The sequence below is a fragment of the Cantharellus anzutake genome, assembly GCF_015039405.1.
Source record: "Cantharellus anzutake strain C23 chromosome Unknown EI90scaffold_28, whole genome shotgun sequence".
Classification (NCBI taxonomy): Eukaryota; Fungi; Basidiomycota; class Agaricomycetes; order Cantharellales; family Hydnaceae; genus Cantharellus; species Cantharellus anzutake.
In genome coordinates, this window is record NW_024066978.1 from 140051 (window position 1) to 200998 (window position 60948).

The 60948-nt window shown below is 47.7% G+C and overlaps 5 protein-coding genes and 1 non-coding gene across 6 annotated transcripts; 5 read left to right on the forward strand and 1 right to left on the reverse strand.

Annotated features, from left to right (window-relative positions):
- Positions 1–18953: 18953 nt before the first annotated feature.
- Positions 18954–19618, reverse strand: EI90DRAFT_3204913 (uncharacterized protein; the record flags this gene model as incomplete). The annotated part of the gene is made up of 2 exons (XM_039066429.1): positions 18954–19099; positions 19177–19618. Coding segments are annotated over 2 exons (588 nt in total), but the record flags the coding sequence as incomplete, so codon positions are not given.
- A 14352-nt stretch (positions 19619–33970) lies between these two features.
- EI90DRAFT_2922785 (fibronectin type III-like domain-containing protein) lies at positions 33971–34219 on the forward strand (the record flags this gene model as incomplete). The annotated part of the gene is made up of 1 exon (XM_039054802.1): positions 33971–34219. A coding segment is annotated over one exon (249 nt), but the record flags the coding sequence as incomplete, so codon positions are not given.
- A 1694-nt stretch (positions 34220–35913) lies between these two features.
- Positions 35914–37217, forward strand: EI90DRAFT_3145797 (D-isomer specific 2-hydroxyacid dehydrogenase; the record flags this gene model as incomplete). Its single annotated transcript, XM_039065346.1, has 5 exons — positions 35914–36290; positions 36366–36522; positions 36596–36746; positions 36810–37066; positions 37137–37217. The coding sequence occupies 5 exons, from the start codon at positions 35914–35916 to the stop codon at positions 37215–37217; spliced, it is 1023 nt and encodes a 340-aa protein (XP_038915323.1).
- Positions 37218–37647: 430 nt separating this feature from the next.
- Positions 37648–38126, forward strand: EI90DRAFT_3060843 (uncharacterized protein). Its single transcript, XM_039060522.1, has one exon. The coding sequence runs from the start codon at positions 37688–37690 to the stop codon at positions 38102–38104; it is 417 nt and encodes a 138-aa protein (XP_038915324.1). The 5' UTR covers positions 37648–37687; the 3' UTR covers positions 38105–38126.
- An 870-nt stretch (positions 38127–38996) lies between these two features.
- On the forward strand, positions 38997–41688 carry EI90DRAFT_1226457 (uncharacterized protein). Its single transcript, XM_039051578.1, has 18 exons — positions 38997–39247; positions 39384–39515; positions 39588–39666; positions 39729–39742; positions 39802–39822; positions 39886–39963; positions 40020–40099; positions 40153–40184; positions 40242–40266; positions 40325–40336; positions 40395–40410; positions 40468–40540; positions 40597–40667; positions 40720–40807; positions 40866–40910; positions 40968–41005; positions 41073–41223; positions 41288–41688. The coding sequence occupies exons 2-18, from the start codon at positions 39442–39444 to the stop codon at positions 41372–41374; spliced, it is 984 nt and encodes a 327-aa protein (XP_038915325.1). The 5' UTR covers positions 38997–39247; positions 39384–39441; the 3' UTR covers positions 41375–41688.
- A 5323-nt stretch (positions 41689–47011) lies between these two features.
- On the forward strand, positions 47012–47085 carry EI90DRAFT_t134. Its single transcript has one exon. It is a non-coding gene; the product is annotated as a tRNA-Ala (tRNA).
- Positions 47086–60948: the final 13863 nt, after the last annotated feature.

The window sequence follows — 60948 nt, forward strand, 5'->3', positions numbered from 1 at the left end:
AATTGTCCAAGATGGACCAGGGGTACGTAATTCTTAACGAGTTTTTTGTGATTATTTTTGTTTTGTTAGCACCCAGACCAAACCTAGGACAAGCTTAGGACATCCCAGACTCCCTCCCCACAAATTTGCTTGCATTTAGGGGGTTAGATCTCTAGCCCACTTGCACCATCATTTCAGCCAGACTGGGAGGCCAGCATGACATGTGAATGGTAGTTGGTCATGTGGGTACACCTGCATGTGTGCTCCGCCCTGCACACTCCGCACACCGCATGCTCTGGGCCTGGTTCCTATTCCTCATGTTATCCCCAGAAGTTTTGCTGATATTGGGGCCACTGTGGGAAGATGAGAAGTTAGCTTCCTTACCCACAGTAGTAGGTTGTGCCCTGGATAGGGCTGGTTACACCACAGGGCTGTGGACCATAGGGGAGGGTCATGGGGACCCGGGAGTCGTCCCCTGCCACCTGCACACACCCAAACCACATGATATGTAAATATATAGAGTTTATCCAACTATTACCATCTGAAAACCCGCTGCCACACTACCTGTTAAACAACATGTTAAACCACCTGTGAAACCACCTGTAAACCTTTATGTCCAACCCCCTTCCTTATTCCTGTGCCAGAACGGACAAAAATGGGTGCCTCTGGCTCCATTTTTGTAACAGAAATGGGAGGCAAGAAATGAATTAAAGCAAAAGTAGATCAAGTGCCAATAGTTAAGTGAATGAATAAGAAGTGCATCAGCACACAGATCAAGTGCCAATATTGGCAAGTTAAGTGAATGAATGGTATGCTGCCAAGCAACAAAAATGGCCAGAGGGGAAAAGTGGAGGTCAGCGCGCAGTGCTGATACAAGTCCACAAATAAGCAGGGTTGGTGTGGTGCTGACACAAGTCTGTGAGACAGAGGTGGATCTGTCAGTACTATCACAAGGACAGCCTGATGACCAGCAGAGGTCCTGAGGGGAGTGGGAGTGTTGACCTGACCACAGGGTGTGGAGGGTAACCAGAAGCATCAGAGGTGCACAGGGTGCAGAGGTGGGTGGAGGTACAGATGTGGGCAGAGAATATGGAAGATGCAAAATATGCAGGGGATGCAGAGGAGGCAGGGATGCAAGACTGAGTTGTGCCATTGGTCCAGGGTCTGATTGTTGGCCAAGTCTCACTTGATAGGGCAGGGAGCCAGACATTGGGTTGAGGGCTGGTTAGATTGGGTTTCAGGTTGGCAGATTCACCTATCAGCATTGATTCACCACTGATGGAGCCCTGGGATTTGTCAGTCATGACACCCTCCCCACATATAACCTGAAAAGACGATCCAGGTCAGACCCACAGATCAAATACATGACATGCATCATGCACATCTCAGAGCACATGATTCATGGCACCAAACACATATGTCCATTCCTAGAAGCCCCATGGCACCTTGCGGAACAGGACCTGGATGGATTGCAACGGCCCAGTGTAGGCACTGATGTTTGGTAGGAATTTTGCTAGTCTATGAGACCTAGGAACCAAAGAACCTCAGTGTGGTTCTCTGGCATTCGCCAGTTTCTTATTTTGTCCAATTTATCAGAATCTGCATGGATTCCATTTGAGTCCACTTTGCACCCCAGTATGTCAAGTACTGGGGCAAATGGCTCAAATTTCCTTGGACTCACATACAGTTTCTCATCTTTTAGACAAGTGTAAATCCACAAGAATTTCTTGTTGTGTTGCTTCACTGTCATAGTTCCAGTGAAGATATTGTCGAACCATATGTGGACGGCTTGACCAATTTGATCCCTCAGGATTGTCACGGCCATGCATTCCGGCCCATTAGCCGCCTGTCCCGATGCCGCCCGAGCCTGTTCCCGCTATGCGAGCGTGAGTGCGAGCCCCATCCTCAGCCCTATCCTCCCTGAGGACTCCCTGCTCACTTCCCCGCTTGCCCCTAGGCTCCCCTACACTTGGCCGACTCCCCTGCTGCTGCACCAACCTTCCCACCCTGAGTCCGCCTCCGGCACCGTGCCCAGCACGACTCCCCTACCCCGGCCACTTGGCCCCTACAGGGCCGCTATCATCCCCGTGCCCAACTCCGAGTCCAGCGCTGCTGTTGTGGGGACAAGTCCGTGCAGGTCAAACCAACCCTTATCACACATTTCACCCCCTACTGCATCAGGGACTAGGATTGGTGAGTTGTGGTAATAGTAGGAGTTGTAGAGACTGTGGAGGTGGTTCTGACGAGTCCAAGATCGTCGGATTTGGTGGAGTGGTTGAGGAGATCTGACATTTTCTTTATTTTCTCTACTATTTTCATTCATTCACGCATGCGACTTTCCTTTTATATTTGTATCGGACTCTTCCATGACAACTGTACAGACAGTTAGTTAGAGGTTAGAGAGAGAGTATCAGCACCGTACTCCCAAGGACCACATCCTACCTAAAAGAGAGAGAGAGACCTACCCCCCTAGACCTGAGCCTCAAGTCTAGATTCATAGACCCGTTACACCGCTACGATACCATCGCCGCTATCGCGGCCCTATGCTCTTTCCTTTATTTATCTGTTATTGTTTGTTTTGGCCCTCAGTCATTGCCGGCCACTATGTGGCCAACCCCGCTCCTTCTTCTTGTTTGCTTCCGGACCCTTTGGCCTCTGGCCCGGGTCCGCTTCCATTCATTTCTTCTTCCTATATATATATCCTGTATGATACTTTATTGTACCTTAGCTCTAATATCGATGTGACCACGACCCCTAAGTCCTGACCCCAACAAGGCAACCCCAGTGAGTCCGAAATGAGGGCCAAGAGACAGCTAGGGGGCACAGCACTCCCTTTAGAGTTGCTGAGGCCAAATGCCCTACCGCCGGGCCTTGTTCGCGGCATCACGGCCATCGCGGCCTATAGCAGCCCACATAGGCAACCTTCGGTGCCGACCCCGGACCAGTGTCTAACAAGGATCCAAGTCAGAATGTGCTGGAATGTTGAGGAGCCGTTACAGTCCCCTTGTTGCAGCATGTTGGATATGAAAGTACCATAAGGGGTACTCATTCCCGTATATTGTATGCAATCTAGTTCAATGCAAATTTGTTTGTATGCATCTGTCATATCGATCTTAGACCGATAAGTCACCTGAGCCATACTGGATGAAATGCATGTCAGGGATGGGTGTGACATCAAGAATGGAGTTCGCATCTATTACAGTTCACAATGAACCGTCCTTCTTTGCAAGGCAAAGAAGGGGAGCAGCTGTCATGACTGCTTTGCATTCCCACCATTTGGCTTGCTCATAACAAGCGATTTTCTCCAAAGCCGAGAGCTTGAGGGCAAGTAGCTGTCAGGGCATGCCACTCCACACTCTCCCGCTGCTCCTCTTTCCTTCTTCCCCCCTCTTTCCCTTTCTCCTTTGTCTTCCTTCTTTCCTTTCTTTCCTTTCTTTCTTTATACAGACGACCTCTCCCCTTACCTGTTATATCCCGGAATCCCGACCCCGCACACTCCCACCACACCACACCTTCCTAACAACTTCACCATCCCCTACACCATGCCTCCCCACTCCCCAAGTCACCTTCCCTCCTGACTGTCTCAGCTCCGGTCTGGTTGTGGCACACCGAACCTTGGCCACTCCCATCCCAGAAGCTCGGTCCCGAGTCGGAACATTCGGAGACCCCCAGATTTGCTCCGATATCCTGACGGACCTCTGATATCCTGAGACATGCCCTTAAACCATTCCTCCACCCATTTCATTTATTGGAGTCACCTAACATCCTTCGGATACGCAACTCTGCTTTCGGAGCTACCTGCATCCTTCAGTGATCTCCCTCACGTTATCACTTATTAGTCACCTTCCATTCTTAGCACGACTACCTTCTTACTACCATTCAGTCGGCTAACCCCCTTTACCCACTTGTCTTCCCCATTCATTTTCCAGCCTCCAACTCCGCCCTCCTTGGCCCGACACCTCGGTTCCCCGTTTTAAATATCGTTCAGGACCTTTCGGTACCTCTCGGTATCATTCGGTACCTTTCGGTGTTGCCCCATTTGTCATTTCGGACTTTGACTAAGTCCTCCCCATTCTCCTTTATAAATACCCATAGATTAGAACCTGTAGTTCCTCAGTTCTAATCTCGACTAAAATGCCACCCAAAGTCCCTCTGAGTGATTCCCGTTCCTGTTCTACAAGACACCTCAGACATAAGAAATACAAGGACTAACTGAGACGTAACAGAGGCACAGCGCTCCCTCCGAGTCGCTGAGGCCACGTCCTTCTTAGAGCCTCTTGTACCATCCAGCAGAACCGGGCTCCCTGAGAAGCTTCGGTTCACCACCGGAGCCCTCGGACCCCCCTCTAGTTGAGCCCCGCCTGCATTCGGACTCATGCATTTACCCCCCTTTCGACCCAGGTTTTTGACATTACCCATGTAGCATGGATGTGTCCAGCGCCGAGTACCCTGCATGGATACTGCACTGCCGGATATGCTGCACATCTTCACTTGTACTTCTCCCCTCTGACACTTGGGACCACCCGTGGAGCCATCCGCGATAACCCGGCTCCACCCGGGCTGACATGGTGCCCCCCACATGACCCATTCCCACCTGTATATAAACCAAGCCGAAGCAGAACCAAAGAAGCAGCCTTCTTCTCACTACTGCTTCAGGCAAGTGTCTTACTTTAGTTTAGCTTAGTCTTTCATCCTAATAACAATCACTACTGCTTCAGCCTAAGAAGCCAGACAGGGACACGAGCCCGAGTGAGGGCCATTCGCTATACATTCCTGCCACTCCACCGCTGCCCAGGCCACTAGTGCCAGGGCCACCTCTCCTGTGCCATCCCTGACAGTAGCCCTCCTTTCTAGATATTTTTTATTCAGATCAATCAAATTGATCCGGTGGTCAACCTCCCCGAATGGAGGTAGGACCTCAGGGGCTGGTGCCATAACATCCTTGAAATGTTCACACCACCAATTTCTGAGTGGCATGAATTTAAGGTCTGTCATTGGCAGCCCTTCTAAGTGGGAACAGTCAGGAACCCTGAGGTCTTTCGACCTTGGGCTTGGCCAGTGATTGGGCCACTGGGTGGTGTCCATGTCTTTTTGAGCGGACATGGCAAGTACATGTGGCGAAGGGGTTACAGCCTTCGCTGTATTGCATCATGCCATCTGTTTAGATGTCAGTTCAGTTTTTGGTGCACAGGGAAGTTTGGGGCAACCATGTGCAGCAGCCCCCATGGAAGTCTTTCCCTGTTCTGTTAGGACATCAAACGTCTTGATGTCACCCATCTTTACGTGGATGGTGTGATTTTCGAAATTGAGGGACACTCCATTGGCATTCAGCCATGGAGCTCCAAGAATGGTGTCATAGTGGTCAATGTTAATGACATCAAAGTAGTGAGTATTTGTAACCCCATGAATGGTTACAGGAGTATTCATGCCATACATTATGCATGAATGACTGTTCTTGGTCCCCATTTGGAGAACCAAGGGGTTTGGCAACTCAAACAGTGGAATGTGCACTGCTCGGACAAAATCTGGAGATAGGGCATCTGTTTCAGTGCCACTATCAAATAGGACAAAAGCATTTACCCTGGTGATGTTAACTTCACTGGTGAGCGTCTGCCTTAAATTGGCACTGCAGTTTTCAGGGTATTTGTTAGATCAGGCAGATTCGGACGACTCCGGAGTGAAATTGGAGACTTAGTGTGGAAGGACCTTGGCCTCAGCGACTCATATGGAGCGCTGTGCCATTGCTGGTTGTCCTAGGGGTCCCTGATTTCAGATCTAGCAGAGGGGAAGTCTCTTGGGGGAAATCAAGTCGATTTCGGACTGAGGTTATAAGTTACTAAGTACATTGTATATAAGGAGGGGTCCGGAATCAAAAGGAACAAGGGTAGGATGAAAGGAGACAAAGGGAGCTGGAATGAGGAACAACACTGAGGGTCAAGGGTTTGACTCAATGGTGTTTCTCAAAGGGGGAGTGATGGGCCAAGGCCAAGGAGGAAGGAAGGAGGATGGGAGTCAGGAATGGCTAGCTGACTGAATAGAAAGGAAGCAGCAGCCCAAATAGGAATGAGGGAGAATAGCGGAAATGAATAGGACAATGCAATAGTTGCAAAGTCCGAAGTAAGTCTGGAAAGTCTGAACTTGGAAGTTAAACTCTGGAATATTGGCAAATGTAATTAAATGGAATGAGCTAACCAATACAATGGGTATAAGCAGAGGTGGGGTCAAAGTCCGAGGTTGGAGCTAAGACTGGAGGTTCCGGAGACAGAGACACAAACGGGATTCCGGGGTGGAGGCCCGGAGTCGGGAGCATAGGTGTTGCATGCCCATCTGGAAGGTGTCAAGGATGAGGTCGGACCCGGAATGTTCCGGAGCCAGACCAAAGGTGGTGTTGGAGCTGGAGGTGGGATAACCTCTTGGAAGTTGGCAAGGAGAAGGTGATGGAAGGGAAGTAGGGCTCCAGAAGTCAGGTTCGGAGTTCTGGGAGCCTGGAGCGGAGGTTGGGATTGTATGGATATGACAGTATTTGCCCACCTCTCGTGAGATTCTAAATTCGCATTGAATATTGGCAGGGTTTTCTTCAGGAGCTTATTAGGCACTGAAGAACTCATCACACTTTGCGCTGACAGCTTAATGGATGAAGATTTAGGGACCGGTATTACACCATCCCTCTTATAAGATTTTACCATGACATCAACAAGTTCAGCCACTATCTGCTCGTCAGATGGCAGTTTGTCTGCTTGCCAAGTGGACATGAGTTTTATAGAGAAGTTTTTGTCCGTGGGATCCATGAACATCATTGCACCAATGAAAACGTTGCTGTCCACTTCTACATACTCCTCTTCCACCTCAGCAAGGAGGTTGGGATCATACAGGTCATCGACAAGCTTATCATCGAACGTTTCATTGTCAGGCATGTACTCCTGCACCTCTGCAGGATCCTGAACAATTTCCAGTTCTTCTACAGGCTCTGAGTCCTGCAGGTCTTGCTTGTCAGATTCAACAGCTATATTGTACATGCGTGGTATGGGCTTGTCATGATTTGGGTAATCACGTTGATACCCTACCTTCCCACATTTATAACAATGTGGTTTACCATCCTTATCCAAGGATAGCATCGATTTCATCACTGTAGACAATGTTGACTTCTCTGTTTTTGGAGCCAGCAAATAGCTCATGCAGTGTCAGGGTCCGGCCCTCATTCCGTGACAGGGCCAGGGAAATCCTCCTAGTTGCTGGGGTGGCTAGTCCCAGTCCGAGATCCTCAAACTCACTGAGGGGGCTAGCCCCAGCCTTCACAGGAAATGAGTTGAGAAGAAGGGTAACCTTCTCAACCTCCTGTGAAGCCGCTACAAATGGGAGTTGGGAACTATACAGTTTTCAGCTCTTTGCCGACTTTTCATAATTGGCACCCCCCCGTGGGAAAATTCTGGGTGAGCTGCTCACCCAGAAAGTTCCCACGGTCGTGGCTGTGATGGTTTCTGGGCAAGTAACTCGCCCAGAACGTTCCCACAGGTCTGCATGCATGTGGGATTGTGGAACAGTGAAGGGAAAAATAGGAGAAAATGGGGGAAGGGTATCTGAGGGTGTGTGGGGTCAGGGGCTGTGCCCTGACATGCAGAAGGTTGAGCATTGCCCACTCTTTTGAGTTGACATGTTCCCACTGAAGGTGTTTTTATACACTTTCTTGGTGGATGAAGATTCAGCAGCCTTTTTGGTTGCTGCTGGAGTGTTGGCATTGGACTTTTGCTGTTAGAATGGGGCAAGGGCGGATGATTCCAGAGTGGAACTGGAGACTTAGCAAGGAGGGACCTTGGCCTCAGCAACTCAAGGGGAGTGCTGTGCCATTGCTGTTTGCCCATTTGGTCCTTAATTTCAGAAGTGGCAAGCTGTCAAAAACCCATGATGGAAAGGGGGTAAATGCGTGAGTCCGAATGCAGGCAGGGCTCAACTAGAGGGGGGTCCGAGGGCTCCGGTAGTGAACCGAAGCTTCTCAGGGAGCCCGGTACTGTTAGATGGTACAAGAGGCTCTAAGAAGGACGCGGCCTCAGCGACTCGGAGGGAGCGCTGTGCCTCCGTTACGTCTCAGTTAGTCCTTGTATTTCTTATGTCTGAGGTATCTTGTAGAACGGGAGCGGGATTCACTCAGAGGGACTTTGGGTGGCATTTTAGTTGAGATTAGAACTGAGGAACTACAGGTTCTAATCTACGGGTATTTATAAAGGATAATGGGGAGGACTTAGTCAAAGTCTGAAATGACAAATGGGGAAACACCAAAAGGTACCAAATGATACCGAGAGGTACCGAAAGGTCCCGAACGATATTAAAACGGGGAACCAAGGTGTTGGGCCAAGGAGGGCGGAGTTGGAGGCCGGAAAATGAATGGGGAAGACAAATGGACAAAGGGGGTTAGCCGACTGAATGAAAGGAAGAAGGTAGTCGTGCTAAGAATAGAAGGTGACTAATAAGTGATAACGTGAGGGGGATCACCGAGGGATGCGGGTAGCTCCGAAAGCGGAGTTACGTATCCGAAGGATGTTAGGTGACTCAAATAAATGAAATGGATGGAGGAGAGACATGTCACGGGATGTCGGAGGTCCGTCGGGATATCGGAGCAAATCCAGGGTCTCCGAATGTTCCGACTCGGGACCGAGCTTCCAGGATGGAAGTGGCCAAGGTTCAGTGGGCCGCATCCAGACCGGAGCTGAGACAGTCAGGAGGGAAGGAGACTTGGGGAGTGGGGAGACATGGTGTAGGGGATGGTGAAGTTGTTAGGAAGGTGTGGTGTGGTGGGAGTGCACAGGGTTGGGATTCCGGGATATGACACAAGCAAGAAGTCTCTAGGGGGCATTTCTGGTCGATTTTAGACTGAGGGTCCAAAACGAGTATGTACAAGTGCCTACATATAATGGAGAGACAAAAGCACAAGGAAACAAGGGTGGTCCAAAACAGAACAAAGGTGTCTGAACAGAGACAAAGGGAATTATGGAAGCGGAGCAGTACCAAAGGTCATGGGTTAGACTCTATGGTACATCTGAAAGGAGGTAAGGAGGGCAAAGCCCAGAGGGGCAGGAGGATGAGGTGAAGTGGGGTTGATGACTAACTGGCTAAAATGGAAGGAACCAGTAGTCCAAATAGGGATGGGGGGGGGTGCAAAAGATACAGTACAAGTGGTGAAAGTGCTGAGAATGGTCCGTGAAGCTTGGAGGTAGCGGAGCTTATGGAGGTTATGGAGATGGGGTTGGAAGTCCAAGGAATATTGGCAATTTTACATGAAATAAGGTCACCAATGCAGTGGACTTAAGCTGAGGTGGAGTCAAAGTCCGAGGTCGGAACCATGATGGGATCTCAGAGCGAAGGTATGAGTGGTGTCCAAGTATGGGGTATGGGACAGTGGCGGAAGGTTGTAACTTGGTGGAGGTTGGCAGAAGGGGGATGGAAGGAGAGGAGGTAATGTCACCTCTTAAGGTGGGTATTGGAGCAGATGGGGGTAGGGTAGGACTCTGGAGGTGGTGAAGTGGAGGGTCCAGAAGTCGGATCGGGATTGGGTATGTACGGATATTGTCATATCCATACAACTCCAGACCTCCACTCCTGTTTCTGGACCTCCATCTCCTCCTCCAGAACTCCACATCCTCCACCTCCACCTCCCCCTGTTGGTTGTTGAGAGCCCACTCTACCTCTGGCTCCAACACAATGTCCAACACTACCTCCGGTCTGACTCCAGTTTGCTCTGGGTCCGATCCCAACCTCGTACCTTCCAGACCAGAGCTTGTGATGCTCCACACCTCCACCTCTGGAACTCTGGTCACATCTCCACCCCTGGACTTTGACCCCCTCCTCCGTCTTATCTCCTTGTATTCCTTATTGCATTTTATTTATTACATCTTGCCAATATTCTGGACTGAGACTTCCAACTCCGGACCTCTGGAACTTACTCCGGACCCTGCAGTCTCTACTGTATGGTGTCATTTAATCCTCTTGTTGCTTCTTCCTTATTTAGATGGCTGCTCCCTTTCCATATTACTCAGGTGTCATTCCCCACAACCCACTCCACTCCTTCCCCTCTTGGCCTTGCCTTTTGGGAAGCACCATAGAGTTCCAACCCTTGACCCTTGGGGTTGTTCCCTCATCCAGTCCCCCTTTGTCTCCTTCCAGTTCCCTTTCTTCCCTTTGGGTTCTATTTTTCCTCTGACTCCACTCCTGTATTATTATATATACACTCTGTACATAGTTTCCTGTACCCCTAGTTTGAAATCGACGACTAGAGAACCAGAATCGACTGGATTGTCCCCCAAGAGACTCCTGCTGCTAACCTGAAATTAAGGACCACCTTAGACAACAAACCAACGGCACAGTGCTCCACTTGAGTCGCTGAGGCCAAGGTCCCTCCATACTGAATCCTTTCTCTGCTTCCGGACAATTACATGCTCTATAACAGATATGACATTTGTGTCATTTGTGATGCAGTTGGCACCTGCAAGTCATTACAATATGCAGAGATCACCTTAATTGAATCGTACACATGGTCCAGGTGGAGCATGGTGGTCCACAACTCGTCTTTCGTTGTGTAGTCCATGGAAATCTCATGATGCATAACCATTTCCCAATGCATTTCACCAGGGATGGCATTCAGGAAACGTTCATTGAACGTTGCCTGGTTGGGAGGCATAATCATTTCCTCAGCTGCACAATGAAGGAGAGAACGAAGGAAGATCAGTTGGGAGGATCTAACGAGACCACCACCAAGCTGTTCCCTGGTTCTTTAGTTTGGATGGGGAAGTGTACTAGTAGAATTGTTGTAATTATAGTACCAATCCAAGTGTTTTGGCTAATTCCATTTTATGGGTTAGTCTAAAACTTCTGAGAAAGGACTTCCAGATAAACAAAGCCCTGCAGAGTTGTTCCTCTAGTTTAATTTCTCAATTTATCTGGGTGTAATTCTGTGTAGGATCGTTAAATTTTTCTTTTTAACCTGAATTAAATCTTCTACTTGGTGAATTTTCAAAGATTATACTCAGTGAATGAGTCTAGATCGTGTCTGAAGTGTCCCTTGGCCTTGTCTTATTTTTATCTTATTTTTATTGCTTGTTTTAACAGTAGCAAAATAACTGTTTTGTGTTTACACTTTGAAATCTGGAGTGTTAACCAGCTCTCCTGTTGAAATATTACTTAATATCTCTCTCCTTAATTGCTGCCTTTTACTACAGTGGCAATCTTAACTGTATTTCACTTTTTCACACTGGAGTGATAACCAGAAATGCTTGAGAAAAATAATACTCTATTTTCTTACTTCTCAGAGGGGGGTGCAAAGTCGCAGAAAGGGTCTCCCTTTTATACTCCTTGGGTTGCCTTCCTTTTTCACTGAATAAAAATGAAATTTTCACACTATAGTTCTACTGCACCTAGAATCCTTATTGTCCTTCCTCGCCTAAGCTATTTTAATGATTTAATTAGAACTTGACTGTGTGTCCCAGTTCTTTATTTCACATTCCTCTTGTTTACCACTAAGTTCGCTATGACTTTATTCTATTTTTATCCAGTGACATTTAGTTGAAATGAGACTTGAAATGATAAACAAGTGAAATTGTTCAAGTTTAGAACCAAAAAAAAGAGTTGCTAGTAGTTAAGAATTGATCAAACAAATGTGTTAGAGCTCTCTGCCTTATTAGTATATCGTTCCCTAAAATTCCTGCCATGGTCTGTTGTGGTTTTGTGGTCTTTTGTGATTTTCATCCATTTCCCCTGGTTCCTGTTCGTATTATTGCATCCTAGCCCTTTGTATGTTGTTATAATAAGTCATCCTCAATGATATCATATTTTTATGAATTTTATTCAAGGCTTGGGACCTCTAGAAGTTGTCTTCCCATGCATGTTCAGGTTCTAACTTCATGTCCTTATATCTCACTCATTTCTGAATGGTTTTTCACGTTCTCAGCATCATAAATTTTCATTTAATCCAACCTTTCTAACGGTACTAAAGTCGTACTCTAACTTTCGGTATTTGTCAAGTTAGCAAAAGTTTCCATGCACAATCAGTAATCATGTGTGTTGTTCTCATACTTGTTTGTATGCAGGCACCATTTCTGTTTAATTATTCAGGATTTATTGTATGCATGGGTGTTTGTATTCTCGATATGGGCTTCCATGATTTATTTCAGATTTTTCCCTCATGTTCTAAGGTGTTTTCACAGTCTCCATGCTTTGTTTTGACCAGAGTCTTCCATATTTGGACAGAAATTGGTCTTCATGATCTCCCAAAGTGCGGATCTTGGTTCCGATGGCCAGTTCCCTTCGCATCGCCACCCTCACATGTCTTTAAGCATAGTGCAGAATACTCTATTCCCATTGCTGGCATAACTTCACAACAGCTGGGCCGTTTGGCCTGAAACTTTGCATAATGGTAGTTTCTGATTTATTATATTTCTCATGTAAATTTTGTTATGTGTTTTAAATATGGATTTTGCGTGAATGTCGACTTTTCCCTGAGCTATGACTTCAATGTCACTTATCCCATTAATGAATATCTCATTGATGCATGAATTATGAAAATTCGTGTGGATTAAGAATAGATCCCTTCCATTATAATGGGTTATCAAACTCGTCTCGGTCATTACTGGTTGTTCTTTGCACTTTCCTTTTGATTGTTGTCCTTGTTTCCTGCCAATTTCAGCCATTTCTCCATCGTCTATCAGTAGTTTTTCCTGAATTTACCTTTACTTTCTAAAAGGCATCTACATCCCCCATTATAAACACAATATCGAGTTTTGAATTGGTTCCTATGGAATCCTTGTTCTGTGGTACTTCCAGCCTCAGCTACACATGCAGGTGTGGGAAAGCAGTTTCTGTGGAGGTTTTCTGGTTGGTGTTATGGACAGATCTTACCCGATTGACCTCATTCCTTATTTGATATTCGCTATAAATTCTCCCAAGCATTCCGTCTTGTTGATGCTAAGCTTCAAGTATTTCTATTAATTTTCTATCTTCCTATTTGTCATATGTAGTCGTGAAAATTCGTTAAAATTCAGGTTCTTCTATCCTCTCATTTCTACTTGTCATATGGGGGTTTTGTGATTTTTCTGGCATATTTCCATAATGAGTTTTCATAGGGTGACCATTATTTCTCCTACAACGATACAGCTGATTATAGAAGTATTTGATTCCCTTCATGTGTCAGAGACCGGATGTGGGATGAAGGAGACATCCCCATGGCGGAGGGCTTTGGCCTCAGCGACTTAGACCAGGAGCACTGTGCCTAGTTACATGTCCGTGCCTGTCAAGTACATGGCAAGGAGGGCAGTGTCCCTGGACCTTTCCCCGGAAGGAGGCCGGAGGTAGAGAACGGGTGGAAGGATTGTGGCCTCAGCGACTCAGAGAGGAGTGCTGTGCCTACATTCGGTAACGCTTAAGAGTTGATCGCTAACTTCAGAATGAGGGGTGCAAACTCTGGGGGATAGTCTAGTCGATTTTGCACTGAGGTGCCATCAACTACAGTACAGGACTTATATACATAATAGAAGGCAAATGGGAACAAAGGGGAAAACCCAAGGGGGACTTACCCACTTGTCAGGTCGGCAAGCTCATGAGAGAATCGCCTTATCAAGCATTGTGGAGTGGGTAGGTGAAGGGTGGAATTAGCGACAGCTACTGGAGAGTGGGAAAACCTTTGCGGAGGTGGCAGAGGTCCTAGGAGGTCTGTAGTAATATTGGGTAGGTAGAAATATTAATAAACATTTAAGATGAGGATAAGAGGTACCGGAGAAGGTACTGGAGATTGGAGGTGGAGGTGAACCAGAGGTGAACTGGAGGGTATGGCGGAGGTGCAGGGGGAAGAAGGACTGGAGGTGGACCGGAGCTGTGGCGGAGTAGAGCAGAAGTGAGGCAGAGTTGGTATGGATATGACAGTGCCCTAATTTACTAACTGGCAACGAGAACTAGAAGGGGGATAACTCTAGTCGATTTTATCACTAGGGTGTAGCCTATCTACAAGTTATGTATATATAGTTACATAGGGGGTGGGCCCATGAATAGCAGGACCAAGCGGAGCTGTCATATCCATACAATCCTGACCTCCGCTCTGGGCTCCCGGAACTCCGAAACTGACTTCCGGAGTCCTACTTCCCTTCCATCACCTTCTCCTTGCCAACTCCCAAGAGGCTATCCCACCTCCGGCTCTGACACACCCTTCAGTCCGACTCTGGAACATTCCGGGTCCGACCCCAACCTTGACACCTTCCAGATGAGTATGCAACACCTATGCCCCTGACTCCAGGCCTCTGCTCCGGAATCCTGTTTGTGTCTCTGTCTCCGGAACCTCCAGTCTTAGCTCCGACCTCAGACTTTGACCCCACCTCCGCTTATACCCATTGTATTGGTTAGCTCATTCCATTTAATTGCGTTTGCCAATATTCCGGAGTTTAACTTCCGAGTTCGGACTTTCCGGACTTACATTGGACCTTGCAACTATTGCATTGCTCCATTCAGCTCCGCTACTCCCTCATTCCTATTTGGGCTGCTGCTTCCTTTCTATTCAGTCAGCTGGCCATTCCCCACTCCCATCCTCCTTCCTTCCTCCTTGGGCCTTGGTGTCAGGGCACACCCGCCTGACCCGGCCCCACCTAACCCGGTGCCCCACCATCCACTCCTCCCGACCTCCCCCCTCTTCCCCTTTTTTCCCTTCCCTTTCTTCTTCTCCTTCTTTTCTATTCTCTCTCCTCTTTATTCCTTTCTTATCACATGGACGACTTCCTTTGTATCAATGTACCATTGACCCGGCTGCAGTGTAACGCGCCCGAACCCGGACACACCGGACAACCCCCCGCATACCGGACGCTCCTAGGACCTCTTACGGAGGTACCCGGACGGAAGTGGCTGTGTGCTTGGATGACATGGCGCTTCCCACGTGGCCTTCAACCACATGTATATAAACACAGCCTAAGTGGGAACTGAGAAGCAACCTTCTTCTCACATTTCCCACTTTAGGCAAGTAGCTTACACTTCCCTTGATAATGACAATAACACATTTCCCACTTTAGTCTCAGTGGCCAAGGACCCTTGTCTGCTTCGGGCCCATTGTTACGCGCGCCTGCGTCATACCTACTGGACCCTCAGCCTTGGGCGATACACCCGGGCGCTCTCGACCCCGGGTCGGTCCCTGACACTTGGCCCTTCACTCCTCCTTTGGGAAACACCATTGAGTCAAACCCTTGACCCTTGGTGTTGTCCCTCCTTTCAGCTCCCTTTGTCTCCTTTCAGAGTACCCTCACTCCTTTTGATTCCGGACCCCTCCTTATATACAATGTACATAGTAACTTGTAACCTCAGTCCGAAATCGACTTGATTTCCCCCCAAGAGACTTTCCCTCTGCTAAATCCGAAATTAGGGACCCCTAGGACAACCAGCAATGGCACAGCGCTCTGCATGAGTTGCTGAGGCCAAGGTCCTTCCACGCTAAGTCTCTGATTCCACTCCGGAGTCATCCGAATCCACACAATCTAACAGGAGTGGAGCTAACGGAGTTACATGTTAGCCGACTGAATATTACTGACAAGTCAGGTTACAGGTTTTGTCATATCCGTGCATACCCGACCCCGACCCGACTTCCAGACCTCCACCCTCTTCACCTCCGGAGTCATAACCTACCGCTGCCGTTCCGATACTCACCTTCGGTCTTGGCAACACACCCCTCCTCTTACCTCTCCGGCCCTTTCTCTGTCTGCTCCGATACTCATCTCGGACCGAACATCGCCCCACTCGCCACCCTTCATACAACTCCGCTCCTCCCTCACAACACCTCCACCCTCCCGTCATCCCCCTACACTTCCCCCATCCGTTCCGATACTCACCTTCGGACCTGACTACTCTCCTTTCCGCCACTCCCTCTTCCTTACCTGTCCCCTCTCTCCTCCTTCTGTTACTCCTCCACCACCCTTCCGCCAAGTTACGACCGTCCACCGCTGTTCCGTACTTCGTACTCGGACACCGTTCGTACCTTACTCCGAGCCTCCATCATAGTCCCTACCTCGGACTTTGACTCCACCTCGGTCTTAGTCCATTGCATTGGTGACCTCATACTACGTAAACACCATTGCCAATATTCCTTGGACTTCCAACCCCGCCTCCGTAAGCTCCGTAAGCTCTGCAACCCCCGAGCTTCGCGGACCGCCTCCGGCACTCTCGCTGTTTGTAATGTATTTCTCGCAATTTCCCCTCATCCCTATTTGGACGACTGCTTCTTTCTATTCTAGCCAGTTAGTCATCACCCCCACTTCCCCTCATCCTCCTGCCCCTCTGGGCCTCGCCCTCTCTACCTCCTTTCGGATGTATCACAGGTCTTGCCCTATGACCTTCGGTACCACTCTGTTCCCTCTACCCTTTGTTCCTGTTCGGACGTCTTCGTTCCGATTTGGTCACCCTTTGTTCTCCTTGTGCTTTTGCCCCTTCTTTATATATATCGGCGCTTGTACATACTCGTCTGGTTTCAGTCCGAAATCGACCTGAAATGCCCCCTAGAGACTTCCTGCTCACCTACTGTGAAATTAAGGACCAAATGGACAAACAGCAATGGCACAGCGCTCCGCTTGAGTCGCTGAGGCCAAGGTCCCTCCACGCTAAGTCTCCGATTCCACTCCGGAGTCGTCCGTTTCCGCCTCGTTCTAACAGGTTTAGCGGAATGACAGGCTATAACCCACAGGTGGAAAGGAGGGATTGGCCCGAAGGTGGGCTTGCAGGGCAAGCAACTAAATTGCCCAGCAGAGGCAGGAGTGTGCTAGCTGTCATGACCGACAAATCCCGGGCTCCGTCAGCAGCGAACCAATGCCGATAGGCGAATCCGCCGACCCGAAACCCATCCTAACCAGCCCCCTACCCCATGTCTGGCCCCCTGCCTTACTGCGTGAGACTTGGCCAAGAATCAGAACCTAGACCCTGCCGGTATTCCGACCTTACCTCCAGTTCCTGAGCCCTTGGCGCTCCCAGCATTCAGTCACGCCTGCCTTGTCTCCATCTGAACCACACTCATCGCTCCCCACTATGTGGTCACAGCCATGCCCCACTTCCGTGCATTCCGCACCCTCTGCCCACTCCGCACCCTCTGCCCACTCCACACCCTCTGCCCACCTCTGTACCTCTGTTGGCCTTCATGCTGTCCTTGTGTGACAGTGCTGGCAGATCAACCTCTGTTTGCGGACTTGTGTCGGCACCGCACCGACCCCGCTTATTTGCGGACTTGTATCAGCGCTGCGCGCTGACCTCCGCTTTCCCTCTGGCCATTTGTCACTTGGCAGCTTATCATTCATTCCTTGCCGAGTGCCATTTATTGTTTGCTTCCCTGCCAATATCGGCATTTGATCCCCTCTTTATTGGCACTAGGTTATTGATCTCATTCAGTTATTCATCAATAGCCCTTGCCACTTATTGTTTAGTGATCTGTTCCTCGTTTCCAGTTCACGGGCTCTTGTCCTTATTTAGTTTGACAATCCCCACTTATCTCCGCGCCGGACCGCGCCGGACTGACCGGCCTTTCTATATTCCCTCTTGCCTATTTATATACCTTGTAAATACTTTTGGGGACCTCAGTCTGAAATCAACTAGAGTACCCCCCCTGTCTGGTCTGAGTCTCTCCTTCTGCAAAGGGGCTTTCCTCCCTCTGAGTCCGTGTTCGCGGAGTCCGCGCTCCTCCTACAGGTCCGCTCCGCCTGCAAGTCTTGTTTGAAGTCCGCTATAAGTGTCAGTTTGTAAATACGGGATCTCCCCCAAACGTCAAGCTCAGGGCACAGTGCTCCACCTGAGTCGCTGAGGCCGTGATCCCACTCTGTTAACCTTGAACAGCACTTCCGGACGCACCGCATATTTCTGCCCGCATATCCGCGCGCGCGCACTCCAACAGACCTCTGCCACAATCTCTGATCCCGACTCAGACAGAAACCCAAGTATTCCGACTCCGACAGCAATCCAGATCTCTGACACTAGCGGACATCAGAGCTGTCCGGAGGCCTTCAGGGCTCCTGTGAGGCCCTGGCCCATGTCTATATTCTGCTCACAACATCAATTGATGTTGTGTTGTCTGATAATTATGTCATGATGCTAATTTAGTGTCACAGAAGCTTCTCTATTTATTTGTGCTGAGAATGAATTAGAATGAATTAGAATGTATATAAACCCTTGGGGTAGCTGTAAAAGGTGGACCAGCCTTTACTTCTACCTTGTCAATATACAGCAACTAAAAGTGTATCCAGTCTGGGGACGCCCATGGATTGAGTAACTCTTGAGATCTGTCGCTTGGCACGGTCGAGGGTCGGCCGCAATAACACACCCAAATTTCAGAGATATGTGATAGCTGCTCGATACCCGGAGTAACTCTTAACGTTTTCCACCGCAGCTGGCACTACCTGAATGAGCCACTGCAGAAGGGGATTAGAGTTCCGCGATCCACCCACAATATTTAGCCTTGTCTTTTTTCTGTTAGTTCGCTTAAATGCACACCGTTCTCCGGAAAACCACAACCCAACTGAAAGAACGGCAAACGAGGAGATAGACGTGCAAACCGTGGTGAGGATGGGAATCATTGGGTAATGGTGGAAATTCGAGAACGTGAAACAGACCAATCCAGCGGAGAAAGCAAGAACAGAAGCAACGAGGAACATGAGAGGTGAGTGCACGATCCATATGGAGATCAACCATGGTAGGCATGCATGCGGGGATCGGTAAATTGCGTGGATGGACTCAAGCAAACTAGGAATCACTTACTGCCAGTGATATGCCAGCTGGCTATTGATGGCACTAGCTAGAGAGAAGACCAGAGACATAATCCATAACAGATTCACAGCATTTTGTGCCTTGGTGCCGAAGCTCTGATACGAGAACTGAATTGCTGTAGCATCAACCACAGCGAACAGGGCCGCCACAGTGGAAAGATTTTGAAGGGTTTTAGTCGTTTGTGTTTGGCCGAATTTTATAGTGGGTATCCCTGTTACACATCAGATAGGCTCTTGTTCTCGAAAGTGGATCACTTCACCAATGTCAACAAATACATGGAGGGAATGTGACATGCTCTCGCAGTGCTCGCCTATCTCGGTAGCGAGATCATTGAGGTATTGCCTTATATATGATCGTTTAAACTGGTCTGTTCGATGCTGTTGAGTGAATCGCTGGGAACGGACATCAAACCCAACCTACCACCAGCCCGATGGCCCTTCAAACATGAGCTCCAGTACATCAGGTTATCGTGGAAAAGTGTCGTGGAAGCATTGACGGCTTGGTCAGTGAACTCCGGGATTTGATTCAGACATCCAACAAATGTAGTTAGGCTATGGGCCAACGAAGCCATTTGCTCCGGGATGGTAGCTGGGGAGTCCACCTGAACCAAGGCGGAGCGTATAGTGCGTGTATGGTAGCGAGAAGCTGGGCGCCTAGGTTTTGGTATGCTAGCCAGTTCCTTCTCTCCGCCCTCGAAGAGATGGGCCGCGTTAGAATGAAAAGAACGAAGGAGCCTCTGGAGACAATCGCGTAGTTCATCTGCCGAGGATGATATGGCGACGGATGAACCGAGTTGACCAACAGCATTTGTGAATGATTGTAGATTTGCGTCAAGCGTGTTCATTTTCCTGATGAATGGTACGACAATTCGATAATGATCACCATCAATTGAATATCATATGAGAATATTCACCTTACGAATGAACATGAACGAAAACAAGAGTTAACTCACAGCCAGCTCCATGTTCAGAAGAGGTCCTAGCTGTAGCTTCTTCAACTTCTCTCACCTCCTGCGATGGCCGTTCATATATCCCAGGAAGGGCAGGGGGACGCCGCTTAGGTGCGGAATTTTGATGTCGTGTATCAGCTGAATGGTGACGCGCTCCTCTAAGTGTGTTGGCCGGAGAATTCGATTGCGACGCTACGAGACTCTCTTGGGACAGAGTCATACTTTGACCTTTAAAACATGAGGCTTAATATCAATGCGACTTCAAACGAGCCATCACTGACGATCAGAATGTGGTTCCATCCTGAGGGGGACGACTGATTGACAGATCACTGTTTACTTAATGATAATCGGGTTGGAGACTTTTGGGGGTACACGAGCAGGGCAGAAGACATACGTATTTAAATCCTCACACATAGCGCGCTGTCTATGAGGGAGAGATGGGACACCAATGAGCGAGGGTGCCTCGGCAGCCCATGCAATCTGAATTGCGCTCCTCAGCTGATTCTGGCGCACAGATGTGGAAAGGAGGCATGACGAGAGACATCGCCCGAAGAAGCAGTATCTGTTCTAAGTAGTCGCGCTCCATCACTGAAAGGAAGAGTACGTAAACACGTTCCAGCCTCTATCGGGGGATCATTCTATTCCAATGGAGACTGGGAGCCTGATCATCCAGGCGTTGCTTCAGGAATCGAGAGGTCGTAATCAAGCCCAACCCCGACCTCCCAGGCAATCATACAATAGCGGACCTGAAGCTTCGGAATCGAATGAATAGCGCCCATGCATCTGAGAGTAAACCTAAATATGTCCCCCAGTGCCCTCGAGTTATCAGACCGTGCCCGTTTGGACGGTCTGGACGAGGAGCCACTGTCACTCCCTCATCTCCCTCCTACGAGGGACTTCATCTCTTTCAGCTCCTCGCGGAGCTGACCTGTCTGAGCAGCTACCGCTGATGCGATAGCTGATTCCCAGCCTGCATTTGGCTGGGGTGTTGTTGGACCTGGGCTGAATTGGCCGATCCAGGGGTTGATCTGGCCAGGGAAGTTCCCTGGGGAGTATACCTGGGGCTGCAGCAGCAAATGCTGCCCCTGGAATGGCGCTTGTTGTGCCATCGGTGCAGTTTGCACCGTGTATGGTTGGAAGCCCCTCTGAGGAGGTTGGGGGTATGCAGTGCCTGTTGGCAACACGGATGGTTGTTGGTTTGCAGCACTCATTTGTGCCGTGTGCATTGTGTAGTCCATGGCACTTATCTGCACCTGGTGTTATTGTTGTTCTGGGGAGCCTTGCTCCCTGGGTTGTCATATTTCGATGTCCGGTGGCTTTTTTGGATTGAACCAAGGGTTGCCTCCCCCAGAGAATGACATTTCATTGTTATGTTTCTCATGGTGGTGGGAGGGGTTTTTGTTCTTGCATGCATGGGATTTGCCACAGTTGTGTGTGCTTTTGTTGGAGGAACTCACAACACCTCTTTTATATTATTTCGGACTAACCCGTGCCAGGCCACGGATATATTCATTCATTTGAATTCATTTCCTTTTCCCTCAGTTCTTCACGCATATTAGCTGAGACTGAGGTTAGTTACAACAGTCCTTTATTACTGTTTCATTTACTATTGTAACTTACACTATGTACATTACCTCTAGCTTCACGCTTATAGGTAATACAATCAGTTCTTCATGCATATTTGCTGAGACTGAGTCATTACTCATAGTCCAGCTCCGAGATCACAAGTGTCGCTCATCAACAGCTTTTACACATGAGCCTGTGGTTCACGTGGTCTAGGCAAGTTACTTGCCTGGCCCATGTGATCTCTAGTACATGGTGTGGCTGTCCGGGCAAGTTGCTCGCCCAGAACTTTCCCATGCTCTTGGCTGTGGGCCATCGTCCCTCGGCTTTACTTCCTCTGCCTCTGTTTTTGGGGGTGTAGTGATGCTGAGAGTTCCCTGTCTTCTTTGATAGGGAGTTTTTCTGGTTCCCTCACATTTTGTAATGTGAGGTACTCATCCAGGTGGACAAGGTCATTGCAATTTCCTAGGGGTTCCCATGTGGTGTCCCCTAGCTCCCATTTAACCTTAAACCAGAGTTTGTTGTGAACCCACGTGTGGTTTAAGATTTTGCGAACTACTGCTTCACGATCAGGGTCTTCCCCAAAATCATAGAATATGTTTACTTCCCTATTTGGGAAGATTTCTTGGTCATTTGGCTCGTGAGGTATGAGCTGGGATATGTGGAATCTTGGGTGGATTCTGTGTTGTTCAAGTTGTGGTGGCAACTTGAGGACGTAGTTTGACGTCTCTGGAAATGTTTCCAGAATTTTGTAAGGCCCTATGTATAAGGGCTTTAGTTTTCCTGCCCTTCCTTTGGGTAGGTTCAGCTTATCTGTGGATAAGTATGCAAGCTCACCTTTTCTCAAAGGCAGGTCCGGGCGTCTTTTCTTATTCGCCTGGATTGTTTGAGTGGCGTGATTGTGTATTATCACGTCGTGTGCTGCCATGAGGTTTTCCTTTGCCTTTTGGGTGAAGTCATTTACTCCTGGGTAGTCCGAGGGTGGTGCTGTTAGGCACATCTTTGGCATATGGCCATAGATTAATTCGAACAGGGCAAATCCTGTCGATGTGTTTGAGCTCACATTGATCACAAATTCCACCATCAACAGTTTCGCTGCCCAGTTGCATTGATTTGGTCTAACCATTGCACGTAGTATGTGTACTACTTTTTGTATCATTCTTTCCACTTGGCCATTGCCTTGCAGGTGGAATGCAGTTGTGAATTTCAACTGCACACCGAGTATTCGGTGTAGTTCGTGCCAAAATTTTGACGTGAATTTCGAGTCTCGATCTGATATGATTGAGTGTGGTAGACTGTGGAGTCTTACAACTTCACAAAGAAATACGAACGCTAGTTCTAATGTGTTCGTTGTTGTTTTTATTGGAATTAGGTGGATGTTGGACATCAACCTACAAATGATTACCCAGAGGTAATCATATCCCAAGCTTGTTGGGAATGGACCTGTGAAGTCCATGGCTATTGATGACCATGGTGTCTCCAGGGTCGGGAGTGGGTGAAGCAGTCTGGGATTTCTCCTGGTGCTTTTCTTTGTTGTTTGACAAGTTCCACAAGACCTGCAGAACTTGTGGGTATCCTTCCTCATCAACTTCCTTTCGTAGTTCCCTTTTGGGACTACTATTTGGGTTGTTCCTCCTTCTCCAAGTTGGGTTATCAGCCCATCTTTTATGGAGAAGTTTTTGAAATTCCCCAGGTTCTCTAGGATTTCCCGGTGGATCTGGCTTTGCGAGTATCCAGATTTTATTGCCTCAATGAGGTCTTTTCCTTTGAATTGTTTTCGAAGGTTCTCTTCTGGAATTATGATTTCTTCCAGGTTTTGGGCACTCCCCCCTAGAGCTTCCTCTAGGGTATTTCTCACACATATTGCTGCGAGTCTCTTTCTCTCTGAGTTTTTACTCAGGGCACTGCTTAGCAGCAGTTCTTTGTATTCCTCAATTCTGTCAGGGATAGTATCTTCTGCATTTTTGTCCAGATGGATGTCCACCGACACATAGTCATCGAAATGCAGATCCTTGTCCATTGATGAGTCATAGTACCATGAGAGTGCATCTGCCACTGGCCTTCCATGTATTTTATTTCACAATTGAAGCTTGCAAAGAAGGCTTGCCATCTCAGGTGTCTACCTGAGTTGTGGTTTTTCGCTTTGAAATATTCCAAAGCTTTGTGGTCCGTGATTACTGTGAATTCACAGCCTCCCATGAGATCGTCTTGCCATCTCATGAGTGCTTCGAGGATGCCCAGTGCCTCGAGCTCGTAGGCGAAGTACCTATGTTGTGTGTTGGTGAACTTTTTGGACATGAATGCGGCTGGGCAGCAAGTCTGCCACTTTTCGCCTTGTCCAATTAGTGCACCCATGCCTGCTGGGCATGTGTCTGTTATGACCCAGATGTGGAGTTTGCTCCTCTCTTCTTCTGAGAGGCTTTCCAGTGGATTTCACTGGACAGGCTTCAGGATCAGAGCCCTGCATGCTAGATGTTTGATCTCGTCAAAGCATTTCTGGTGGAGTGGTGTCCACCTGAATGTCTGCTTGTTTGAGCAGATTTTTTGCAGTGGTCCTGTGTAGCCACTGATGTTTGGCATGAATATCGATAGATATTCTACCATTCCCAGGAATCTTAGGACTCCTGTGTGGTCTACTGGCTCTCGCCAGTTGTGGATTTTTTCCATTTTATCCACTTGGGTGTGGATGCCTTGTTCGTCCATGTGGCTTCCTAGAACGTCTAGGATTGGAGCAAATGGCTGGAATTTTTTCCGGCTTATGTAGAATTTTGCCCCCTTGAGGCGAGTGAACAACCACAATAATGCTTTATTGTGGTTCTCCACCGAGCTTGTGCTGGTGAATATATCGTCGAACCAGACGTGTAGGCATCTGCCTACTTCTCCTTGTAGTTCCCAGGTCAGCATGCACTGGAAAGTACAGGGAGCGTTGCAGTCTCCTTGCTGCATCGTGTTTGAGTTGTACATCCTGTGGGGCATAGAGAATATCATCCTATGGATGTCATCTGGATCCACGCATATTTGTTCATATGCGTTCAACATATCGATCTTGGATCAGTCGCATGTCTGGCATTGGTGTGATGTCGAGGATCGTGTTTGAGTTACGATTCCTCACATCTATTACCATGCATAAAAATCCATCTGCTTTGCAGATACACAGTAGCAGGCATGCTCACTCGCTGTTCATGGGATACCACCATCCTGCTTTTACATAGTGATCTATTTTGGTTGCTAGTGCTTCCTGCAGTGCTGCAGGACATCTCGGGGTGTTTTCCCAAAATTTCTTGTTCAGATCCTTCAATGGGATTCGATGGTTCACCTCCCTCAAGGGAGGCATTTCTAATGGCACTGGCACCATTACGGTTTCGAATTTCTCTCTCCACCACTCCCTGAGTATTTCGAACTCGGGGTTGTTCATGGAGAGTCCTTCCAGACTAGGATTGGGCCAACCTTCAGGGTACTTTCTTTCGATTACCCTGAGGTGTGTTTCAATCCCGCCTCCCTGTCAGGGGGGCTTCTTTTTTGGTTGTTCTCAAGCTCTTGCTCGAGTTTTCCATCCATGTGATCTCATCACATGGTCTTCACTGACTCCAAGGGTATCTATGTTGCCCTTGTTCACCGTTCTCACTTTGTGGGACCGGAAGTCTAAGCTTACCTGGTTTGTGTTTAACCAGGGGGTGCCAAATATGGCATCGTACCTATCGATGTTAATTACATCGAAGTAGTGTTTTTCTATGTGGCCGTTGATCTCAACGTCCATGTTTGTTCTGAACAGGATCTGTGATCTTGTTCCTTTCATCCCCATTTGAAGGACAACTGGGTTCTCCAATTGGAGAATTGGGATGTGGACTGCACAGACGAAGTTGTCAGGATCCGGACCCCAGCTGGGAGTGGCCAGAGGGCGAGGCCAGGTGTGGAAGCTGGGGTACTCTCTCCAGCTGCTAACTCCTCGAAGTTGCTGAGAGGACTAGCCTCAGCCTTCACAGGGAATGAGCTGAGAAGAAGGGTAAGCTTCTCAGCCCCCTGTGAGGCCGACACAAAAGGACCCTAGGAACTATACAGTTCCCGCTTGCTGCCGACTTTCCATAATGGGTGTGACCCGTGGGAAAGTTCTGGGCGAGCTGCTTGCCCAGAATGTTCCCACGGTTGTGGCTGTACATTTCTGGGCAAGTTGCTTGCCCAGAACATTCCCACAGGTTCGCGCACGCACGTCATTATGTGAAACAGTGGGGGGAAGGATAGGGGGAATGGGGAAATGTGGGGAGAGGGTGGTTAGGGAAGGGGTGAGGGTGTCTGAGGGTGAGTGGGGTCAAGGGCTGTGCCCTGACAGAAGTCTGGCGATATAGTGTCCATTTTGGCTCCACTGTCAAATAGTGCATAGGCTTTTACACCTGCTATTTTTATGTGAGCCATCAGCAGTCTCTTTGTGGAGAGTGGTCTGTTTGCGGGGTATTTTCCCGTGTCTTTTGAGATGCGGAATTTCACATCAAACAAGGGGGTCTGGGTTTCGATGGACTTTTGATCCTTCTTCCCTTTCTCCTTGTTTTCCTTGGGTACTTCCCCAAGGCATCTTTTCTTGGTGCTTCCACCAAGGCTTCGGCGACTTTTTCATCTGCTATGTTTTCTAACTGGCATGCTACAGCCAGTTTGATTTTGTAATTTATGTCGTCGTGATCGACAACTGACATTGGGCCCATCCTTATGGTCCCAACGTTGACTTCCTCACCCTCTGAGTCAGGTGAGTATTGAGGTCCTTTGTATGGGTCCTCTACTTCATTCGAAGCTGGATGCTCCAGAGTTACCAGAGTTGTTCTCTGGTTTTTCGTCTGATGAGTCTTCCGACTCTTCTTCTGTTGTGTTCACGATCTCCATGGCAGCTATGCACCTTGGTTTTTCATCGCTCATTGCGTTGTGTCTTGGGCAATCTTTCGTTTGCCCTATTTTGCCGCATTTGCCACAAATTGGAACTGACTTTTGGTCGGTTTTCCTCGAGTTTTTCGAGGATGTATCCTCCTTCCATCTGGGTTTCAGCTCTTCAGCCTTCTTTCCTGATGGGAGGGCTCTACTGCGGCTCGTGGTTGCCATGGTAGTTGTTCGGGTATAGTATCCTGATTTGTAGGCTGAAGACATCTTCAGCCCATCGATTATCTCATCTACACAAGATATTGCTTTTAACATCTCCTCGTTTGAGGAGAAGTCCGCTCTGATTCTATCATGAGCAATCATTTCCCTCTTCCATTTGAGGGGAATGTAGTTTAGGAACCTGGAATTGAAGGACGCCTGGTCTGGCAGTGTTACCATCTGGGACGCTGCTTTAGACAGTTCTAGGTAGAACTGTTTTAGGCCTTTTTCCGCTTCATATTTAACGTTGCGGTACTTCTTTGTCACGTTCAATGTGGCAGAGGCTTTAATGAAAGTTCTCATCAATATGTTGAGAACTTCGAGGAACATGCCCTCATCTCCTCTGAGGAGAGTTTCGTCTTGGAGTCTTATTCCGAGGTCGAACGTGGGTCCCCCTAATCCGCAAATCAAGCAGTCCAGATGGACTTTGTCAAATTGGGGACCTTTGCATCCTTGTGAAGCGAGGAATCCCAGTAGTTCTGTGAACCACTGCCAGAACAATTCCATGTTGTTCTCCCCTGACCATTTCTTGTCAGGGAAAGCCAGCCCATTTTTTAGGGCTTCAGGCTTCACTCCCTCTGGGTAGGGAGTGAGTATTCTCATTTTGGCCATTCTTATGGCCTTTTCGTACCATTTCTCCAGGTACTCCTCTTGCTCCCCTGCCTTCGTGGGGTCGCTATCCAATGGAGATCTCTCCTTTGGGGGGTTTTTGCTGGGGGAAATCTTCCTCACAGCGTTTCTTTGGTTTCAGGCAAATTCACCTGAAGTTGTATTTGGATTCTCTCATTGTTTTGAGAGAGTGTGGTTGAGTTACCTCTCTGTTCGAGAGGTCCATCGAAGGTGGACATTTGGCCAAACCTTTGGTACGTGCTGATTCTCCTCCTAATTTCTGAACAATGCCTTCTTTCAGCATCATCTCCTATCCTTGGGAGAAGGATCTCCTTAGTGTCTCTGTTGAGTCGCTGATGATACTCCAGTGCGCTTTCACTGGTGGTTCTTTTCGTGAATTTCTCACGAGTTCTATTTATGTCCTGGCCTGTGGTCCAGGGGTGTTTTTTTTTGTTTCCTCACTTTTTTGTGAGAAGTTTATCTCCTTCAGCAAGTCCATCTGCTTGCTGATTTTTTCAGTCAACACGTCAATTGCGTTGGCCATTCTTTCTAGAGTTATCTCTAGACAAGCCATACTATTGTGGTTCATTTCCTTGATCTTTTTTTGGATCGAGTTTATCACATTTATTATGCGCAATTCCTGGTTTTCCAGGAGGAAGTTTGGTTGGGCAAGCAGTGACTCTCCCCAGTTGACATTGCCGCTTCTGGGGGTTCCAGAAGGGGTTCTTGGAGTGAACACTCCATGCTCGCTTTGTTTAGGTGAGGCCGTTGTGGAGGGTGCTTCCCTTTCATAGAGGGGTCTGTTCACTGGTTTTCCTTACTTTCCCGTAAGGCTTCCTCAGCGAACTCCCTCATTTCGGTTCGCCTCCTCTTCATTATCTCGGAGACCTCCTCCAAGGTTGGCGACCTTGCCTTGTCTGGCATGGCATGGGGTAGTGTAAACAGCGGAAGTTCTTTTGGAGCTTCTGCGCTCTGGGAGATCCTGCTCTCAGGGCGTTTTTTCGTGCCTTCTTGGGCTTCCAGCCTGAGAAGAAGTTGGTCTTCGCTTTCCATCCTCCATTCAGATGGAACCTGGAACAAGTCCAGTAGTTTTTCGGATAGCCGACACGGGGGCTCTTCCCTTTGTTTCCCTTTGTCTGCCTTTGGGGCTTGACTTGGGGACATGAGGGAGGACTCTGTTGTAGTACATCTACCTCTTGTTTGATTTCCTTTTCATGTGTCACATGACTGCAGAGATGAACTCTATCTGTTTCTACTCTTGTATAAACATTACAGTTCATCTCAGAGGTGCCATAACCTGAGTTACAACAGACTCCAGGGGATAGTTGGGCCCTGGAGTTTCCTGCAACTCTATCCAATCAGCTTTTTGGGCTGATTGTTCAGCACTTACGTGTTTATCGCACAAGTCAATCACCTCGTGAGGAGGTGAAGGATCTTCCCCAGCTTGGGTTAGATCGGTATATCGTGGAGTTCTAGGGGTATTCAGCCCCACACTTACTCCACGTAAGTTTCTAAAACCTTCAGGGGCCAGCCCTGAGGTGGTTGCTATTGCCAGATCGTGTTGATCCTCATTGTCGTCTGATGACGGCTGTTGATTTGAATCTCCCATGATGGGAGATTGCGGTTTCTTGATGAACTGCTCATTTCTTTTTAGCATCACTGCAGATGTGACCTTGCCCTTGTGGGCATGCTTAGGCACCATTGGCACTACCGAGTCAGATGTTAAGATTGATTAGTTTTTGTGGGTTGTGTTGTAAAACACACCTCATACACTTAAAAAAGTGTGAGGTCTCAGGGTAGCTCAGCACACAGAGCCATAAGTGATACAAGGGTGTGTATTTAACGGTAGTGTGTAAGCAGTTACCCAGAGGTTCCTGCTTACCCAGGTGACTATATGTATCTAATTACATGTGGCTCAGGGTTTGGGGCTATTGCCCTGACATTGACCTGGTCGCTTCGTTGCACACGTTAATCTGCATCTCGTTACAGGCCTCATGGGGCTAAGGCACAGGAGATGCGAAGGCAAGACAAGATCAGGAGCAAGGAGTCAGACCATGAGGAGCAAGCTATAAGCTGAAATCAATAAGGGTGAGTAACCTGCCATGTTGATCAGCTGAGGGTAACTTTCACTGATCAATGGTCTATAAGGTCGCAATCTGGACTAGGCCAAAGACTAAGGCAATCTTAAAGTCCATCGGTGTTATGCCTTAACTGTAACATGTCTTCACTCATGGGATGAATCCTCCAGTTGCATGGCAGTCATGTACCTACATATGTACAGTGGAGGGTGGAGATTCTCCAAATAATCTTGAAATGAAGTGGGGAATTGCCACAGCCCAAATCCACAATTCTACTGCCTAGCTACAATGTACATAGGAACTTGTAACCTCAGTCCAAAATCGACTTGATTTTCCCCCAAGAGACTTTCCCTCTGCTAGATCCGAAATTAGGGACCCCTAGGACAACCAGCAATGGCACAGCACTCTGCATGAGTCGCTGAGGCCAAGGTCCTTCCACACTAAGTCTCCAATTCCATTCTGGAGTCGTCCAAATCCACCGTATCTAACAGATGCAGAGAATACAGAAGATGCAAAATATGTGGGGGATGCAGAGGAGGCAGGGATGCAAGACTGAGTTGTGCCATAAGCCTAGGATGAACCAGAGGGACTGGATGCCAGAGCACCAAAGGCTCAGGAACTGGAGGTGAAGTCGGAATGCCAGCAGGGTCCAGGGTCTGATTGTTGGCCAAGTCTCACTCGATGGGGCGGGGGGGCCAGACATCAGATTGAGGGCTGGTTAGATTGGGTTTTGGGTTGGCAGATTCGCCTATCGGTGTCATATCCATCTATGGCCATCACCCTCCACTACCTCTGGTCCTTCCAGATCACCTCCACTCCTTCGTCACTAACCTCGGAGCCTCTGGATTCTGCAACTACCTCCAACTCCCCTGATGGTCACCACCCCCTCAATTCAATATATTACCTATGCCTCCCTAAGTATGGATCCCTGAAGGCCTCCAGACAGCTCCAACGTCTGCTAGTGCACTCCCGCCCCCACTGGGCAATTCACTTGCTTGCCCTGCAAGCCTACTTTCAGGCCTATCCCTCCTTTCCATGTCTGGGTTATAGTCCACCATTCCACTAACCCTGTAACCCAACTTGTCGGCAATATTCAGTCAGCTAACAGGTAACTCTGTTAGCTCTGCTCTGCTTGGTCCCACCATTCACAGGCCCACCCTCTATGTAACTATATATACATAACTTGTAGATAGGTTACACCCTAGTGATAAAATCGACTAGAGTTATCCACCCTTTTAGTTCTCGCTGCCAGTAAGTAAATTGGGGCACAGACATGTAACTTGGCACAGTGCTCCTGGTCTGAGTTGCTGAAGCCAAAGCCCTCCACCATGGAGATATATCCTTTGTCTCAAATCCAGTCTCTAACAATCAGCATTGATTCACCACTGATGGAGCCCTGGGATGTGTTGGTCATGACACTTGGGATATCAGTGACCCAGGAATTTGATGACTGTCACTGAAATTTAGTGGCCCAGCACTATCCCTGTCATATCCATACCAACTCCACCCAACCTCTGACCTACTCCACCACCATTCTGGTTCACCTTCAGTCCGTCCCCTCCCTCACCTCCACCATACCCTCCAGTATACCTCTGATCCACCTCTGCCTCCAATCTCCAGTACCATCTCTGGTACCCCTTATCCTAATCATAGAAGGTTATTAATATTCCTACCTGCCCAACATTACTACAGACCTCCTAGGACCTCTGCCAATCCTGCAAAGGTTTTCCAACTATCCAATAGCTGTCGCTAATCCCACCCTTCAACTACTCACTCCACAGTGCTCAATAAGGCAATTCTCTCATGAGATTGCCAACCCAGCAAGTGGGTAAGTCCATCTTGGGTTTTCCCTTTGTTCCTATTTGTCTTGTATTATGTATATAAGTCCTGTACTGTAGTTGATGGCACCTCAGTGCAAAACCGACAATAACAACTATTCCCCCAGAGTTCACACCCCCTTGTCCTGAAGTTAAGGACCAAACACTAGCATTACCAAATGTAAGCACAGTGCTCCCCTCTGAGTCACTGAGGCCATGGTCCTTCCACTCATCCCCTACCTCTGGCCCCCCTTCTGGGGAAAGGTCCAGGCATGCTTGCTCCGTCCTTGCCATGTCTTGACAATCCCAAAGACTCACATCCAAAAAAGTATTTTGCATTTTTCTCAATAACCTGCTTGTCAATTTAGTCTCAAATTATATATTCTGGAAGCTATTTGAAGGACTATCCAACTATGCAAAGTGTGTTGACACCGTGGGAAACAGTCTGGACACCCCTCCAGACAGTGGCTGTTAGAATGGGCAGATTCGGACGACTCCGGAGTGGAATCGGAGACTTAGCGTGGAAGGACCTTGGCCTCAGCGACTCGTGCAGAGCGCTGTGCCATTGCTGGTTGTCCTAGGGGTCCCTAATTTTGGATCTAGCAGAGGGGAAGTCTCTTGGGGGAATTCAAGTCGATTTCAGACTGAGGTTACAAGTTACTAGGTACATTGTATATAAGGAGGGGTCCGGAATCAAAAGGAACAAGGGTAGGATGAAAGGAGACAAAGGGAGATGGAAAGAGGAACAACACCAAGGGTCAAGGGTTTGACTCAATGGTGTTTCTCAAAGGAGGAATGAAGGGCCAAGGCCCAAGGAGGAAGGAAGGAGGATGGGAGTCGGGAATGGCTAGCTGACTGAATAGAAGGAAGCAGCAGCCCAAATAGGAATGAGGGAGAATAGCGGAATTGAAATGGACAATGCAATAGTTGCAAGGTCCGGAGTAAGTCCGGAAAGTCCGAACTCGGAGGTTAAACTCCAGAATATTGGCAAACGTAATTAAATGGAATGAGCTAACCAATACAATGGGTATAAGTGGAGGTGGGTCAAAGTCCGAGGTTGGAGCTAAGACCAGAGGTTCCAGAGACAGAGATGCAAACAGGATTCCGGAGCGGAGGTCCGGAGTCGGGAACATAGGTGTTGCATGCTCATCTGGAAGGTGTTGAGGATGAGGTCAGACCCAGAATGTTCCGGAGTCAGACCGAAGGTGGTGTTGGAGCTGGAGGTGGGATAACCTCTTGGGAGTTGGCAAGGAGAAGGTGATGGAAGGGAAGTAGGACTCCGGAAGTCAGGTTCGGAGTTCCGGGAGCCCGGAGCGGAGGTCGGGATTGTATGGATATGACAGTGGCCATGTCAGAGTACCAAGCTGCTTGGTCTCTAAGTTGAGGAATCCAGAGCTCTCACTGGAGCTGAGACCAAAAGGGAGAGGGTCAGTTTTAATGGAGGAACCCAATAGAGCGGGTTGTGGTGGAGATTCCAGCTGAGCAGCAAGGGGGAAAATGAGAGAAGAAAGTTACTCTCCCCACTTGCTACTCAGGAAATGATAAGGTCAGGGTACTCAGCAATGTGGGGCTGCTTTACAAGAGGGAATATATGTATTACATGTCTGTGTCAGTCTGGGGATAGTGATCGGGCAGTGCCAGTCTGGGGTTGATGTGTCATCAGTCATGAGTAAACAGTCCAGACCCGGTTGTACCCTGACAGGCCAGCACTGTGCACAGACATTGAGTTGGACAGCCACACTAACCCAAACACTTGCATCCAAAAAAGAATTTTCTCAACAATTTATTGGTCAATTCAGTCTCAAAATATATATTCTGGAAGCTATTCAAAGGGGCTATTCAACTATGTAAAGTGTGTTCGGACCATGGGATGGACGAGTATGGCATTCCAGGACAATTATTTGCAATCATTGAATCAAACTGAATTAGGACATCTGAGGACATTTATAGTGCCAAAGGCCTTTTAGGCCCCATGCAAACATCCTGAGGTCCCCTGTGAGGTCTTAGGGGGTCACTCAGCACACCAGGCTGTAAGTGTTACAATGGTGTGCAATTTGCGGTGGTGTTAAGCAGTAACAGGAAGTTGCTGCTTAGCCACGTGACTCTATGTACACCATTGTTACATCAGACTCAGGGTTCAGGGCTATTGCCCTGACATTCTCCCCCTTTGCATTACATGTGTGAAGCATACATGGTTTTAGGAAGAAAGAAAAGAAATTGAATTCAAGGTAAAAAAATAATTTTTCTTTAAAGAAAGTTTGTTATTGCCCCTACAAAGTGGCCGATGTGTACATTTAGGAAGAGGATGGGAAATAAGGATGAAGAATAAAAGAAAATGAAGGGGTGTGAGGCCATTACTTTAAAGTAAACAGCGATACATGGATATCGCAGGAAAGGGAGGGAAATAAAAGAAGAAGGGAGTTTCGAAAGTAGATTTCAACCCAAAGATTGTATATCTTTGGTATTCCTCCTCACTTGTTCCATGAGGAGTCATGTGTAAATGGTGTTTACACATGAGTGGTGGTGGATTTGGGTTAGATGGAGTAGAAGTTTCTGCAATTGTTACTTGCAGTTCCTCACATACAATATTGTGTGTGGGGCCTCGAGTTGGGGGAAGGTGTTTTCATGGGTGCCTCAATGGCATATTACTGTGTCACTTTCCCTTTTTTTGAGGGTAGAGTTATTGCCCTGGAGGAGGGTTTTCCTCTGGGTTGTTCATCTGGACATCCGATTGCTGCATTGGATGTGATGACATAGCCTGGGCTACAGTGTTGAGCTGTGGACTTGACGAAGTGGGTGCTTCCTGGGTGGGAGTGGGTTGCTGTGTTCCTGAGCCACTTGGCTCAGGTGTAGAGTACAGTAAGTTTACCATTCTTCCCATGGGGAAGGATGGTTGCTGGCTCATCTGTCCAGTGCAGAGACTTGCATCCCTCTCTCGGTATTTGGAAGCTTTCACTTCCCACCCTGCAGCTTTTGCAGCGCATTCCTCAGGAGTCCTGAGTGGTTTAAACTGGGACTTCACATAGGCAGCTTTGCCTAGACTTTCCCAGGAGATTTGTCCCTCTTCTCTGGGGAGCTGTAATCCTCCGCGAGTTTTTACATACTCTCAGGTCTCCCAGCTCTATCTTGAGTTTCCAGTATCCTCTGAATCACTGCCATCCGCACTCAGAGGATTTGCTTGTTCCTTGCTGAACCCCGGTGAATCCGATATTGTGACAATTGAAATATCGCGATATGACCTATCTGTCTGGAACACGGTCCAACAAGGATGGAGTCGGCCCCAAGGCCTGATTGGGTTGTTGGTTGGTGCTAGCAGCAGGGATTTTAGATTGAAGGGTAGCATTCCCGGTTGAATCCTCCCATACAAGTTGGAGTGTTGTGGCGGCACAGTGCACACAAATCGCTCGCAGGATATAGGCAAAGCCCAGCTCTCTATTGGAGTTATGATGTGTGGTCTGGTGTGACGGTGGGTCACCGGTGTACATTTCGGCTAGTCTCCGGAGGCACCATGAACGTTTTCCATGATTATATCGAAAAAATTGCTCATTGACAATCTGGTTCGTGAATCTTTCTTGGGACCTTGGTTTGGATCGCGGATATTCACAGGAACAGGGTCGTGAAAGCACCGCATCCCGTCCGACCTGCGAAGCAGGGCACAGCGCGGGAATCCCGAGGGCTGTTTTTTTTTGGGGGGACATCTCTCCACTAACGGGAATGTCGTTTTGATTTAGTCTCGCTTTTCGATTCATGTTTGATCACAAGACTGATAGAAGTCGGGCCATAAACCAGCTGCGCCGACCGGCATGAACGAAATGAACCAGTCCAGCTTACGTCAAGCCGTGGAAGAGTGCCATAGGCAGCATCAAGGGGCACGAGAACAAGGGTAGAAATCCACCATGAGCTGCGGCGGCATCAACATATACCCAAGCGGAGGGCTTTCTCGGCAGTGATCAGTGGTCAAGTTGAACTGATAAGAGTCGCAAGGAGATATGTAGAGGGTTCGTAGCTTCAGTCCACACATAACAACTTCATAATCAGTGAGAATGAACTGGGGATTCTACGGTGAATCAAGCTGGTAATAGACTCGTGGTGTCTTTTCACATTCAAATAGCATGGTGTTGTAATGGTCCCCGTCCACCACTGGCGTGATGTCAAGGCGAACATGGATGTGAGAGTATCAACAAAGTGAGAATCTATTCGAACTTTCTAAACGATCGGGCGGGGAGCCTATAGAACAAGCAAATCTCCATCATCGGCATAGCGGGCCCGAGAAGCCGCGCGCGACATAGAAATTTCCGCAAGGCGCGAGGAACATTTGTCTCCCATTGAAGGAGCAGCCAAGGAGAAACTGTGGCTGCGTCGGGATGAGAGGACTGATCAGAGTCGACTTTCGTAGAAAATAAGATTATTCGAGCCACCTAGCGCGGCGTGTCTTGTTAATTATGGCGGTGACGCCGGGCTACCTTTCACATTAATAATCCGAGCCGAAACGTCAGTTGGAAGAATCAAGCCCGACCAAAATTCGACAAGTGTTCAAATCCAAAGCGCAACATGCAGGTGCCTCAGTGAAGATGTGATTAGTAAAGGACCGAATGATAAAGGCTTCTTCGAAGCGATGATGACAAAAACTAAATTCTAGAAGTCTTTGATAATCCGATCACGTCGCATTGTCTTTTACGGCCGTAGCTTACGCAAGTTGCTCTCATCCACAGCCTGATTCGAGTGGCAGGAATGTCGCTCAGAGAGTAAGGGGGCCATGCGATGCGTCTCCTGGCAGTGAGATCAAGGTAGAACGAAGCATGTCGTCCTGTCTAAGACACGGTAGAAATTATGGATTTTTGGCGACGCCAGGTCACTTGATCTATTTTATGCGACCCGATTTACTGCGGCCGATTTGTACATGGGGCATTTATGATTATCATTTTTGCGGTGCTTCCACTCCCTCGCGGTATAAAGACTCAAGAGAGATGCTAAGGATCTTACCGACCTTACCCAAACGCAGTCTCGGATTGAATCATCAGCCAAATTTCTCGGCACTATCAGCAACATGTCCCATCTCGACCCATACGCGCACGTTGGCAATGGCCTGACCCAGATCGCCGTCCTTGACGACTATCAACACGTCGCTTTGAAGTTCACAGACTGGTCGGCCATTCTTCCTCGAGCCAGTGTTGACCTCTTTGACACCACCATTCAAATTTCCGATATTGACAAACTCGTGAATCGTCTTGAGAAATACGAGATCATCGTCACGATGCGCGAGAGAACCAAATTCCCTCGACAGCTTTTGGAGAGGTTACCGAAATTGAAACTATTGACCACAACTGCGCCGAAGAATGCCAGCATCGATGTACAGGCTGCCTCTGATCACGGTAAGACTGTTGTGGGGACGGGGTATCATGGAAAAGGAACTGCAGAACATGCGTTGAGTCTGATCCATTGTTGTTCCCCTGAAATGACTCTGATGGCCTACTTCCTCAATTATATGTGAACAATTAGTTGGGCGCTGCTTTTGGCGACTGTCCGAGGTCTCGCTCACGAACACGTTAATACAGTGAACGGGGCTCCATCCTGGCAGAGCGTCGTTCCTACCTCTCTCCGTGAGAAGAAGCTCGGCATTGTCGGCCTTGGCAATCTAGGGAAACTCACGGCGAATGTATGTGCCTATATTTTCATCTTTGTTTTCAATGCGGTGATCTTACATCTTCTTATCTTATCTTTTTATCAAGTTTGGAAAAGCCTTTGGAATGGAAGTTCAAGCTTGGTCGCCGAACTTGACCCAGGAACGCTGCGATGCCGAAGGTGTCAAATTTATCCCCACCAAGGAAGAACTTTTCAAGACCTCTGACGTGATCTCAATTCATATTGTGCTTTCATTGAGTATGTTTGGATAGTTTCACTTTTCCCTTCCTTGCTTTTGTCGCACTGATCCCTTGCATTCAGGTTCCGTCGGATTGATCGACTACTCCACCCTCTCCTTGATGAAACCCACCGCCTTTCTCATCAACACCTCTCGAGGTCCACTCATTAAAGAAGCTGATCTCATTCGGGCCATTAAGGAAGGGATCTTTGCTGGTGTAGGGCTCGACGTATTTGACACCGAACCCCTGCCGCTTGACCATGAGTTGAGGGCGTTGGCGAAGGATAGGAGGGTCACTTTGACCCCACACGTCGGATATGTGGATGAGAACCTTTATTCGGTGGGTAGACAAAAATATATCATGTAGGAAGCATTGGTTGTTTAATTATCCTTTTTCTTTTTTGTCATAGATCTTCTGGGGAGACACCGTCGATAACATCAATGCATACCTCGATGGGAACAGAGGGGCGCTCAAGGTGATACGTAATTGAGTAACGACTGGAATGTACTATTAGCTTATCCCACGAAAACCATTACCAGATATCGCATCTAGCTATTCGTAGTTGTAGCACCTTACAATCGATATTTTGGTATATCTATCGTGGAAGTCTCATCCACCAAAGAGTTTAGATCGCTATGGGAATTTATGGCACCCTGGAAGACCGATATGGATCAAAAGTCAAAGGTTTACATATGTAAACCCTTCCATCTTCGCATTTAATTGCCGGATCATTATTGATGTCATCCCCTCGATCGGGATGCCAATCTGAGCGCGTTTATTCATGCAAGCTATTGTACTTTCCCCTCTGCTTTTCCCATTCGTCCAATCACTTGTTCGCTCGCAAGGGTTCCGTTTTCATTTTACTTTCCCCTGTGGTGTTTGAAGTAAATTTTTGGGATGGTCGGGTATTGGTTGTGAAAGGAACTGCGCTGTGATGAAAAGGCCCGGGGAACTGATCAAATGCTGGCCCACACTCTTTGGCCCTTCAACAACAGTCAGGAAATGAAATTAGGATCTATTTTAGCAGACAGGAGGGTCCGAAAATGTTCGATCGAAATAGTTGAGGCTGGGAACGAGACCATTCAACGTGCGGCGAAAGTAAGGCATGGACGGAATCAACGAATGATCAGGGGAAACGCGCTGCTCGTCATTTCCCCCCTCTTGGTTATAGTCGCAATCATCTTTGTCGTCACCCCATTTATCCTTATTCTCGCCGTAGTCAACATACACTCCACGAACCACACCCATGCTCTCCCTAGTAAACCACGCACCTTGTTACATGGCACCACAGGATTCGCCATCTGTCTGCCAATTCTTGTTGTCGACCAGAGCTTGCGTCTACGCCTCGGTAACAAAGGCCTGTCCTCATTCGTCTAGTTATTTTTTCAACGATTCTGGAGACCCGAAGAGCCCCTAGCATACACGATATTCCATCCTTTGTCCATATGACCAAGACACATTTGGGTATCAGTCGTGCGATTGGGTGCCCAGGGAACATAATAGTACCAGCGGTTGTGTAGGTCGAATTCGAAAATGTATTTCGAAATTGATGGACAAAATCCAGTCCCCATTGCGCGGAGACATTCGTGACCAATGGGATGTGAGCAGCCTAGGTGCTCTGATGGAGGGGACATTATTGCTCTGTACTAGGCGGATGAGACTTGCATAGTGCGTGCAAGGAAAATCATGTTTACGGTTGCATCAAGTTGCGACCCAATTAGTAATTCTCACGGTGCTCCACTCTTCTCAGATGACCTGTCTGCAAGCGGTAGGCCTACGCTGTAAGCAGACGGAAGGTCTTCCCCTAATGGGCATTCGTGCTCGGTGGCTATCATTCGGCTTGTTTCTCAGATGGGGAAGGTTTGAGAGGCAACGGAATAGGTGCAAGCCGCAGTTCGCGACTCTTTCGTCAGTCTCTCTCGAGTTTGGACGGGCACCCGGTGGTTTTTCATGCGGCTAGGAGATGGGGAAACAATCAGGAATCCTTGATATCAATCCCTGTGATGACGGTGATCAGCTCGCTCTTATTGCCTCGCTTTCGCCACAGCATCAAGCTTTTTTGCCACCTGTTCTCTAGGATACGATAATGAGGACACTTTAAGTATTCCTCCCTACTAGGCATATATTTTAAAGTTTTGGGTCTAGAATTTGCTGTGCTCTTTGGTTGGCTCGCGTCAGATTCTATTCAAGCTCCCTTTTATGGCTCGTTGTTTTTTTTAAAGTAGCATCTCAGACAGCTTCTGATTTTGTGACATGCGTGGCGTCCGAGATTTATCCACTTGGCGACAAGAATGTGGAGCGTCCATCCCAAGCTTTGTCCACGTCATCCTTGTCGTCTCTTCAAATCAGCTCCACTGCTATCTGATTTTTTGTTGCCTTAGTATCTTCTTTCTTCCCCTCCTTGCCTGCCACTTCCATTTACCCTCTCACGGACCAGCGATGGCTCTCAAGTCATGCCCTAGCTTTGTTGCAGAGTTGACCGAATATATTGTATCCTTATATCCTTGATGGATAATCCAGGTTCGTACACACCCGTTGACTTAATTCGGACGCATGGATGGAGACTTATTCCGACGGAACGGCCGTAGTCGATCGCGCAATCGAACTCTGCCACGCTTGTTGTATATGAGCCAGCCTAGTACGAGAGAACATTTAGTCCTTTCCCTTTCTCTCCTCCAAGTGGCTTGTCTACTTCTTTACTCCGTTCGTCCGTCATGGTCCAAACCATACCCTTCCACGTGGAGCAGCTCTTCGGTGGTGCTCTTCTGGGGAATATCATCTGCGCGGTGTAAGCACCCTGTTTCCAGATGGAACCGATGGCCTGATCCGAGTCGTTTGCACGCTCACACGACGGTTTCAGTTTTTTCGGGATACTCACTGTGCAGGTCGTCTTTTATTATGGCCGTTTCCCTCATGATAGTAAATGGACATGGCGAGCGGTACGTCCTCATTGATTGTTGACTCAAGTTTGATGAGGCTTAAATGTTTGGTGTGACGTTAGGTTGGATTTCTCTGGTTCGTTCCCTGCGGTGCTTTTCAGGCGACCAGAAGATAACTTTCGCCTCATGCTGAAGGCTTCTCATCCTAACCCAAGTGTATGTGGCATTGGCACCCTCGGAGTATCTCCGTCTTGACGGCCTGTGGTTCTTGCTTTCAAGGATTATGGTGACTAGGGTGAATTGGAGGTGGCAGATCGAAAATTACTCCAACCTCGATGAATTGCAACAAGGAAAATGGTGCACACGCTTTATGATTGAAGGATGGGAGTTTCCCTGCTCAATGGTTTTCTCAGGCAACTTGTCATATACCAACTTTTTGCGTCAGTGACATCCGTCACCGTGCAGACTTTTTTTGTGTATCGAATTTGGAGTTGTGAGTGCTTCTGGGCGTTACTGACCCTTTATTAATCATAAGATTACCGTCAGTATCTTCGAGTATTTGTGCTGCTGCCCCCGTGGTACGTTGATATCATATCTTGAATTCGCTTGCGATGCTGACCCATTCATAATCACAGCAAGTCTTTTCCCTCGCGCAGTTTGGTAAGTTCCCAATAAGCATTTTCACATTCATGGACTGAAACCCTCTGGTTTGCGGCAGCCTTCGGCATAGGTGGGTTCGGAGTCCATGTCCATTTCAGAAGCCTTACTGGCGTGCAATTCATTCTTAGCACTTCAAGCTAAGGCGTACGTGTTATCATGACTGCAGATTGCATCACTATTCTGATTTGACAATGGCGCCAGGGACATGTCGTCGACTTTCGCTGAAATCGTCCAGAAGTGGGATTGGATAGCTACAGCTTGGCTAGTGATGCAGGTGTGTAGTCCTCAATTTCAACACTCCGACCTGTCTGTTCCACGTAAATCCGCCAGGCGGTATGTGACGCTTCAATAGCGGTGTTGATGACGTCCCTGTTATGGTACCGGAAGACTGGTTTTAGAAAGTGAATCAATGATTGAAGTGCAGCAACTCAGGACTGACCGGCTTTGCAACAGAACGGACAGTGCTATCAACACAATAATATACTGGGCTATTGCGACGGGTAGCATAACCTGTGTTCAATCTATTACCGGGCTAGTTGCCGTAAGTACAGCTGCAATTATCTTCCGGTAGAAAGCATTGGACCCAGACGATGTTTTAGTTCGCCAGATCTGGCTTCTCGCATCTTACTCTCATAATGGGGATCGTAAGCCTATTCTCAGGCATTCTTGAGGCTCCTAAAAGAACTCCCGGATGTTTTCAGACCTTCAGTTGCATGTATCCCTTATGCATGCTCACAAAGTAAAGCATAAGCATTCTTCCTTGACTCTGGACACCGTCACTAATAGGGCCTCCTGTGCTCCGCTAGCTTACATATGCGGTCTAGAGTACGAAAGAAGTTGACTGCGCCTACGAGGGGCAGTGATAAACCATCTATTCCTCTTGATGCATTAACATCTGCCCGGAGGAGGGCTGTGATTGCTCATGAGCGGGGCCAGCCCATGCCACAAACCCGACTTGTGAGTTTAGGATGCCTAGCTGTGGCGTATGAATACAGAAACTTATACAGTCGGACTCGATAAGGGCAATGTTGTTATAAACTTTCATCGTTCTAGGTTCGAAGACAATCACTGCAGTGTAAGTCCTTTCCCAAGTTCAATGTCCACTTGATAGACTGTTTGGGGGCTGTGATAATAGAATGCTCATCAACTCGATCATGGTTCTTGCCTGTCAGATCCTGATCCTGATGCCCCGGAGTTGTGTGATCCCCATCTCCCAGATGCGGAACTTGGAAATGTCTATTGATGGTTTTCCCCACTCCATCGATGTTGATTTGCATCGAACAAAAGGCACCGACAGGAAGCCCTTTGAGCTAGTCTACATGTTTGAGACAACAAGCTTTTGATTGGTTCTTATCCTCTGTATTTAAATTATTGTGGATAGCCTTAGTAGTATTAATGCAGTCATTTTCTTTGTGTCACTGACTCATTTGATTATGTTTGGCACTAAACAGAATATATACACTTGCCTATGTGGGGCATGAGATGAGAAGAAGGGTAAAGGTCTCATCTCCCCGCATGGTTGCTATATAAAGGAAAGGGTCACATGCCCACAACTGTACAGCTGGGGCCAGGTGGAGCCGGGTCAGGTAGGTGTGCCCTGACACCCCTCCTTCCTCATCATCTGAACCTCCCCTGAGCACTCCCAACTCTGTGGTTCCCTCTCTTTCTCATTAGGGTGGTAGATCCCTTGCCCCCTTACAGCAATAAAAACCTCCTAAATTGCAGCTTTCCAGTGATACCAATTCCATCCAAAGTGGTCCAGTGGAACTGTTAGAATGGGGGAGTTCAGATGATTCTGTTGTAAATGCAGCGTTCCAAATATGGCAACCTGCTTCAGCAGTTCACTCGCAACCCAGATGTAATATAGAATGAAAATATAACTAAAATACACATGGCGCTCCAGTGCCCATATTTATACTTCTCAACAATATTCCAGGCTCTTCTATGCCCAGTGCTTATGCAGGCACCTAGTAACCCCTAGAATATTCCCGGATATTCCGGTTCAGTTTCATCATGTGACTTGTATTCCAACAGATTCTGGAATGGAATTGGAGACTTATCAAGGAGGGACCTTGGCCTCAGTGACTCAAGGGGAGCACTGTGCCTGAAGGGTTCTGCTTACTATTTGGGGATGGTAACGTTCTGTTCCCCTGTTCACCTCAGGCCTCAGTTAGTCTGTCTAACCATAAGCTTTGATGAGCTGTATATTCAATGGGGTAGAGGTAAAAGGCTTACAACTACTCCAAGGTATATATATGTAATTTACATATCTTGGCACAAATAAATAAAGAAATAATAGCATCACTATAATGGGAATTATAGTGATGCAACATAATGATATCACTGTAATCGGAATTATAGTGAAGTAAGGTTAATCCCTTACAGTGCCATTGCTGGTTGTCCTGTTGGTCCTTAATTTCAGATCTAGCAAGGGGTGAGTCTCTATGGGGCATTTCAGACTGAGGTTACAAGTTACTAGGTACATTGTATACATAGGAGGAGGTCTGGAGTCAAAAGGAACAAGGGTAGGCTGGAAGTAGACCAAAGGGAGCTGGAAGGGGGAACAACACCAAGGGTCAAGGGTTTGACTCAACTAAAGGAGGAGTGAAGGGCCAAGGCCCAAGGAGGAAGGAGGGAGGATGGGAGTTGGGAATGGCTAGCTGACTGAATAGAAAGAAGCAGCATCCCAAATAAGAATGAGGGAGAATAGTGGAATTGAATGGGACAATGCAATAGCTGTGTAAGGACTTAAAATGTGTACCCACACATTGTCTGTCCTTTGCATACTTCACATCAAGCATGACTGCAGTTGCGCTTCAGTAACATAGACAACCTGTATAATATTAAGCTGCATTACATCATGTAGATACACATATACATATAAGATGCGTGGGTAGGAGGAAAGGCCCCTTAGCCTTTACTCCCCCATTAACAATATGGCTCATTAAAGCGTACTTGTGCGACGGACTGGGAGTGTGAGGCACTTATAACCACATGCTTACACTTTTTTACGCTCAGTAAGTTAATCCAGTTAACCCCACACTTGTTCCCAATTTGATTGACGTTGCAAAGCACATTGTAGGAGAAATAATGGTCACACTATGGAAACCCATTATGGAAATATGCCAGATAAATCACAAAACCCCATACGACAAGTAGATATGAGAAAATAGAAGGACCTGAATTTTAATGAATTTTAACGAATTATTATGACTACACACGATAAATTGAAAGAAAGAAAATTAGTAAAAATACTTCAAGCTTAGCATCAACAAGACGGAATTCTTGGGGGAATTTATAGCAAATATTAAACAAAGAATTAGGACAATCGACCAAGATTTGACTATAAAAACAACCAGAGAACCTCCACAGAAACTACTTTCCCACATCCATGTCATATCCATATGTCAGGGCCCAGCCTCGGACTCGGAGGCTCCCTGACCTCAACCCCCATCTAACCTGTCCTCACACTATGTGGGGCATGAGATGTATAGTAAAAGGAAAGATAATATATACACTTGCCTATGTGGGGCATGAGATGAGAAGAAGGGTAAAGGTCTCATCTCCCTGCATGGTTGCTATATAAAGGAATGGGTCACATGCCCACAACTATACAGCTCCTAGAGTTGTGTAGTGTGACCCGGAGGGAACATCCAGGTGGCAGTGCCCAGTAAGCGTGGGAACGTTCTGGGTGAGTTGCTCACCCAGAACTGTGGCTGTGACCTGTGGGAACATTCTGGGTGAGCTGCTTGCTCAGGAAGTTCCCACGCTATCCCGTGCGCGTGCATGTACACAACACACAAAGGCAACAACAAGGCAACAGTCAAAGAATAAAAGGGGGTAAAGTAGGTGGGGAGTCCAGGGCACCCTAAGGCAGGGTGCTGAACCCTGACACCATACAATCCCGACCTCCGCTCCGGGCTCCCGGAACTCTGAAACTGACTTCCAGGGCCCTACTTCCCTTCCATCACCTTCTCCTTGCTGACTCCAAAGAGGTTATCCCACCTCCAGCTCCAACACCACCTTCGGTCCGACTCTGGAACATCCCGGGTCTGACCTCAACCTCGACACCTTCCAGACGAGTACGCAACACCTATGCTCCCGACTCCGGACCTCCACTCTGGAATCCCGTTTGCATCTCCATCTCTGGAACCTCCGGTCTTAGCTCCAACCTTGGACTTTGACCCCACCTCTGCTTATACCCATTGTATTGGTTAGCTCATTCCATTTAATTATGTTTGCCAATATTCCGGAGTTTAACTTCCGAGTTCGGACTTTCCGGACTCACCTCAGACCTTGCAACTATTGCATTGTCCTATTCAATTCCACTATTCTCCCTCATTCCTATTTGGGCTGCTGCTTCCTTTCTATTAGGTCAGCTGGCCATTCCCCACTCCCATCCTCCCTTCCTCATTGAGCCTTGGTCCTTCACTCCTCCTTTGGGAAACACCATTGAGTCAAACCCTTGACCCTCGGCGTTGTTCCTCCTTCCAGCTCCCTTTGTCTGCTTTCGGAGTACCCTTGCTCCTTTTGATTCCGGACCCCTCCTTATATACAATGTACATAGTAACTTGTAACCTCAGTCCGAAATTGACTTGAAATACCCCCAAGAGACTTTCCCTCTGCTAGATCCGAAATTAGGGACCCCCAGGACAACCAGCAATGGCACAGTGCTCTGCCTGAGTTGCTGAGGCTGAGGTCCTTCCACGCTAAGTCTCTGATTCCACTCTGGAGTCATCCAAATCCACACGTTCTAACAGTCCGCACACATAGCTGAGGATGGAAGTACCATGGAACAAGGATTCCTTAGGAACTAATGCAAAATTCAAAGTCGTGTTTATAATAGGAACTGTAGATGTCCCCCAAACGGACCCAATGAAAGTAATTACAGGGAAAACTACCCATAAATGATGGAGATATGACTAAAACTCCCGGAAAATGAGGACAACATTTAAAAGGCAAGCATGAAGAACAAGCAGTAACGACCGAGACGAGCTTGATGGTCCATTAGAAAGGAAGGGATCTAATCTTAATTCACCCAAATTTTCATAATAAAAGGATCACGCATTAATGAGATATCCAATAACGGGAATAGTGACATCAAAAGTCTGGGCTCAGGGAAAAGATGATGTTTACATAGGATCCATAATTAAAACATACAACAAAATTTACACGGAAATTAAGGAACTATAGTTATGCAAATTTTCAGCCCAAACGGTCCAGCCGTTGTGAAGTTATACCAATGATGGGAGTATAGAAATCTGCATCATGTTTAAAGATACGTGAGGATGGCAATGTGAAGGGAACCAGCTATCGGAACCGAGATCCGCACTTCGGCAGCTCATGAAGACCAATTTCCATCCAAATAAGGAAGACCCTGGTCAAAACAAAGCATGGAAAGTACAAAACAACCTTAGATCATGAGGGAAAAATCTGAAATAAATCATGGAAGCCCATATGAAGGATACAAATACCCACACATACCATAAATCCTGAACAATTAAACAAAACGGCACCCACATACGAATGACTATGGGAATGATGCACATGATTACCGAATGTGCATGCAAACTTTTGATAACTCAACAAATACCAGGAAATAGAACACAACTTTAGTACCAGAAGGTGGGAATAATTGAAAATCTATGATACCAAGAACGTGAAAACCATCCAGAAATGAATGAGATACAAGGACATGAAGTTAGAAACCTGAAAATGCACGGGAAGACAGCTTCAAGAGGTCCAGAGCCCTAAATAAAATACGTAAAAATATGATATCTTCGAGGACGACCTACTATAACAATGAACAATACATATGGAGGACTAGGATGTGATAATACAAAGGGGAATCAGGGGAGATGGACAAAATCCATGAAAACCACTAAACTACGATGGACCATGGCAGGAATTTTAGGGAACAATATTCTAATGAAGTGGAGAGCTATAATACATTCGTTTGAGTAATTCTTGACTACTAGCAACTTTTTCTTTCAGTTCTAAACCTGAATAATTCACTCATTTACCATTTCAAGTCTCATTTTAATTAAATGTCACTGGATAAAAATGGAATAAATCAGCTGAAGGTCTCAGTGCAGCCGTATGCATAGTAATGCGAAGTTTGAATTCAGAATCACTGAGTCATAGTGAACTTAATGGTAAAGATGAGGAATTTGAAATAGGAAACTGCAACAAATGCAGCACAGTCAAGTTCTAATTAACCATTAAAATAGTTTAGGCAAGGAAGGACAATAAGGATTCTAGGTGCAGTCTGACTGCAGTAGAGCCACAGTTCAGTGCAGTAGAACTATAGTGTGAAAATTTCACTTTTTATTCAGTTTGAGGAAAATACATTGTAAATAAATCCTGTAAATACGAGGTAGAGGGTGAAAAAGGAAGGCAACCCAAGGAGTATAAAAGGGAGACCCTTTCTGCAACTTTTCGCCCCCCTCAGAGAAGTAAGAAAATAGAGTATTATTTTTCTCAAGCATTTCTGGTTGTCACTCCAGTGCAAAAAAGTGATATACAGTTAAGATTGCCACTGTAGTAAAAGGCAGCAATTAGGGAGAGAAATATTAAGTAATTATTTCAACAGGAGAGCTGGTTAACACTCCAGAATTCAAAGTGTAAACACAAAACAGTTATTTTGCTACTGTTAAAACAAGCAATAAAATAAGACAAAAATAAAACAAACTTAAGGGACACTTCAGACACAATCTATGTTGAAAATAACCACCTCAGCCTAACAGGGTGTATGGTGTAATGGCTGTGCACGCTGAGTTCGCGATCCAGAAGACTGGAGTTCAATTCCCAGTATGTCCAACTTTTAGGTTTCCCTAAAAGACCACATGCAAATTCCAACAATCTAAACCCATTAACTGAGTAGAAGATTTAAAATCCAAACTAAACAACTCTACACAGAATTACACCCAGACAAATTGAGAAATTACAACAGAGGAACAGCTCTGCAGGGCTCGGTTTATCTGTAAGTCAATTCTCAGAAACTTTTAGACTAACCCATAAGATAGAATTAGCCAAAACACTTGGATTGGTACTTTAATTACAACAAATATTACTAGTACACTTCCCCATCCTAACTAAAGAACCAGGGAACAGCTTGGTGGTGGTCTCGTCCAAACCTCCCAACTGACCTTCCTTCGTTCTCTCCTTCAGCAGTGAGAGGCACAGGCCCTTCAGCACCTGTGCCCCTACTTCCAACCATGAGTGGTGAGCTGACAGGGACTAATAATCCCCCTGTTGATGAAGCAATGACAAAGGGAGACCTACCGTTCTCCGTTGTTGCACCACGAGAAGATGTGCTGTGGAGGGAATTCATCCAGACATTTGTGGGCTTTGAAAAAGGGCTCAAAAGTAGATTCAGCACCATTTTGGAAAGGTTAGACACACTCAAGGGACATCAGGAGCTTCACCCTGAAGAAGTCTCCTGACCTGTTGATAGACTTGCATTGGCACTTAATGAGTTCAAGGCCAGTGGTTCATTTTCTTCTATTGAACAAATTGCAGTTCCCTATTTAGATATTGATATAAATAATCACCTTTCATGTTAGATAACACTGATTTTTCCCCCATAAAATGAAGGCTGCAACTGCTGCTCCTATGATTGCAACCGAAGAGGTGTCAGGATCCAGACCCCAGCTGGGAGTGGCTGGAGGGTGAGGCCAGGTGTGGAAGCTGCTAACTCCTTGAAGTTGCTGAGGGGATGAAAGGTATCTTACTAGTTTGGGGACGGTAACGTTCCGTTCCCCCATTCGCCTCAGGCCTCAGTAGTCCATCTAAGTATACGCTTGATTTGGCTGTATATTAACGGGGTAGAAGTAAAGGCTGATCCGCCTTTTACAGCTACCCCGAGGGTTTATATACAATCTTATACATTCTCAGCACAAATAAATAGAGAAGCTTCCGCAACGCTAAATTAGCATCATGACATAATTATTACACAACACAACATCAACTGATGTTGTGGGTGGAATATAGACATGGGCCGGGGCCTCACATCCTCCTCCCTTGCGATACTAGATCGCAGACAGGGTACTAGCATATATACACAAGGGGAAAGCAAGCATTTTAAAGAAATAAAATTTTTTAACGTTCTACATACAAAGGATGTATGCAAACGGGGGCACACTCATTGCAGGAGGCTATAATAGTAGTTTGTAGGCGAAGCCCACTTAGAGTTTCTCCTGGAACATATGCACCCAGATCTCGACGACAGTGTTGTCGACGATGGAACGACTTTCTCGTCGTTGTGAGTTTATTAAATACCATCGTCCACCGTGATGATGTTGACAGTGTAGGTCGTCGACGGCAGAGTTGTCGCCGACAAAGGAGATGAATAATCAACGACGTTGCCGTTGACGAAGGATGAAGGGTACAGAGTAGACAATCAATGACAGCATTGTTGTCGATGAAGGTAGGAAATTATTAATCAATGATGGCCTTGTCGTTGACGACAGTGAGTAATCAACGATGGCATTGTCGTTGACGAAGGTATGGATGTGAGGGGGTCAGTTCCTCATTTGTTTACGCGGCGCTGACCCGGACGGGCCAGAGCCAGATGGGCGATTCGACGTAGTCCTACGAGTCATCGTGGACCTAGCTGCGTCGACAGCGACATCGTCACTCAGATAGTTGTCGTCGTAGTGACAAGTCTCGACGTCAGCGTCGTTCATGGACGAATCCTCGTCTTGACGATGGTGCGAGTAATGGACATGGTGCGTGGGATGGCCACATCCATGAGAAGAGGGAGCACGCCCTCGCACTGGTGGTGCATGGGCGGATTCATACACTGACGAGTGTGCATACGTCGGAGGGGGGTATTGCGGCGGAGGTGGGGCGTTTGAATATGCCACAGGGTGTGGGCTCGCATACATCATAGGCGGGTTTGAGTACGACGTTGGGGGAGGGTTCGAGTACATAAGTGCTCGTTCCTGGTGTTGAATTTTACGATGCTCACGAGCATCGTTGAAAGAGGGCTCGTGGCTCTCTATGCTGACACAGCTCATGGGGGACAACTCTCCCTAAACTCTACTTTCTCCACTAAACTCGCTACGTTCTCGATCCTTAACTCCGTGTGGGTTCTCCGGGATTCCGCAAGGTCCGGGCTCAGTGTCCACTACTCACTCGTTGTGAGCTAGATCACTGCCCTTATTCCTACTGTTGGAATTCCACACACTCACACCCTCTCTAGCGCGTCCTAGCACCTTAGAGAATTTTGGGGGAGGGGAGAACTTCTATTCCAAAATCCGGTATGTACAGGATATAAGGAACAATTATTTTTAGAATAATTGATGAGAAATATTGGTACCATATGGCACCTGCATACCTTATTAGGCAAAGTAATAAAAAAGGGTAACAGTAACAATAAAAGAATATCAATCAATATCTGAAATGATGGCAAAATATGAAAATAAGAGAAAATAAGCGATATCTCAATGGATTTACGGAATTAAGAGCCTAAATTGAAAATGTAGCCGGAGATAACTCTCACGCAGCCAATGAGCATTTTTACCAATTTATTTGACGCCGTGGGAACGAGTGAGGCTGGAATTCTGGGTTGCCGCCTGAGATTCCCACGCCCGCACATGCCCGTGACCTGCTGTGCCTAACTTCTCCAACACGGAACTCCGTCAAATCTCCACCGATTGGGACGTTCTTGGTATCGTCAGAATCGTATGAATTAGGACTATTTTTTGGATACCAAATTTGTACCGAGTCGTCGCGTGAATGAAAGTTGTTTTCTGATCGTGGAAGTGGGTATCCGAGCCGAGTCTGTGCGTGGGCGATTATCCTGCCTACATCGTCAGTCATTGGTTTTATCCATCGACACGTGAGGATGTACATCCGTGCAATACAAGCCGGGGGGTACTGGTCAGGAAGTCTTTTCGCCTCCATCTCAATGTCATCGCATGACATACGCATTCGTGAGGCACGGTTGTTTGTAGCCACCCTGTACCAGTCGGTACAGGTGTCGACGTCCTCTTGCAAGGGCTTGCCTGTCTTGAATGACCAGGCAAGATGGTACATTGTAGCATAGAACCTCACACCTTCTTCGGTGTGTATGTAGTTACGAACCAACTCAAACCACTTAGGTTCTTTGTCGCGGATGAGCGCAGCCGTGTCTGGGAATTCGATTCTATCGACATGGTCGATGTCATAAAAGCAGGTAGGAAGGGCCACTGATCGACAATATGTCGGTGGGGGTAGGGGTTCACCATGCACTTCAGTGAGTTTGGCATTGTAGTACTTGTAGTAATGGTAGCCGGGGGGACGGTTCGTGACGAATTCTTCAAATGGGGCATCAGGATCGACGACCCATTCGCCTTCCATCTCGTCATCGTCGGACGTGGGAGCCCATCTCTTGGAAGAGGTGGTTTTTTTCGACGGCACAGACTTGGCCGACGCAGGATCCACCAGGCCAACCCCGGGGATAACGATGGTTTGGGGAACAGTGGGCCGTGACGATGAGGGAGCAGAAGATTGGATCGGGGCGGGTTTGGGAGACGCAGGGCCTCCCCTTGCCGTGCACGCGACTCTAAAGACATCCTTGTTGAGTTCGTCATTGGCCTTTCAGAGGGATTCGACTCATCGATGAAGATGGTCGTTTTCAGAATGCAGGTTGTCGGCCTTGTTCTGCAGCATCTCATACTTATTCTTGAGCTCATCGAGTTCATCATTCCTACGTTCATCTTCGAACGTAGTCTCTTTACATTTCTCGAGTTTCTTCTCGATACGGGCCCACACGACTTCAGTAATCATTTCGAGTTGATCGAGCCCTGTCTGCATGGAACGCGGCAGGTGGGGGTATCTCTCACTTGCGCTTATGCGAGTGGGCAGGGCCAAATTGTCCTGTTTTGGGGTTAAAACGCCCGTGCTGGGCACTTCAGGGGTGACAGTCTGAGCGACTGTGGAGTTGTTGTCCATTGACGACATGGCAGCATCCATGGTGGGACTTACAGGTGGGGAGTTAGGACTGGAGTCTACGAGGGCCTCCTTGATGGGGGAAAGGTCGAGGGAGGAATCAGCGAGGGGGGATTCAGTCACGTTCATTTGAGCGATTTCAAATTTGATGGTACGAAGCAGGATTTGATCCCGCTTTCGTCGCATTTATCCGATTATTCGGATATTCCCGGACTTGCCAGTTTAGGCAACTCATGGCTTCAACACCATAGTTGGCCATGATAAGGCATTGATATCCACTGGTATTGGACCGGTAGGTGACATTCACGCCGCGGTCGTGATGGTCCGCTGGATCTATTGTCCGGCATCTGATCCCGTCGTTGACGGTTCAGTTCCTCGACGTTCTCTACCCCTTGTACTGTTAGGTAGTCATCCAACACAATTAGATCGTTTACGTTGGCCAAGGGTTCCCAAGTAAGGTCACCAAGTCCCCATCGGACACGGAACCACAAAGACTTATTGTCGTCCCATCGATGGTCAACGATTTCCTTAACCTGGTATTCCCATTCTGGGTCATCGCCAAAGTTGTAAAATACTTCTACAGCGCGCCCAGGGAACAGCACAGAATCATTCAGCTCATGAGGTGCGAGCCATGAGGCGTGGAACTTCGCAAAGATGTTTCTTTGCGTCAACACTGGGGGAAGCCTGAGGACGTAGTTTGATGAGTCCTCAAATACCTCCAGTATTTTGTAGGGGCCAATATAAGTTGGCAACAACTTATGCGCCCTCCCCTTGGGGAGGTTCAGATCTTTCGTTGAAAGATATGCGTAGTCCCCTTTCTTCAGTTTGGGGGAATCAGGGCGCCGATGTCGGTTTGCCTGGATAGCCTGTTCTACACGACTCTTAATAATAGCACTGTGAGCGGCCTGGATGTTGTCCAGGGCCCGCTGGGCAAAGGATTTTACCCCCGGCAATTCAGATGACGGCAGAGACATGGTCATCTGTGGGAGGTATCCATATACCAACTCAAATGGGGCGAATCCCGTTGATTTATTTGCACTTGAGTTCAATGCGAATTCTACCATGGGTATATGCATGGCCCAATCTCGCTGATCGGGTCGTACGAATGACCGAAGGATCTGGACCACCGTCTGGATCGCTCGTTCTGCTTGGCCATCCCCTTGAGGATGGAATGCGGTAGTTAACTTGAGTTTAACACCCATGAGTCAGTGTAACTCAGTCCAAAATTGAGACGTAGACTCCGTGTCGCAGTCTGACATGATGGATGTTGGCATGCCATGCAAGCGCACGACATGTTGCAGGAACAGATGTGCCAGCTCAATAGTCTTGACCTGGGTCGTCACAGGCACTAGGTGAACCTGGCACGTTAGTCGGCACAGAACTACCCAAAGGTAGTTATAACTCAGGCTCGTCGGGAATGGTCCGACGAAATCCATGGCGATTGACTCCCAAGGTTTCTCAGGGACCAGGAGCTGGTGAAGCAGTCCCGGATATCTGAGTTTGCTTTTCTTGGTCGTCTGGCATGTCCCGCAGGACGTGCAGAATTTCTCGATGTCTTTTGACATCAAAGACCACCAGTAGTGTTTGCGTATGTACTCGAGCGTCTTCTTGGTGCCGAGGTGACCAAGGATTTGGTGTGCATGCTCAATCACGATGCCCATTATCCTCTCCCCTCTATGAATAGAATCGGGGAGGACAAGTTGTGGCTCGCCTGAATCATTCAGACGGAAAATTAGGCCATTGACGATCGAGAACCTAGGGAAATCCCCAGGTTTTGCCAGGATCCCTCTCCAAGCATTGTGTTTGGAGTAGCCGTCTTTCACACCCGCTGAAGGAGAGAACGAAGGAAGGTCAGTTGGGAGGTTCAAACGAGACCACCACCAAGCTGTTCCCTGGTTCTTTAGTTAGGATGGGGAAGTGTACTAGTGTTATTTATTGTAAATATAGTACCAATCCGAGTGTTTTGGCTAATTCTATTTTTATGGGTTAGTTTTAAAGTTCCTGGGAATTGACTTACAGATAAACCGAGCCCTGCGGAGCTGTTTCTTTATTGAAATTTATTAATTTGTCTAGGTGTAATTCTGTGTAGCGTTGTTTAATTTGGATTTAAACTTGAATTTAATCTTCTACTTGGTGAAGTTTCAAAGATTCTATTCAGTTAATGAATTTGGATTGTGTCTGGAGTGTCCCTTGGGTTTATTTTATTTTTGTCTTATTTTATTGCTTGTTTTAACAGTAGCAAGATAACTGTTTTGTGTTTACACTTTGAAATCTGCAGTGTTAACCAGCTCTCCTGTTGAAATATCTACTTAATATTTCTCTCCTTAATTGCTGCCTTTTACTACAGTGGCAATCTTAACTGTATATCACTTTTTTGCACTGGAGTGACAACCAGAAATGCTTGAGAAAAATAATACTCTATTTTCTTACTTCTCTAAGGGGGGCGAAAAGTCGCAGAAAGGGTCTCCCTTTTATGCTCCTTGGGTCGCCTTCCTTTTTCACGCTCTACCTTCTATTTACAGGATTTATTTACAGTGTATTTTTCTCAAACTGAATAAAAATGAATTTTCATGCTATAGTTCTACTGCGCTTTTGCTGCGCTGAACTGCGGTTCTACTGCGGTCAGACTGCGCCTAGAATTCTTATTGTCCTCCCTCACCTAAGCTATTTTAATGGTTAATTGGAACTTGGCTGCGCTGCATTTGCTGCAGTTACCTATTTCAAATTCCCTTTAAATTTGCTATGACTCGATGATTCTGAATTCAAACTTCGCATTACTATGCGTACGGCTGTGCTGAGACCTTCAGCTGATTTATTCCATTTTTATTTAGTGACATTTAGTTAAAATGAGACTGAAAAGTTTAGTGGTTTTCGTGAATTTCGTTCATATTCCCTGATTCCCTTTTGTATTATCACATCCTAATCCTCCATATGTATTGTTGGTTGTTATAGTAGGTCGTCCTTGAAGATATCATATTTTTATGTATTTTATTTAGGACTCTGGACCTCTTGAAGCTGTTTTCCCGCGTGTCATATCCCGGAATCCCGACCCCGCGCACTCCCACCACTTCACACCTTCCTAACAACTTCACCATCCCCTACACCATGCCTCCCCACTCTCCAGGTCACCTTCCCTCCTGACTGTCCCAGCTCCGTTCTGGTTGCGGCACACCGAACCTTGGCCACTCCCATCCCGGAGCCTCGGTCCCGAGTCGGAACATTCAGAGACCCCGAATTTGCTCCGATATCCTGATGGACCTCCGACATCCCGTGACATGCTCTTAAACCTTTCCTCCACCCACTTCCTTTATTGGAGTCACCTAACATCCTTCGGATACGCAACTCCGCTTTTGGAGCTACCCGCATCCTTCGGTGATCTCCCTCACGTTATCACTTATTAGTCATCTTCCATTCTTAGCACGACTACCTTCTTACTACCATTCAGTCGGCTAACCCCCTTTACCCATTTGTCTTCCCCATTCATTTTCCGGCCTCCAACTCCGCCCTCCTTGGCCCGACACCTCGGTTCCCCGTTTTAGATATCGTCCGGAACCTTTTGGTACCTCTTGGTATCATTTGGTACCTTTCGGTGTTTCCCCCATTTTGTCATTTCGGGCTTTGACTAAAGTCCTCCCCATCCTCCTTTATAAATACACGTAGATTAGAACCCGTAGTTCCTTAGTTCTAATCTCAACTAAAATGCCACCCAAAGTCCCTCTGAGTGAATCCTGTCCCTGTTCTACAAGACACCTCAGACATAAGAAATACAAGGACTAACTGAGATGTAACGGAGGCACAGCGCTCCCCCCAAGTCGCTGAGGCCGCGTCCTTCTTAGAGCCTCTTGTACCACCCAGCAGAACCGGGCTCCCTGAGAAGCTTCGGTTCACTACCGGAGCCCTCAGACCCCCCTCTAGTCGAGCCCCTCTAGTCAAGCCCCGCCTGCATTCGGACTCACGCATTTTACCCCTTCTTCCACAACTCGGGTTTTTAACACCGCGCGTTTTCAGGTTTCTAACTTCATGTCCCTATATCTCATTCATTTCTGGATGTTTTCTCACGTTCTTGGTATCATAAATTTTCATTTATTCCCACCTTTCCAATGGTACCAAGGTTGTGTCCTATTTCCTGGTATTCGTTGAGTTAGCAAAAGTTCGCATGCACATTCGGCAATCACGTGCGTCATTCCCATAGTCGTTCGTATGCGGGTGCCGTTTCCGTTTAATTGTTCGGGATTTATGATATGCGTGGGTGTTTATTTCTTTCATATGGGCTTCTGTGATTTATTTCCGATTTTTCCCTCATGATTTAAGGTTGTTTTGCACTTTCCGTGCTTTGTTTTGACCGGGCTCTTCCTTATTTGGACAGAAATTGGTCTTCATGATCTGCCGAAGTGCGGATCTCGGTTCCGACGGCCGGTTCCCTGCGCATCGCCACCCTCACATGTACATGATGCGGATTTCTATATTCCCATCATGGGTATAACTTCACAACGGCTGGACTGTTTGGGCTGAAAATTTGCATAACTATAGTTCCCCATTTTTAATAATTTCCGTGTAAATTTCGTTGTATGTTTTAATTATGGATCCTACGCAAACATCATCTTTTCCCTAAGCTCGGACTTTTGATGTCACTATTCCCGTTATTGGATATCTCATTAACGCATGATCCTTTTATTATGAAAATTTGGGAGGATTAAGATTGAATCCCTTCCTTTCTAATGGGCTATCAAGCTTGTCTCGGTCGTTACTGGTTAATCTTCGCGCTTCCCTTTTAGGCATTGTCCTCGTTTTTGCAGGAGTTTTAGTCATATCTCCGTTGTTTATGAGTAGTTTCCCCTGTAATTACTCTCATTGGGTCCGTTTGGTGGACATCTATATTTCCTATTATAAACACGACTTTGAATTTTGCATTAGTTCCTGAGGAATCCTTGTTCCGTGGTACTTCCATTCTTGGCTATGTGTGCGGACGTGGGAAAGTAGTTTCCGTGGAGGTTCTCTGATTGTTTTTATAGTCAAATCTAGGTCGATTGTCATAATTCTTGGTTTAATATTTGCTATAAATTCCCCCGAGAATTCCGTCTCGTTGATGGTAAGCTTGAAGTATTTTTGCTATTTTTTTTTCTTTCGATTTATCGTGTGTAGTCATAATAATTCGTAAAAATTCTGGTCCTTCTATTTTCTCATATCTACTTGTCATATGAGGTTTTGTGCTTTATCTGGCATATTTCCATAATGGGTTTCCATAGTGTGGCCGTTATTTCTCCTACAACAGCAGTCCACAACTTGTCTTTTGTTGTGTAGTCCACGGAAATTTTGTGGCGCATAACCATCTCCCGACACATTTCGCCAGGGATGGCATTCAGGAAACGTTCATTGAACGTTGCCTGGTCAGGAGGCGTGATCATCTCCTCAGCTGCACGATACAGCTGGTTATAGAAGTGTTTGATTCCCTTTGTGGAATCGTATGAAAGCGTTTTGAACGCTTTCGTGGATGCTACTGCTGCAGACTTCTTGATGAAGGTGCAGATAAGGATCTCTAGTAGATCCCAGAATGGGGGAGTTACCCCGTTCTGCACTCCAATGCATATATAGTGCATCAGGAGGTCTTGTGCCTCGCCTTCAACGGCGGTTGTCAAAGTGTGGATGTGAAACTCGTTATAAACTTCACCCTTCCACCCACACGATGACATATAGGCTAGCCATGAGTGCAGCCAGTTGTGGAATATTTTCGAGTTATTCTCTCCAGACCATTTGATGGTCGGAGTCAGTCCCTGCATCTTTTTGAGCAGTTCTGGGCATACATCTGCAGGCAGTGGCTGCAGGATTCGAACCTCCACACTTTGGCATGCAGACTCAAGAAGCTGAGTCATGAACTCAGATGGATCAGGCACTACTCGTGCTGCAGGTGCTGCGTATGAATGCATGGTTGAGTCAAACAAACCAGGTCGTACAGACGAGCGGTTTGGAAAGTTGGATGAGGGCTCCCGTTTTGCTTTGGTGCCAAATGGGTCAAGAAATGGTGGGTTGGGCCAGGACAAGCCACCCTCACCACCATCCTCGTCATCACCATCCCCACTCGGATGGTGGGGCCTTCTTCCCGAGTTAGACCTAACTTGGTCTACATGCCTCTTGCTCCCTTCTGGAGCTGCAGGCGGTTATGAGAATCGGTGGTAGTTATCCAGCACCCGTCTGAGTGCTGTGCCGTGGGACAGTCTTTCGAGGTCTTCACTGTTTGCCCCACGACCCACGTTGTATACGAATGCTGCATCTGCATCCAGATGGGCATTAAAGTCGAAAGTAGATTCGCTGAGACTACGCTTAGCGAAGATAGGTCTGACCTTGGCAGGCTGTCCACCAATGTCATCTACACGATCCTGGACGTAGATCGGGTGTTTTTTCCGTGTGTAATAATCATACAGAACACTGGTGACTTCCGCATCACCGTCTTCCTCCTGTATCGTCTCCACAGTGGCCTTCATCGGCACTGCTTTCTTTCTCCCATGGTCGGGAGGGAAATTACATGTTTGAGTAGCATCAACACATGGTATTTTCACCCCACCATTCGTGGGTTGGGACAACAGAATGAACGGCGCGGGCATGAAGCCTGGTCTGAAATGGAATGGAGAAGTTCCACTCTCCCCTGCAGTCGACGATCCAGCCAGTTGTCCTGGGTCGATCTCCCTACCTTTTCCCTTGGCGTCAGTGGTTACTGGTGCCATCGACAGGGTAGGTGGCTTAGTTCCACCTTGGTATCGTCAGAATCGTACCAATTAGCACTATTTTTGGATACCAAATCTGTACTGAGTCATTGCATGAATGAAAGTAGATTTCTGAATGTCGGAAGCAGGTATCTTAGTTGGCTCTGTGTGTGGGCGATTATCCTGCCTACAGCGTCTGGGTATGTCGCCCAGGGCTGAGGGCCTGGTAGGGTGTGACGCAGGCGTGCGTAACAATGGGCCCAAAGCAGACAAGTGTCCCTGGCCACTTAGGCTAAAGTGGGAAGTGTGTTATTATTACTAACAAGGGGAATGTAAGCTACTTGCCTAAAGTGGGAAGTGTGAGAAGAAGGTTGCTTCTCAGTTCCCACTTAGGCTGTGTTTATATACATGTGGTTAAGGCCACGTGGGAAGTGCCACATCATCTATGCACACAGCCACATCCATCCAGGTGCCCCCACAAGAGGTCCCAGGAGCATCTGGTGTGCAGGAGGTCATCCAGTGTGTCCAGGTCCAGGCATGCTGCACTGCAGCTGGGTCAATGGTAGTGTCAGGGATGTGTCCGGGGTGGAGGGGGCCCGGATGTAGCACCCAGCAGAGGGACCCTCTCGGGGAGCGAAGCGGGCATGTGTGCTGATGGGCCCAATCTGGGACTGTAGTCCCTGGCCACTTAGACTGAAGTGGAAAATGTGAATTGTTATTAAAAGGAAGAACTACACTACTTACCTGAAGTGGAAAACGTGAGAAGAAGGTTACTTCTTCAGTTCCCACTTCAGGTACATTTATGTACATGCAGCTTGGGTCACATGACAGGTGCCACGTCATCCACGGAGAGAGCCACAGCCATCCAGGTGACCCCGCAGGGGATCCCGAGGGCATCCACTGCAGGTGTGCATGCTAGGCATAGTGGGAAGTCGTCCAGGGTGTCTGAGCCGGACAGGTCAACAGTACAATGATACAAGGGAAGGTGGTCCATGTAAATAGAAAGAATAAACAGAAAGGGAGAATGAAATAAAGGAGAAAGAGGAAAGAGGGAAAAGGGAGGAAAGAGAAGGAGGGGAAGAGGGAGGGAGGAGGAGGGAGGAAGGATGGGTAGCAGGGAGTGGGTGAGGTGGGCCTGGGTGGGCCTGGGTGGAACTGGGTCAGGTGGGTGTGCCCTGACATCACCCCCTCCTTGAACCGCTTCACCTTGAAGTGGCCAGATGGTTCTCTCTCTCTCTCCTTGGGGCTTGGGGATGCATCCTGTGGAATTCCTCAATCCAGTTGGGGGCATGGGCTAAGTGGTCTCATTGGAGCCATTGGTTCTCTGTGCTTGGCCAACCAATGAACTTTACCAGATACCAGAGTTTCCGGCATAGTGTCAGAAACTATGTTCGAGGGGATCGCAGGAAGCGGGGCGGAGTACGGCGGCATAAGTGGTCACTTAGCTAATGAGCTACTCCGTTGCAAGGCGTCGAGGGGGTTGGGACTTCGGCTTCAACGACTTTGCCAGAGCGTTGCGCCACGTGTTCTAGGCTGTCCCGTATTTCACGTTAGCGGGAAAGACCTTGCGGCGACGTTGACTTAAGCAGGGATGAAGTTGAGGGGCGAACTTAAGATGAAAGTACTTAGGGGGGGAATTCTAGTCGATATTCGAACTGAGGTACATCGACAGTAAACTACAAGTATAAATAGGAAAGGAGAACAGAGAAGGGACCGGTCGGTCCGGCACGGGACGGGAATGAGATGATAAGTACGACAGAACTAAAGAGCGATGAGGACCAGGGTAATGGAACAGAAGAGATGAATGGAACAGAGAACGGCGAAGTTGGGAGGCAGAATGGATAGGCCGACAATCTAGGCACGCGGATCAGAATGTCAATATACGTATAAATCAAATATCAATAAAGGAATAATCAATTGTCAATAAGGAATGTCAATAAGGAGCGGATCAACGGCGACCATAACAACCGCTAGTTAGTTAAGCGAGTGAATAGAATAAAATGATACCAGCCGAATGGTTGAGGAACCCAAGTGGTGGCGGGAAAACGAAGGAGGCGCTGCTACGGGGCCGTAGAACGGGAACCACTATCGGCGCCGCTAAGTGATGGGCAATGGCGAGATTAACGGGCGCGAGTAACGGCGTAAGAATGGGGGTGCAGAAAGTGGTAGAGGGGCGGGGACTTTGCGGGGCCGTGACAGTATCCCCCTCTTAGGCCTGAACCCCTGAAGGCCTAAGTTCCACGGCGTGAGAGTTTTCCAGCAACTTCCGGGGATTTCGTTTCCGCTGGCTAGAATCAAAATTTTTGTTCATCACTCTCACTCTCGCTTCTCGATACTTCCTACAATGTCTTTGGCGCACGCTAACAACATTCTCGACCTGTCTCTCTGGGTGGACGCGGCGCTAGAAGAGCGCATGTCAGATTCTGAGGAGCTGGCGATGGCCAAAGCTCGTGAACGACGCCTGCGTTGATTGCAGGCCCAGAAGGAGGAGGAGGATCGACGGGTGAGGGAGGAGGAGGAGCGTAAGGCGCGCGAGGCGGAAGAACGAGAAAGGAGGAAGGTTGAGAGGGAGAAAAGGGAGCAACGGGCCAGAGCCCAGAAGGAGTTGGCGCGAGCTCGACAAGAGAAGAGACGCGCAGAGGAATCAGGCGAGGGCTCGGCGCCTAACAAGGTAAGTAGGCCCATTTTCTTGAACTCATCTCTAATTGAACAATACTGATGGTTACTTTCGTCAGCGCCAAGTCGTGGAGGTCGAGTTGCCCAGTCGAGAGCGGACCTCTTGCTTGCGGTGTGTCAGACGTAAGGTCCGCTGCGTGCGTGGTCCTGGCAAGGCCTGCCAGGAATGCTCCCGGGTGAGGCAGAGGTGTGACCTGGTCGAGCATGGCGCAGTCGCGGGACGGGTTGGTGAGGAGCCGCATGGTAACGTGAAGAGGAGGGGTGTGGTCGAGAGTGAGGCGGACAGTGGGGAGAATTCGAGTGAGGAGGACGAGCAGAGGACAGAGGAAGAGTCGGAGGGAGCAGTGGGTGATGACGGTGGCGATAACGGCGC

What these genes read in the sequence shown, in the direction of transcription:
- EI90DRAFT_3060843 (XM_039060522.1), top strand. Translation starts at nt 37,688, where the DNA reads ATGCTGGCCCACACTCTTTGGCCCTTCAACAACAGTCAGGAAATGAAA.
- EI90DRAFT_1226457 (XM_039051578.1), top strand. Translation starts at nt 39,442, where the DNA reads ATGGTCCAAACCATACCCTTCCACGTGGAGCAGCTCTTCGGTGGTGCT. An exon ending in CGGAAGACTGGTTTTAGAAA is followed by an intron (nt 40,668 to 40,719) that starts GTGAATCAATGA and finishes GCTTTGCAACAG; the next exon opens with AACGGACAGTGCTATCAACA. An exon ending in CCCTTATGCATGCTCACAAA is followed by an intron (nt 41,006 to 41,072) that starts GTAAAGCATAAG and finishes GTGCTCCGCTAG; the next exon opens with CTTACATATGCGGTCTAGAG.